Source organism: Corvus hawaiiensis, chromosome 16 (assembly GCF_020740725.1).
Source record: "Corvus hawaiiensis isolate bCorHaw1 chromosome 16, bCorHaw1.pri.cur, whole genome shotgun sequence".
NCBI classification, from domain to species: Eukaryota; Metazoa; Chordata; class Aves; order Passeriformes; family Corvidae; genus Corvus; species Corvus hawaiiensis.
The window spans coordinates 3,136,903-3,208,416 of NC_063228.1; the positions used below are offsets into that span (position 1 = coordinate 3,136,903).

General features: G+C 44.9%; 1 protein-coding gene across 1 annotated transcript; it reads left to right on the plus strand.

Annotated features, from left to right (window-relative positions):
• The first annotated feature begins 283 nt into the window (after positions 1-283).
• On the plus strand, positions 284-59,469 carry FAM20C (FAM20C golgi associated secretory pathway kinase). Its single transcript, XM_048320498.1, has 11 exons — positions 284-362; positions 958-2,316; positions 4,007-4,182; positions 12,892-12,970; positions 46,065-46,157; positions 47,893-48,008; positions 54,943-55,123; positions 55,682-55,791; positions 57,281-57,362; positions 57,461-57,520; positions 58,296-59,469. The coding sequence occupies exons 2-11, from the start codon at positions 1,811-1,813 to the stop codon at positions 58,546-58,548; spliced, it is 1,656 nt and encodes a 551-aa protein (XP_048176455.1). The 5' UTR covers positions 284-362; positions 958-1,810; the 3' UTR covers positions 58,549-59,469.
• Positions 59,470-71,514: the final 12,045 nt, after the last annotated feature.

Genomic DNA, 71,514 nt, shown 5'->3' on the forward strand with positions numbered 1-71,514 from the left:
CTCGTCCCTCCCTCCAGAGTGCCCTCACTCTTCCACAACTGCCAACAGCACTCTCCGGGCTGTGCTGGCCCCGAGGCCACCACTTCCATTAGCCCACTGGGCCAGCCGGACACGGAGCCAGCTGCGCGGGGAAGGCAGCAGGAGGGCGGGCAGCACGCTCCCGGATTATCACAGCCCGCAGGATCTCGGATTAGACAGCAAGGCTGTGTCCCGGGGGGAGCGGAGCCCGCGGCTCCCCGGGCTGACCTTGCCGGGCCGGAGGCGAGGGCAGCGGGCAATGCGCCACTTGCCAGCCCGGACAGTGACGGAGCACAATCGCCGATCCCAGCCCGGCACACACCGCTCTCCTGCTTCGCAATGCTGTTAGTGCAGATTCCTCTCTCTTCTACCGCTTCGTGGTTTGTTTTGTTTTTTTTTTTTCCCTTTATATTTTTTTTCCCCAAACCTTTGTGGAACAGACGCCCTCTCCTTGCCCCAGTTGGAGCTGCAGTAGAATGAAAAGGGGGGGTGGGAAGGAGGGAGGAGAGGAGGGAAAAAAAACCCCGCTTTTGGTTGAGGTTTTCCTGTTACTATCACTGTAGCGTTTATTTAGCCAATCTCCTAACTATGACGTGAGGAAGGCAGGAATCATGGCTCGCTCATAATATTTAACACACCCACTGAAAGCTCGAGCTGCAGAGCTACTAGTCTAACCAGTCTCCAGAATTCAGTGTAGCTGAAAGAGGTTTTCACTCTGCACCTGCCAAAGATCTCTCCCCCCTTTTCCCTTCTCTCCCCCCTTCTCTCTTCCTTTCTCTCTCTCTCCTAAAGAAAGATCTGTAAGACCCAGCAGAGATCAAAGACCTCTTCGCTAAAAGAACCTCTGATTTATATTAGTTTCTTTCCTCTAATCCTTCCTTCTCCCCCCTCTTTATTTTTTATTTTTTTCCTGTGCCATATTTAACCTTTATGTTGCAGTTGTGCCATCAGACAGTTTTGCAGCCAAAAAAAACCAGCCCAAGCCAAAGCACAAGCCCAGCTCGGATACAGCAGCCACCCAGACTCGATCTCAGTTGAACATACTAATCTCTCCCAAGCACTGGACGCGATGGATGAAGAAACTGGAACCGCTCTAAGAAAATGATTTTCCAGCCAAGGTTCTTAAAGAGTCTGAGAGAAGAGAGGGAGCGAGAGCGAGCGGAGAGCGCTTCTGCTGCATCACTGCTCAAATCCAAGGGAAGGGAGTCAGCGTTTCCAGCACAGCCAAATATTATGGATGATTTTTTTTCTTCTGTCGCCTTTCCGCACAGGTTTTCTTAATATTTTTCTTTCCCCCCTCCTCCTCTCCGTATTTTTTTTTTTAAATTTTATATTTTATTCAATCAGCGGCTGTGCTTGATGCCGGTTTCTCTCCAAGAGCCAGTTTTCCCTGTTTGTTGTGATCCCTGTAATAAAAAGAGGGAGAAATCGTGAACAGATGGCTTTCTATATTGCCATGCCGCTGGCACTGTTTTCCTGTTGATTTTAAAGGCTCGGTCCGGAGCTTTTTTTTTTTTTTTTTTTTTTAATTATTATTTTTTTTTCCCCTTTATTTTTTTTCCTCCCCCTCCCAAGTTCTTGATGATACTGAGACATGAGGACCTATCGGGTTTAGCCTGTTTATTTCTCGGCGCCTATGGAGGTAACTTTATTGACTTGATCGCTCGCTTCCCGACCCGAGAGGAGCACGCCGGAGCCCCGGGGGGGGCCCGGCAGCCCCGCGCCCGCCCGGGCTCTGTCCGCCGCCTCCCCTCCCTCCCCCTCCCCCGGTAATTCATCAGCCGCCCCGGCCATGAAAATGCTCCTGGTCCGCAAGTTCCGGGTGCTGATCCTGATGGTGTTCCTCGTCGCCTGCACCATGCACATCATGATCGACCTGCTGCCGCGCCTGGAGCGCCGGGGCCCCGAGGGCCGCCCGGGCTGCTCCTGCCCTCCGCCCGCCGCCGCGCCGCCCCGCGCCGCCGCGCCGCGCTGGCCCAGCAAGCACACGCTGCGGATCCTGCAGGACTTCAGCGCCGAGCCGGCCTCCAACCTCTCGTCGCAGTCGCGGGAGGCTGCGGAGCGGGCGGCGGGCGGCGCGGGCGGCGCGGGCGCGGCGGCGGCGGGGAGGGCGCGGCGCTTGATCGGCCCCGGGGCGCCGCGCCCGCCGCCCCCCGCCAGCAACGCCGCCCCGCTGGCCGCGCTCTTCGAGCACCCGCTGTACCGCGCCGCCCTGCCCCCGCTGGCCGACGGCGACCTCCTCTTCAATGTCAACAGCGACATCAGGTTCAACCCGCGGGCGGCCGAGCAGCCCGAGTGGTGAGTGGCCGGGGCGGGGTGGGGACGTGGCGTGTGTCCCCAGGGTCGCTGCGCTCCGGTGGGTAACGCGGGCTTTAGGGTGTCGTGGCTGGGGGGAAGTGGGCAGAGGGTTGAACGGAGCGACTCGGGGTCACTGGGAAAAAGAGAAACGGTTCGCAGGCTCGCCCCGGTCGTGTTCCTCCGGAAAATAAATGCCGTGAAATACAGAATAAACGCAGGAGCACGGGAAGGCTGGAGCGCTGGGGCCAAGGGGTCGGTCTCCCCCCATCCCCAGCTGCAGCCGAGGAAGATGCTGCCAGAAGAACGGTGTGAGGAGGAGGGTGAGCTCACAGCGAGCGTTCCCTGTCTCCCACTCAGAGGTGAAGGGGCTGAGCAGTGAGGCCAGCCAGTAACACATTAACTTTTCTCAAAAGCAAGGTCTAGTACCACTAAGGCATTCATCCTGGCAGGTATTTCCGCTCTCAGGATCTGATCTGTGCTACATTTTTCATCCTCAATTAATTCCCAGTGCCCTGCACCTCCACTGCTCTCCAGCCTTCAAAGCAGTCAGTTGCCTCTGTGAATCGTATGCCCTGTTGGCTCCTTAGAAATGCTGAGAAATTCAATGACTGAAAAATCAAAAGGGTTGTCTAATACAACAGCACCCTCTTCCCAACACACTGACATTGTAATGTTTAAACAGCTGCATTGTACCGTGCAAAAGCTCTGTCAAGCTGCAGAGCAGTCAGCATGATCTAAACCTTTAGAAAGAGAGGATAAATAATTGTGATTTCCGCCCCATGAGCATGTGAATTGTCCAGGCCTCTTCCATCTAATAATCCTAATTGACTGTGAAGGGAAATAACCTGGAAAAGTTTTGGTTTCTCTGAGAGAAAAAGAAAAAAAAAGTCACAAATGCCTGAACATCTGGAGATGACTGTAAACACAGAGAACTCTGAATCAAAAATATGGGTTAGTCTGTTCTGTAGGTGAAGAGTGAAATCAGCACTGATATCTACAATGCCGCTGCCTTTTGTACGTCTTTTCTTTAGTGGCTGCAGCCAAAGTTCACAGAACTAAAGGGAAATTTGGAAGGTAACATGTTAACAGTTCTTTGGTGTAGTAGTGTCCTACTGCTCAGGAAGGGGCAAAGCCAGCCAGTTCTTTCGCAACCAGTTCAGAGTGATGCAGTTTCTCTCATTCTCTCTCTTTAAGAAGGAGGAGGGAGTGGGAGCGTTGGGCACCACAGGTCAGGTTCTGCTGCACTCTTGGTTTCCTGCCCCATGTCCCTGTTAAACAAAGGTTCAGGATGATGCTGTTGTTCGAGTCAGACCTGTAAAAGCTGTGTGTAATGTAATGCAGCCTAAGCACAGGGTAAAACTGAGCTCTGTGTTTCTGCTGTAGAAGGGCCTCTGCCAACGCTCAGTGATGCTGCTCTGAGTTTTGCTCCTGACTTCCATGGGCCTTAAATCAGGCAGGGTGAGGGAAAGTGAGAATCCATCTCCCCATTAGCCCCAGGTGGGAGAAGGCTCCTGGTGCAGGAGGAACCTGGGACTTCTCCCCCTCCTGTAGTGCTTTGCCTGTCCAAGTTGTCACATTTTGAAGCCCTGTTTCTTGACGCGTGTTACAAACTGTAGCATTATTTCTTTCTCCTCAACTTTGGGTTGTTGTTGTATTGTTCTTTTCTTTTTTTTTTTTTTTTTGCTGGTAGGCAAAATGAAGATCATCATGAAGAATTTTTGCCAACTGGAGAAACCTCCATAGACTCCTACCCAAACTGGTTAAAATTCCACATTGGCATTAATCGGTACGAGTTGTATTCCAGACATAATCCTGCAATTGAGGCTTTACTGCAAGACCTTGTCTCCCAAAAAATAACCAGCGTTGGTATGTTTGGATATATGTTGTTTTTTTATCATTATTTGCTCTTTATTCGGGATCTCACTGCTGTTTGAGTATTAATATTTTGCATGGCTTCTCTCCAGCGTCCCTGCAACATCGCTTTCTGACTTCCCTGCTCATTTTCCCTGCTAAACATTAAGAGATATTGCCAGCTCTGTATTACCTGAATAATTGCCAAGTCTGCCAGCAAGGCAAACCCCATTCATGTCAGAGATCTTTTAGTCACAATCAGGCTGAAAGTGCCCTATTCGGTTATTTAAAATAAATACGCTGACCAATAAAAAGGGATGGCAGAAAGCAGACAGCATCCTGCACGAGCTAGATTTGTATTGTTGGCTGATTATGATTTAAAAGGCTGTGCCTGGCAGCGCTGGCCGTGCCAAGGAAGGAGAGGCTGCCCTGCAGCCCTGCAGCGGTGGCTGCGGGAGCATCCGGCACCGCGGGCTCTGCGGCTGCAGGAGCTGCAGCTTCCCCAGGCATGGCAGGGAGCTCCAGGCAAGGCAGCCTCCTGCTGAGCACAGCTCAGCTCTGTTTACTCTGCTTGTGAATCCACAACAGGGATGTGCCCACGTCAACCTTTGGCTCTGGTTAAGCAAGGTGACACCGTTCAGGGCTTTTCTCCAGGGTTGTTTAATGGCAATGTGTGTCTTCTTGAATTTAGCTGCGTAGCTGCACGGGGGAAAAAAATGACACAGCCTTAGATGAAAGCCCTGGGATACTAAACAAGTGCACACCCCGTGGTTTCCAGAGGTAGGGAATTGCAGCACAGGCAGTGGTTTCCATCCACCAGGCAGAAAATGGAGTTACTTGTGCTGACCACAAAGTTGCAAAGTCCCTTTCAGAGGGATGAAACAGCCGGAGCTCTGTGAAAGTGCTGATGGTGTGTTGGCACTGTGGGATGAGGTCAGCAGGTCTTTAACCCTGCAAGGCAAAAATTCCCCTGGCTTCAGCAGGAAATGGCCTGGGCAAGAATAGCTCAAGCAGCCCTAAGGTTTACATTTTCCATTGTGTGAATCACGGCCGCTGCTGAGCAGGAATAAAGGAGATCCTTGGTCATCAGGAGTGGGCTGATTTAGCTGGTTGGGATGGATTAGGTGTAAAATGCAGGATGTCAGAGGAGACCTTCAGCTCAGTGCATCTTGCTGCATGTTGGCTGTGCTCAGCACACTGCTCTGCTGGGGCAGCACTCTGAGTAAAGCAGTTTGTGGTACCCAGGTGCTGTCCCACATGTTGGATTCAGGGGTCCAGTGGACATGTAGCTCAGGAAAGATGACAAACATGGGCTTGTTTATTAACCTGTGATGGGTTTTCTGTCCCCAAAAGTCTGGATCGGAGTGATTCATTAAGGGGGTCATGTTTGACCATCAAGCCATGTGTTTTCCCTTCCCCAGCTCAGAGGTGACACTGCAGGTAGCAGCAGACTCTGCCCATGCTCCTCTGGTCTGCACTGGAGGGTGACGAGGGCACTGAATGGACACAGCCTGGGTGATTCTCTCCCTGACACAGCCCTCACCTTTCCTGAGCTCGCCCCTCAATACCCACCAGTTTTTGGACTATTAGTGGCACGTGCCAATGGGGATTGAGCCAGCACTTTGTAACACGTGTGTGAACGTTGCTCCTTGGGCACATCCACTGAGGAGGGAGAGATGCACTCTGTGCCCATCCCTGTCCCTGCAGAGAGCAGCAGTGCCCAGGCAGTGGCCAGGCTGTCCCCAGAGGGGCAGAGGTGATGTCCAACCGAGCCATCTCCTGGCCCATCTCTTGAGCTTTGCACAAAGCGCAGTGGCTGTAGCAGTTTGTACTGCTGAGTTCTGATCTCCACTCACCTCCCCAGCCCTCCAGAGCTCAGGCATGGGGTCTGTGCAGGAGGAGGAGAGCAGTGTCTGCAGCAAACTCAGCTGTGCTCGAGCCATGAGGTCTGTCCCTTTCTGCAGAGCAGGGGGATGGCTGAGGTGGAGTGGGGGCACACAAGCTGGGTTGGGGAGACAGGGAGGTAGGAGCAAGAAATAGTAGGTGAGTGCTCACTCTTGATCTTCTGGGCTTGGTGTTCACTTGTGCTTCTGGGCATGTGGCTTCACCTCTCTCTGCTTCAGCTGAGAGCAGCAAAAAATTATTATCATAGAAAATGGGAGTGAAATCCTGACCCTGGTGACGTAAGTGGAAGTTTTTGCCACTTACTTCCCTGGGGCCATGATTTCACCTGATGTGTCATACAGATGTATCGTGGGGTTTCCATTAATTCTGATTTTGATAGAGCTTTCAGATCAACGGGGGGAAAGGGCACTGGGACCTCAGAGGAAGATTTATGGTTGCTATTAGCGATTCCCTTTGGGATTGTCTCTGTTAATGTTTGAACAAGGCTCTTAAGAGTATGGTAGGGCCTCTTATGCCTCTAACAAAAACACAGAGCCATGGTTTCTAGCAATGAATCAGGATAATTTCCATAAATTAAACTATGAGGTGTATTTGGTATAGTTGTTGGCCGCTATGGGAACTGACAGGGAACGATTCCTACACATAAATCCCAGTCTAAAATCAAGTATATGGAAATAGAAGGAGACTTTTTGCCGATGCAGAGATGCCTGGATCTGAATTTTGGTGGTAGCATTCACTGCCTGGCCCTGTGGGGATTCAGCTTTGTCAGCCTGCAAAGAAAAAAAGAGCATATTGCTAATATACTTTTTAAAATTATTTTTTGCACAATGCAGCATCTCTTACTTTATGTTGCAAATTCTTCGGATGTTTAAAAATACATGCTTTAAAGTAATTCCTGCCAGTTTTCAGCTTTACTGCAGAGCAGCAGAGGGATTCAAAAGCATGTAAGCTGATTAATAAAGAGTAATATATTTGACCAAAGGACATTTATAGGGCTGTTACATTCTTTGCATATTCCTGCTTATCTTCTAATTAGCCTTGGAGTTTTACCTTATGGTAAATTTTTGCTGGGTTGTGTTGGGTTTTTTTTCTTCTTTTTAAGCCAGCTGGCAAGATGTCAGGTTAGGAGTATAAAATAAATTGAAACCTTGATAATGCCTGGTCTTCAGGCTTCTTTTGGCAAGCAGGACAATTAAATGTACAGGGTTCCATGCATTAGGTGAAATGGGATATGGCTTTATCCAGTTTCTTCCCGGTGTTCAGATTTACTTTGGCTCTAATAGAATTAGATGATTTGCCTGATACCTACAGCAATTAAATCCAAACTGCAGCAAAACAGCATTCTTGGCCTCACTGTGGTTTCTCTGCTCACCCTGCATTATTTATGGGGGAGAGTGGGGACCAGACTGGCCCCCCACATCTGCTAGAACCACTCACACGACTCTGTAACGTGCAGGGGTGTTTTAAAATGAAAACGGTGACAGAAGCAATTCCCAAGAGCAGGGAGCACCAAGGTGACATTTTCTTGATGTTAAAGTTTAAATGGAACAAATCCACGGATGGGAAGGAGCATCCCATCCAGCTCCCACAGTGACACCTAGAGCTGGCCTGGAAAAGGACAGGGTTACCCAGGCTCGGGCTGAGGATGTTTCTGTGCCCTGCATCTATATATGTATTTATGTATTTCCTATTCATTTTGTTCAGCATAAAGAGGTAGCTCTTAATTTGATTTAATTCACTGAAAATTTCCTCTTGCCATAAATAGGAGCCTAGAGAGAATTGTTTTTCCACTGAGCACTGAAGCCTGGTTTTCAGAAGCACATGCACAGGCAATTGCACATTTCCTTTGCCTTTCATAGCTGTTTATTGCATGCATAAATAACCATAGTTAGCTGTTTTCTTGCATATTTACAAGATGTCTGTGCATAATTGTGGCAGCAGTATCAGCAGTTCAACACCAGCTCTGGCATGGTGCATTGGAAGGGCAGTGTGGGCTTGGTCTTGCTGTCCAGAGGAGATTCCTGTAAGCAGAATAGGCCTTTGTAATTCCTCTGAGCAGCTGGGATTTATTTTTTGATTCTTTAAGTTCTCTGGTTGTAAAGGCTTGGAAACATTACCTGCCTGAGGTGATTTGTGAATCTGTGATGCCTTCAGTTTGTTCAGCGAGTAATTAGAAAGCAAGTGTGTGAGATTACTCACTCTGGGAATAAAAGCTGCAGTTACCTGAGGTAGGCTCTGCTTCAAGGCAGGGGAAGAAAAGAGAAAAGGAAAAGAGAAGGCTCTAAATACTGAACATAAATTCTGGTTCTAAGGAAAGTTGTGAAAATTTCATCCGAAAGAAAGGAAGAAGTGCTTCTGAGAACTTGTGAAAACAATGAAATGTAGCACCTTTGATTTACTGTGTAAGAAAACAGTGAGTCTGCCAAGAGTCAACAGATTGATTTAATGTACTATTCCAGATGAAAGGAGGGGACTTAAAATGTACAGCAAAGCCTAAGAATAATTTCACAGATCTCTTCCCCTACAGTCTTTACTTCCTTGACTAAACCAAGAAAGTCCTTTAAGAACAAGTTAGCAGAATTGGCTGAACAAGGACAAACTAAGAGATGATGAGGGCTTGAATTTATTTTGAAATTTATTCTTCACAGCTTGTACAGGGCCATGTCTCTAGCCCGGGGCAGAGCATTACTTGTTAAAGGCAATCAACATGTTTATGTTAGATTTAAGCTTGATCTATAAATAGGAATCCAAAATGGATCTGAGCATCCTCTGTTTCAGATGTTAACTGCATCCCAGGCTGTGACTGTATCTCACTTCTCAGGCATTAGCACTGCATAATTAAATACATTTTTAAATGTTTGTTGGATTCTGACCAAAAGAATCAGAAAAAGTTCAGGGGTCCTGTTGGGACTCTCTCTCTCTCCATCAGAAAACAATATGGTTTAGACAGGCTGGTAGGATCAGGGCTATCATGGAGCAAAACAGAGGGGCTGGAAAGCCAGACCGGTTGGAATTCCAAATCCCTTTGGGTCAAAACCCTCTGGGCAGCGTTGTCAGTACCAGACAGCAGCCAGGAACTCTGTAGCATTCAGCTTGAAAAGAGGACTGAGAGATGATAGCTGGGTTATCTTTTGTACTGGATGGGCTCTGTGGCTCAGGGAGGGAATTCAGGCCTTGTGTTGCTGAGGGGACAGGGTGGGGAAGTAGCAGACGTGGCATGTGGCCATGACAGCAGGCTCAGAGATGTAAATGGGGTGGGGATTTTTCCAGGCTTGATCCAAAGTCTGTCGGAGAAAACAGAAGGAGTCCCACCAATTTCACTAATCTTTGGACAAGACAGTAATCCCAAACATTCATGCAAAAAGATTTCTCAGGGAATTTTTTGCAAAGCCTCCTGAAGTTAGGAAGATTTCTGATCACACCCTAGAGCCCTTACACTGGGTTAACAGGAAAGGTTAATGCTGCTTTCCATTTGCTTCTGCTTTGGAGGGAAAAGAGAAGCTTTGAGTTGCCTGAAGATGAAAAGTAATGATGGCATTGGGATTTGTTTTTAGCAGTGTGCCAGTACATCCAGGAGCTGTGTGAGACTTGATTTGAAGAACCTGCTGTGAGCTAGCAGGTTTATAAAGCCTTTACAGAGCTGTTTGTGACCTGTGGTGTTACAGTATATTAAAATACTTTAAAAAAAAAAAGGTGAATTCAGAGTGTGACTGGTGGCTCCTCTGGAGTCAGCACAGCCTTGTGTTGCAAGGCTTTTCTAAAAATCCCTGAACTTGCTGACCACAGATGTGACAGAGCGCGATGGTGCAGCACCCTCCACTCCTTGGAAAATTGGATGTGCTGCTTCTGGGTGTGCCACATTCTTCAGGAATGGGCCTGTGGGCAGTGGATGAAGGCACAAGGATGTCTCCAGATGAGCAAACAATGTTTGGGACAAACCCCTGGAAGATGACAGGCCATAATGGCCAGAGGGACATGTTTAACTGAGGCTGAGGAGGAGACAGAGTTCCTGAGGAATACAGCTCAGAAAATGAGAGGGAAGCCAGTGTGCAGATGTGATGCTAAGTTAGGACAGGGGAAGTGATCTGACTAAGAGTGAATCATCTCCAGGGAGATCTGCTCTTCTCTGGCATTGCAGCCCCAGAATGTGGGCACCCCAGACTGCTCCAAGGCTGCTTAGTTTGCAGGTACAGCAAGGGTCTTGTCGAGCTCAAAAGAACAGTCCAAGCACAGGTGTTTCCATCTCTGCAGGGATTACAGTGCTGGGCTCTAACCAGCTGGGATCTGGAGGGTGGCCTTGCATCACCCCCAGCCTGGCCAGCACGTCAGTGGCACTGGAAGAGCAAAGTGGGAGTAGCTGCATGTGAGTCTGGATGACGGGGGGAAGCCAAGGTGGAGCTCTGGCATGGGGTGTTTTCCATGATCCATGTGGGTTCCAGCATGCCCTGCCACAAAGCACAATGGGAACACAATTCCCACCAATGTCCCCCTCTGGTTTTCAGAGTTCCAAAGTTTGCTCCCAGCAGCAGTGGAGGAACAACTTGTGCCAACAAAACTTGTGTTGGGGGGAGGCTACTGGTGCAAGCAGTTAAGGCAGTACAATAAGATGGATCTAAAAAGACGAGGGGGATTCTTTTGTTTTACTTCAGCTCAGTTCCTTCTGACAGGAAAGCAGGCTTTTGTGTCTCATGGAAGAATTATTCTGAATTGTTAATCTTCATACATTTCCCTGCTTGGTGGTGACATCCTCGCTGTTGAGTTTGGCTGCTAACAAAATCATTATCTGTCGAGTGGCTTCAATTTGCTGAGAAACCAGTCCTTTTAGTATCTGAAATTCTGTGCTTAGAGAAGGCCGTGCTGGAACATCGTTTTTTGCTTCTTCTTTGTACTGCTGTGATGGTAGGGGTGTAGATTAGTGGATCTTTAAGGTCCCTTCCAACCCAGACCGTTCTGTGATCCGATGACCGTTCTGTGATCCGATGTTGCTTTGAAACGCCACGCCTGTGGCGGTGGCTGGGCAGGGAAGGTGGTCAGGACTGCCCTGTGCCCTGTGGGCGTGGGGCAAGGGCAGCTCCAGCTGCCCAGCCTAACCAGGGCTGTTTCCAGAGTGCACAGACGGTCCCAGGGCACCACATGCAGGGTTTGGACTGGAAGGTTTCTGCTTTTTATAGTCCTCAGGATAGGAGCTGGCCATGAAAAAGCCTTGTGCTCCTCCTGCACTCAGGTGCAGATCAACTGACCTGTCCTGCACAGGAGAGGGAGTTTGATCCTGGAAAGCCCTGTGCCTCTGCTTTACCTGGTCAGTGCAAATTGCTTAATGCCCTTTAATTTCTAATTATTTATTTGTTCCTTTGGGATGAAGTGGAAAGGCGAGAGAAGGCTGGGATCAGCAAAACAGCAGGGCAGGAGGGATTTTATTCTAGGAGAAGTATAATTACACTGACCAGATTTGCATAGCATTTTGTTGCAAAAATATAGGCTGCAAGTGCTGAAAGAGAGCTGATGACCTATCAGTGATAAGGCACAGAGATGAGTAATTAAAAAGATGTGCAGCTAATAGCATTGGTTAGAGAAAAAACATGTACAAGCTCTATAGGTGGAACAAGGGCAGCTCTCAGCCAGAACTTACAGAGCAAGATAACCTGACATTTATGTAGTTCTCCAGTTGACACGGGTTTTGTCAGAGCTGCAGAGAAAGGGATTGATTATCTGATGATTCTAGAAAGCATCTTTAAGAGACTGACTCATCCACACAGCCCTGCTGGCCATGGCCTGCCTTCCCAACACAGAGGTGCATTTAGGAGTCAGACTACAGGTAATTTCATTTATTAGGACACTTTTGTTTGAGGCAGTAGAAAAGCAGCTGTTTTTTGAAGTATAGGTTTATCTTTTTTAAGTAGCCTTATCATCAAGTAAAATGCATTTTTATGAATTCTTATATAAAATTTAATTCTTATATATATAAAAATCATCCTAATTTTAGAAACACTATAATCTGGCTGTTAGTGTGACATTGTCCAAGTTTTTCAGAATGGTATGAATGAGTATCAGTCTTAAATTCCCATTAGCTCCCAGTTGGGAGATGAGCAAAGCCACTGTCCTTGCCACCTCCACTGTCCTCTCCTACCTCCACTGTCCTCTCCTGCCTCCACATGTCCTCTCCTGCCCTCCCAGCCAGGCCAGGCTGCTCTGCACAGCTCTGCTCTCATGTATGAACCACCTTGGGATGCCTTGGAGTTAATGGCTGGGCTTGGATACATATCCACTGTGCATGGAGGGGCTGAATTTACATATTTCTGCTGCTCAGAAACTGTTATTAAAATCGCAGCAGAGATCAGAGATTGCTGCAGTATCTGCTCATACTTTTAATTAAGGAGCTGTCTGCTGTGCACTGGGCTGTACATCCCAGCTGCAGTTGTCTTTGAAAGCACCCCCATCTCCTTTCCCCGTGTGACTACCTTGTCAGAAGGGACTCCAAAAGCAACAGGAGATGGAGAAAACAAGACTCCAATGGTCTGCTCCTATAGGTGCTGTTCATCTGGGGTGCTTATGGAGCCCATGGTGGCCATGGTAGCCAGAAGAAGGCAAAAAAGTGTCAGGAAATGCAATCCATGTTTAGTCCTGGTCAGCAGCTCAAAGCCTTCCCCTGTAGTCTGCTGAATAATCTGTTGTCCAGTTGGGATCACCCTGCTTGATGCTCTGATAGCATGGTGCTGAACTGATCCAGAGGAAAACAGATAGGATTTGGTTTCAAGGAAACTGAGTGTAAGTAGATCCACATGTCTCATTTTAAAGCTGTTTTGTGTTTTTCCCCTGCAGCAATGAAATCAGGAGGCACCCAGCTGAAGCTGATCATGACATTCCAGAACTATGGACAAGCATTGTTTAAACCAATGAAGTAAGTCCAAAAAGTCTGTGATTTAAAGTGAATTTGTGGCGGAGTAGCCGTCTTCTAAGCTGTTAAACGTTTGCTGTAGGATCTCCCAAGGTTAATGTGTCTGGCTCCCGAGCCTTGCTGCTGAGCCTGGAGCTGCAGGGTCTGTTGATACCTTGCCCTGCTAGACTGGTCCTTGGAAGAGATGCTGAGAACGCTTCAGAGACATCAGAGTCTTCTCAGGAATGCTGTTCACTCTGATCTCTGTGAAATCTCCCGTCATAAATACAGGATGTTTTCAGCATTTCCATCTCATGTAAACTTACTCCTCAGGTCTGAGCTTTATCTAGTGTCAGTGCTCCTCTGGAACATGGCCAGACAAGAGAGATGATTCAGAACAGCTTTGAGAAGAGCTAAACAGTATCTGTCTGATAAATCAGAATTTAATCAGTTGATTTATTGTTGTTTGTATTAAAGAGTTGTATTAGTCATTTGGCTGGGGCTATGCTGAGTCTGTGAAAATGAGTTTATCCAAGAGTGGTACTGCAAGGTAGTGCCTCTGGAGAGAAAGGGAAGGACTAGGATTATGCAGCCTTAATTTGTGCCTGCCTGGATCCCATTGAGATGAGAGAAGTTATTCAGATACAAAACAGACTCCCAAATCCTGACCTGTATGTTTGTGCTGTAAGAAGGAAAATGACTCTGTGCTCATTGTAGAGGATTTAGCAAAGACACTTAGGGCTGCAAAATGTTTAATGGAGCTACTCAGTATCTGTGTCAAGGGTACCACTGGAGTAACAAATTCATTTCCTTCTTTTGTTCCCACTGTAGGGAAGTTCAGTTAATTTCCTCTAAGATGGTCCATAGAAGACTAAAGTAGCTGAGAATGAGTGGTTTGGAATATGTGTTGGCATTGTGTTAGAGCTGCAGTGGGGAGCACAGCTCAGGGGGGAAGCTGCTGGCTGGCGTCTGAGAGATTCCATTTCACTACACATTTTGCTGTAGATTGACTTCAGACAAGTACAGATTTGACTTGATTTTATTTGACTGCCAGAAGGGTCAAAAAAATTGATCTGACCTTCCTTCAACCTTCAAGGTTTGAGCAGGAACCCTCCCTATGTGCCTCTACCCTGGGAATCACAAGAAAATCCTATGAACTTCAAGAGAACACAAGGCATTTGTACAAAGGCCAAATGCCTCTGTGTCATTTCCCAAATTGCACACAAATTCTCCACGTTTCTAGTGGATCACTGGGTGCCTGAGAGAGGCTGGAGGCAGCAGAGACAATACTGGCAACTCAGAGGGAAGGTGGTACCAGAGAGCATCTACTCCAGCACCTGCCCTGCCTCCCCCTGAGTGTTCAGATAACCAGTGCACGAGCCCATCCCCTTTACCTGCAGGTTTGATGCATATAGGCACAATTCCTGATCACATCTTGTCCCACATGCAAAATCAAGAGCCAGGGGGATTCAGGCAGCCTTTGAGTATTTGGCAGAGTCATGGTTGTGCTGTTGTCTGTTCACATAGTGTGTGATTTGCGCCTTCTCCCTTTCCTCAGATGCAGATAATCTCAGTCTTTATCATTGGTATGACATTGTAATTCTGGGAGTGCTAATGAGGTCAAATCAAAGCACTGTACAGTGCACAGCCTCAGCAAGATGATGGATGACAACAGAGGTGTAGCCACGTTCCTGTGTAGAAGCAATTACTACAACCCGCTAGAACAATAACAGAGAATGATGATGTCTTAATCATTCCCTTGGCTTGATTTGAGGGGCAGCAACACCCTGTTTGCTCACTGCTCTTTGCACTGCACAAACCCCTGGAAGAAGCACTCAGCAGCTGCTTTTCCAGGCCGCACACCTTCCAGGAGCAGCACTGCTGCAGCTGTGCTGAGCGTGGCTGAACACGTTAGTGATTTGGAATAAGGGTGTTGGTGAGCATTTGTCTTCACTCTGATAACAGGGAGCAGGGAGCCAGATGCTCAGCTAGCATAAATCTTCCTAGCTCCTTTGGCATCTGGTCCCACTGGTCTCTTTCTCCACCTTACGGATTGTGGTTGATGAAGTTCTTGGAGAGGTTTGCAGCATCAATTCTTTATGCAGAAATAAGCAGCTTAAAATGAAATTTTAAAAAATAAAAATAAAAAACAGGCTTTAAATCTATGAGACTTCTGCTTGTAGGATCTTCTTCAGGTCCTAGACTGTTTCTGGTGCTCCCTCTTTATACATGATACCCTTTTCATCCAGACTTCACAAAGCTGGCTGTTCCTTCCCAGGACAGGATGCTGTAGGTAGCTCAGAGGCATTACTGCTCATCAGGCCTGGCAGACAATATTTTTCTAAGTAGTTTAATTTGAGAGCCATAAAATGTCATCCTGGTGGCTGCTTCTGAGATGAGCTCATAGGAGGAAGCCCTTGGTGGGCAGTCAGGTTGTCTCCACCTGGTGCATCCTACGTGTTTCCCTTGTTTCTGTGTTACCAGCTCTGTGGCTTTTCAAAGCAGCAGAAATTGCACTTTTTTTTCCTCATGAGTTGATAAGCCTCTTCAGACAAGCAACCTCCTTCCTGAACCCCAGGTAACATGGCTATTAGATGAGGCTGAGTGTAGGATTTCAGGCCTGATCCCAAGGAATATGGATAATCAAGAGTTTCCCATCCTGTCTGAGATCTCGAGTACCCAAAGCTGCACAGTGTGAGGTACAGAGGGTGTTATGTAGACATGAGGCCAGTCCCAGCCTCTGCTTGGATTTGATTCACTGGACTTGTCTGGAAAGCTGTTTTTTGCCGCACACAGTTCTACTCAGTGTCTTCCAAAGTGAATTAATACCTGTTTGAGTGGGGTTGCAGCAGACAGGGGAGACCATGCCAGCCCCTCCCTGACACAGCTGGGCATCTGCTCACGGGAGGGGAGCTCTGCAGACCTTTGGCAGTGACTTCTGCAGGGTAGCCACAGCAAAATGTGCTCCCTGGAAAATGTGCTCGCTGCACAGCTCATCTGACTGGCTCTGCCCTTTCCCAGCCTCTCAGTTCCATGCTGAATTTATCCAGGGAGCAAGCCAGCTCCAGAAAGGCCCAGGCAGAATTTGGAAGTGGGGAAACGAGAATCAGCCTTTGGCATCTTTTGTGCTCTGTGTTTGACATTAACTGACAGCTCTTCATCTGGTCATTGATTCAGGCTAGTGGAGCAAATGAGAGGAGGGAAGTGTAGCAGTCAGGGAAATGTGATAGCGGTAAATAAAGCCTGATCAGCTGCAATTATTTTATTTATTTGTGGCTCTGCATCTTCATTTCTGAAATAATTGCCCATAAAGTATTGCAGAGGAAGCCAAATCTATTTATAAATCCTATGGCCCAGTGTAGATTCCTTTACTAATTCCAAATGCATGATAGAAAAAGCACGTATTTGCTTAAACTCCAGGGAAGATTTAATGTATTTGCAATGTATCTTACAGTTAATGTGTACTTTTATTTAGCCCATAACAGTTCAATCATACAAAATTATTACCACATGGGACAGGAGAAAAATAGCAACCTCCCCTCCTCCCATGATTAGTGTATCTCACTGTACTAGTATTGTACATACAGCATAATAAAATTTATTTACATGATTGCTGGTATCTACAGTTGCAGCTTTCTGTGTGACTTATCAGGTAGGGATGGGTAGAGCCATAAATGTCAAAAGAGTTTTGGCTCATTTGTCCAAAAGGAATATTTGTAGCTTTGTAGTTTTATTTGGTTTGCTTTTGTTTCTGCTGGCTCGTGGAGTTAAATAGCTGGCTCAGCCACAAAACCAACACGCTATTTTTTTCCTCCCAAGGCTTTATTCTTGAAGAGGGAAATTCTGCTCCAGCAGAGCCAGTGTTAGGATTCCTATTGCACACACTGGTGCCAGGATTTTGAGAGAGGTTTTCACAGTTCCTTATGGAAAAGCCAAATAGGATCAGATAGAAAATCATACCTTGTTATTGGAGTTGTGAGTGTTTAGGAATGACATCTCTCATTCCCATTTTTATAGACTGCATTGTACAAACGTGTGCAAGGGGTATTCATGATAAAATCTCTGAGGCTTATTTGTTCCATTCAAAGAAATACTACTGTATCTAGTGAACTCACTTTTGACTGAACAGATAAAAGCCAGTTCTGTTCCAACTTTAGATTTTACTTGATATTTTTAACATCTTCTTTTCTTCTGATTTTACAAGTCACAGTGCAGGATTAGACAGAGCCACATGACTGTTTCTTCCAGTACATGAAGTTTGCAGTAAAAGTCTTTATTAATGTAGAGCCAATTAGTATCAGGGTGATACCAGGCCAGAAGAGGCTTTTGGGGTGGCGAAATCCAGTCTCCTTGGATCATGGGCATTCCTTACCTGATCAAACACTGCTGACCATGTTATTTGTAACTTTGTCCCTCACTATCCCTCCTGAATCTTGCTGCTGGAAGCATCTCCATGTTCCTGCAGCCTTCAGAGCCCTCACCCATCACAGTGCCAGCCACAAAACCAGCTGGTAATCACAGGCAAACTGCTTCTCTACAGGAATGGAACAAGCACACCCATCTTTTGGTTCCTGTAATGTTCCTGTAGCTGTCTCGTGGCTCAAAGACACTGGTGCTGTTAGCTGGGCTGAAGTCAAGCAGCCAAGGTCACAGGAAAGCTAATTCTGGCCCTCAGGGATGTGGGTGTGACACCTGGGGATGTGGTTTAGTGGTGAACACCCTGTGCTGGGTGTTGAGTTGGGAGTTGGGCTTGGCAGTGCTGTGCTAGTGGTTGGACTCAGTGATCTTAGGGGTCTTTCCCAACTTAATCGAGTATATGATTCTGTGATTTTTGTTTCAATTGGCAAAGCACAGCTTTTCACTGGCTTTTAGTGTCATATTATTGTGACAAAGGATTAGCAATGTTCTTCAAGTTTCTTTTTGATTTGCTTTTAGGACTGCTCAACAAATAATGCATCTTTTGATAGGGATATTAAACAGTCCAAGCAATCCCCATAATGCAAACAACTTTCATTTCCTACAGTTATACTCCCTTTCTGAAGTTGTGGCTGTTGTACCTGGGAACTGCAGCCTCCAGGCTTGATTATCATATCAATTAGGGTGGTGTAATCCTTCTGCACTGGTAGCACTGCTTCCAAGTCAGAGGAGTTGAAATGAACTCCAGAATGGAGGCTGCTGAAAGATTGCTTTGCTTATTACATTGCATCTCATGCTGTTTTGAGGAAATACGTTTTGCCAACCTGTTGCATGTGAGCTGGCAGGCATCCAGTATAAACACACTGTTATAAGTCAACATAGCAATTAAATCAAATTGCAGTGTTTTCTCTGAGCAGCTAGAGAAGTGAGATGTGCATCCAGTAGCTGCTCTGCTAGGAGCCTTCCAGGATTAGCACTTTGACACTCTGGAATGTGCTGTGTGAAACCCAGCTGAGCAGTCGATGGTCAAAGTACAGCCCAGCCACTGAGGTTTGTCCCTCAGCTGAAGCAGTGTTACTGTGCCAGTCACTGGTTCTGTGCAAGGTGGGTTACTGGAGACCTAAGGTTGAATAAACTGGTTGGAAAGGTTGAAACTGGTGATCCCAGCACTTGGTTTATGTAGGAGTCTTTTAAAATTGCAAGGAATGCTCTCGTTATATCACGAAGAAGAAGGGCTTTCTTTGCTGCTGGAAGGAATAATCAGTAATCAGATATTCTATGGACCTCATCTATGAGATTTGGGGCTTTTTAAGGGCATTCAAATCCTTGCCAACCAAATCTCTGCTGAAATGTTTACCTGAATGAGACTGATAGGCACATTTGATTGTACTTATATCAGGAATAAAGCTGGAGTTAACTGGATGAATTATATCCTTTGATATTTAAAGTGCATGAGATCTGAATGGGGTCCTAAATAAGGACAGTGGAGGATGCTGTGTAGTACTTTAGCTCTTTAACTTTTGGTATATTATGCATGAACATTTTTCTCTTTTATAGCTAATCCTGTTCATCAGATCAGACTTCTTCAGTATTTCAGTGCAAATTGTGTTTCAGGACTCAGCAGGGCCTCTGGTCCAAATCTCATTTATGCAGATTGGAAAATTTGTGGTGACTTCAAGGGGAGCTGGATCAGGATTGAGGCTGGCTGATGGCCCTGGACAGCAGTGAAATCCAGTCTCTGTCTGCCACTGTGCTCTGCATTTCCCCTTGCCACAGCTCAGCAACTGCTGGTTGGAATATTGATCAATCCCATCCAGCTCAGGAGCAATGTGTTCTCGAATTCTGCAAACATGTTTATGGAATGACCCCAGAGTCAAAGTCTGCACGTCCAGGTAGCTCAGAGGTTGTCCATTAGGATCTGCAGGGATCTGGCCAGCAGCCAGGAAGGGGAAAATAAACCTCCTTCCCTCTCTGGGCAGCAGCTCTGTTGTGCTGTCCCAGCCGAGCTGCCCTGGATTATCCCCTCCTGGAGCCAGGCAGGATCTGCTCTTAGCCAGGACTGAACAATGTGAGTCCCAGAGGTGGGAGGGACCAGACCTTCCTCCAGCAAACCAGGGCTGTTTTGCTGGATATCACCATGTCCATGGGGTTCGGCTCCATCCCAGCTTCCCACCACTGGGAAGCTGCCATCCACCACTGCGGGTGAATTATCCCCAAAATCCCTCTCTCCTGACTTCCCCATGGCATCTTCAGCTCCTGACAGAGAAAACTTTGTTCTGCAGCTCACAGAAATGCCAACCCCATGATCTCTGTTACTGGGGTTTTTTGCACGGTCTTCCAGCCGTGCATTTTTCCTCAGCTCATTTGTTGGTTTGTTTTTGGCAGATGATAACAGGATGCTCAATATCTATTTCTGTTCTTGTCTTGCACTGACACAAATGGCCACAGGTGCTGCCTGTACCTGCCCCTTATCACAGTTTGAAGGGAGACCTGGGTTTGCAGTCACACTTTACAGTACAGAATTGTCTCTGCTCGATTAGCTGCCTTCTAGGTGCTTACAGAATCTTGCTAATTAGTCTTAGGGAACAAAGACATGCTTGTGTTTATTTTTTCTTTAAAAGCTGGTTATTGCAGCAGCTAGCTTTTATTTTTTTATTTATTTTACATTACCACAGTATATTAGGAAAGAACCATCTTCAGTGTCTGATTTTAATCAAGCCACTTCTTCACTCTAATTTTCTGCATACCAAGAAGCACAGTCCTGTGGCTTTGTCTTTTAATCAGAGAGGCACTTTAGCTCCTCAGTTCCTTATTTCACACAGTTAACCATGTATCAAGGGTGCAGAAAAGCAGCAAACATTGCTGAGGGAAGAGCTGGCATGAAATGCACAGTCTGTAATTTACTGCTGAGCAACAGGGCTTGGCACACAGGGGACTGGTGGAGCACTGAGGTAAGATGTCCCAGTAAATCTAAGCAAAAAAAATGTGTCCACAATGTTTTCAGTGGGATATGCAGATACTGCTACCCTGAAACATTCCATGGGAATTCGTCTCTGTTTCTCTACAATTTATAATCCTTAAACTAGGCTCCAGAGACTGAAATTCAGGGAGGGAAGGATGATTTGTGCAAGACTTGTGGCATAAACCACAGGCTGAGGCTGTTTTCCCTCTGGAGCAGCACACACGCCTTTGTCCTGAAGATGAGTTGCCCGTACTCATCTCACCCCTTCGGAGGAGTTATTTTTGGATGTTTTATGGAGCTCAATTGCTCTTTCTCTGCCCCTGGTCTTTATCTCACACAGAGATAGCTCTGGGGATCGCCACCGCTTTGGAGGAGGCGGATGGGGATTTGGCCACTTGCACCAAGATTTGTTTGAAGTTTGTCAGCTCATTTAAGCCCTCAGCATCTCTACAGGTTTTTGAGTCAGGGCTGCTGGCCATCCAAAGGGGCAGAAGATAATCAGCAGTGAAATGGATATGATGAAACAGCAAGTGTAGGACTGAGGACCCGTGTCCAGCTTCTCCAGAGGTCACCGGTTCAGGCAGCACAGTCCTGTGGTCAGTGACAATGCAAAAATGGTGTGGCCTTTAGGACAGACCCACAGCCAAAGTAAGAGTGTCTTGCAGGTTGAGACAGGAAGGTTTTGGTGAAGCTTAGGAGAGAGGGCACAGCACAAATCCAAATCACGCCCTTGGCATGGTGCTGTGGGTGACTCACTGCTGTAAACCAACAAAAAAAAGTGTGTTTCAAAGAGCCATAATAGCTGTTAATAACAGAGATTTAGGGCACGCTGAAAATTTCTGAGTTTTGGGGTTTTTTTCCTTTTCAGTATCTGGTTCAATAGTCTTAGTACTTTTCTTCTTAATTTATAATTTTCCACCCTGCTGTAGTGTCGTGCATATGGGTAAATAAAAGTGAGAAAGCCTGAAAGACTCATTTGCATGTGAAGAAGTAGCAGAAACAGAGTAAGTAGCATCTGCAAATGTGTGGGAGCTGGAGAGTAGCAGGGGGACAGCAAAACTGTTGTAAATAGAAGCAGCTTAAAGTGCAGGATTATGTGCTATGGATAATAAAACACCCCAAGCCAGCACATAAGCCAGATACTGTTCTCAGCAGCAGCATCCAACTGATCCTGTTAGCACTTCAAGGCCCTTTTGTAAACCTTGCTAATTGGTAGTCCAAATTCTTTGTGCCACGGTGTTCATCTGGCCAGAGGACACATAAAGCCATGGCTGGCCATGGAGACCTGTAAGAGCAGAAATATTGCACACAGACCTCAGCTACACACAGGCTGTACATGGATTTTTAACTGCTTTGATTAGCTAGCAGCAAGCAGCAAAAGAAATGGAGATGTTACATAAATCTCTAGGTTTAATGGGAAATCTGGCAATAATTGGTGTAATTTTCTTTGGTTTCCAGTATGAATGACCTGTATTTAGTTTGAGTCTATCTCATGATACACAGAAGAGAATTTTGACCCAGCATATTTGTGTTTCCCTGTATTCTGGGCCTGTTTGAATCACCACGCTTGGATAACCCAGCCAAAATTTTCAAACAAACCTCTTTTGCATCTGATTCTTTAGGGGGTTTATTAAGCAGAAAATCTGATTCCCTGGGCATAAAACCCAGAGATTTTTCAGCCTTTCATGTTGCAAGCCCAGGTTTTGTGTCAGGGCCCTGAGTGAGCCCCAGCCAGGAGGAGGGAGAGCAGTGCTGTAGTTCCAGCGCCAGCTCTGCCTTCCGGGCTGATGATGGCAGACAGCTGACAGCAAAATCATGATTTTCTCCATAGGATTGAAATGTGGGGCTGGGGGTGGTTGGCAGCAGAAAGATGGGATGCAGCAAGAAGGGCTTCTGCCAGCCCTGGAAAAGCTGGGGACAGCAGCTGTGCCTTCAGCTTGACCCAGTGCCACCAGGAGGGCAGAGTCTGCTTTTCCCATTGCCTGCCTAATTTTCCTATTCCCAGAGCCAGCTCAATTTTTTTTGCATTCTCTCAGGTACAGGAGGTGGGTAACTGGGATTTTAGCCCAAAAAATGCCCTTTTATGCTCTGCCTGACCTACTTGTCACTGCCCGTGGGGAGCCGCAGGGGTTTCTTCTCCGCTTGTGCTTCCCTTCCAAGAGTCAGGTTTTGTGCCCGATGGTATCATGGAGCCTTGAAGTTATCTTGGAGTACCCTGGGTATTTTGGTACAGAAGCTGTGCCTGCTGTGCTTCAGCAGCACTCAGGGCCCTGCTGCTTTGCCTGAAGCATGGCAAGGCTTTCATGCTGCAGCGTGGAGGGGCCGTGGCAGTCCGGAGCGAGCTGCGGCTCCGGGCGCTCTGAGCACAGACAGGCCCTGCTCTGTCAGCAGTCAGCGAGAGGAGATGGATTTTGCAGCATATCCAGGCCACCTATTCAAGTCCAGGTTCTTTTGGCACCCGTGAAATTGTCTGACAACTTGTGAGCGGGCAGCGTGCCATGTGAGCAGATGGGCTGACTGTCCTGGCAGCCAAGAGCCTGGGATGCTCAGCTGGCAGAGGGGAACGGGAGCAGAGCTCCTCGGTGCTGCTGCCCACATGCCTGTCCCTCCTGACGTTACCCTGGGAAGAGCAGGCACATGGGGTGTCTGGCATGGGCACGGGGTGTTTCACAGCAGAGATGATACCCCCACATTCTGCCCCAGGCTCCTGCTACTCCATCATCGAGGATAAGGGAGTTTCTGAGATGCTTTCAGCCCAAGCTCCCCACTGGGGACAGCTGGCACCTGCCACTGTCCTGTGTCCTCCAGAGACTCACCTTGAAGGCAACAGCACAGCAATTATTTTTTAACTACCTCTGCTAGGTAGTTTCCTGTGAGAGGCTGGCTCTTGCCAGAAGTGAATCCTGAGATAAAGGGATTAAAACATCCTCTTCGAGGCTTCAGAAATTGTCACAAGGACTTTCTCCAGGGAAGGCCCTAATGCTTACTACCCTGAGGGGCAGCTTTCCTCACACAGGCATGCACTGCATGATGATTGACACATCATTAATTAACTCTTATTAATTAACCCCATAATCTGAAGGGATGGGGAAGGAATTGCTCGCAGAGCTGGATCCTGTCACTTCTTTGAACACACAAGTCCCCTGTTCTGCTGCATTCCCACACCCATCTGGCTTTGGGACTGAAGAAGCTCATAAAGAAGGCAGGACTAATGAACAGCCTTTTACAGGCCCCCCTCAAATGCCTTCATTTCCTGGCAGCCACAGTTCAAACATGGTTTGCAGGAGACCAACTATTTGTATCTATTACTCGGAGTTTAGGAAGAGGAAAATGAAAAAAAAATGTAACGAATTGATTCCCCTTGTTCCCTGCTGTGTAGGGTGTGATGCTGTGAAGGATAAAGGATCTGTCCCTGATGTAACACAGGTTCCACACGTCCTGTCCCTCCCATTAGGCTGGTTGTGCTACATGAACCCAAAATTAGGACAGAAAACCAGTCCTGCCTCTCCTTCTTTACTCCATCGGGGCTTCCTCCCTCCCCACAGCTCTCCAAGCCCAGACTATGCTGAAGGGTCGAGCTGCACCCACAACAGCAGCACAAGGGACAGTTCTCCTGCTGACTTCAGCTGGACTCTGCTGGTGTCCTTGAAGACTTTATTTTGCTCCCATCATCTGAGCCAGCCCGTATCCTGTGCCAGTTCTGCCTAGCGACCGCTAACAATCTCCTGTGTCAGGCAGCAGCATGATTATAGCTTTATTTCACTCATTTTGTCTGCATTTGTCTTTCAAGGAGCAAAAAGGCAGCGATTCTGTCGTCTAAATGCGGCCTAAGGACAGAAATTGCCCTGTTTGCCCACAAACACCAGATTCTTGGGGTGATGCCAGTCTCAGTAAGACATCAGTGGTGCTGATAAGCCAACAGTCATAATCACTGATAAGTGCTTTGCTGATGTTTTGGCAAGGTTCTGCGTCCAATATTGTTGACCCTACACTTTTCCTATTATGTGCTGCATCCTTTGGCAGGAGAAAGGATTTCTCAGGGATCAGAATGGTACCTGTACTGCAGGAGGTGCCCAGACCCCCACTATGCCTGGCGGGGCTGGCTCCTTTTATTCGGGGTTGTAACTCAGTGCTCATCCCTCCGATGCAATTCCAGGCCCAGCAGCATTAATCCTGCCATTTTGTGTCTCTGCATTTGGGAACAGCCTCCTGTTGCTGACATCTGAATTACATTTTTAACAACAATTTCCTTTGTTATACAGAATGATGCCAAAGCAAACAGTGGTGTTGGAGGCTCACTATCTGGTTTAAATAACACAGACCTTTAAGTGGATGAGGACTACAAAAAAAAAATTATGTAGATTCTGGGTTTGTGTTGTTTACTTGCTTGTTTGTGAAGGATTTTGTTCTTTTTTAATTTTTTTTTTTTTTAATTTTCCCTGGCAATGTGAGTCTGTCACTCTTGCAGTAGGACAGTTTGGAAAAGCTCCCTGATCCCTCTCAGCTAATTGTATTCTTATTATATTATTGGATTCTATCATCTTTCCCTTCCCCTAAAAAGTGTATTGAATTGCCTGATATTGCACCAATTCTTTATTGCAATATCTTCTAGATTTAAAAGCTACATGTACTGAAACTATTCTGGTATTACCAAAGCCATTTAATACCTGTGAACTTAAGGAATGTATTTTCTGGCACTCGGCAGTGACTCCAAAGCCCCAAAGAATTACACTCAACAGCCCTGAATTTCAAAGCCTGACATCACTGCAAGCAAGGAATACAAATCCATCAACAGAAGCAGGATTTTAATTGCTTTTGAATGATTCTATAGAAATCTAAAATTGCTTTGTGGGATGAAAAAAAAACAACCCATTTTTGTCTGTGAAGAGGTTTTAATTCCGACGAATAAAATAAGTGGTTGCTGGAATAATACAAGATTTTTTCCCCTCTGACTGTGGAGCTGTTCCTACAGCCCCTGCCTGCTGGGATTTTATCCTTGAGCAGTGAGACATGAGAGTTCATCAGATATTGTATGTGGCAATTGCCAGGCCAGAAGAGGCTCTTTGGTGGATGGAAGATTTGTGCTTCTATTGCATTCACTGTTAAAAAAGAGACCACCTGCATTCTTTTGCAATGTGACCTTCTCTAGCTGGTCATATGCTGTGTTTTCTTTGTGATCTGATCTGATTTTAAGGGTAATCAAAAGGCCAACAGTGCTTGAAAACCCAATAATACCTTGACTCTTCTTCTATGGTTTTCCTTTTTTTTTTTTCCTCTTTTTTATGAAAGGAATGAAAACCTTTGCAGACGTTTCTGCATCTGGCTTAGCTTCTAGTTAAATGCATCCTCAGGGAGTGCTGGAAAATATTACTTCTGTTTAGAAAAGAAGTAAATGAGTCATATTTTACAAAATAGTTTTCAAGGAAAGGGATATCAGAAGTTGTTTGTATTTTCCTGTTTAATAAACTTAGCGAATACATAAAATCTGGTCTGCATCACGAGAGGAGCAACACCGGGGTGTGAGTGGTTCCATTGCCTTGGCAAATGGCAAAAGCCTGCCCAGCTGGCAGGTGCCAGGGCAGAATCCACCGCTGAGCACCCCAGGGATGGGGCAGCCTGAGGGTCCCTTCCCTGTCCCACCCCTTTGCTGTGTGTGGGGTCAAATGCTGTGGCCTTCCTGGCCTGCAGAGGAAATAAAATCTGGTTTCTCATCTCAGCATTTCCACGTGTGAATCAGCTGGAGGAATCCCCTTCCCCTACCTAAATTATTTAGGATTTCCAAAGGTATCCAGGGCGCCCAAACTGGAGACCACAGTGGAGGTTGGGAGTCTGTCCCAACTTCTGCCTCTCCCAACTTCTGCCTCTCCGTGTGGCTCCTTGGCAGAGAAGCCTTTGCTGAGATCCTGAACAAGCTTCAGCCTAGGCCAGGGCACAAAATCGTTGTCATAATCCCCCATGTCCACCCAAACCAGCATCACTGATGAGCAAAACCTTCTCAAAGGCACTCAAGGACACCCACAGACATGGCTCAAGTGGGGCCATAATAACATCTAATACAGCAATGACATTTCCTTAACCAGGTATGGAAAGTATTGCTGAGCTCATTTCAGGGAAAACAAAACAAGACAATCCAGTATTCTGTATTTTACTTAATGTTACACTTGCAAAAAGGTGTTTGTTTGCAGCATCTGATGTTCCACACTGATATTTTCCTGGCATTTGAAGCATGTTGATACTGAGATGTATTAAAGTACAGAAAACCTTCCTACCAAGGGCTTTTAAATATTTTTAATTATTTTCAGAAACAAAACGAGCCATTATTGTATTTTTGAAAGACAGTCATTTTGTCCTTTCTTGCATAACCACATCTCTTAAAAATACTTTTTAAACAATTATTTTTAAGTCGTTTTTCCTTTAAATTGACCATAACAAACCAGACAGATCTCTTCAGGATTAATTTTCCACCTAGCTGAAGAAATTAGTTCTTGCTTTCTCCCTCCCACCTTGGAGCCATGCTAGGATGGTTACCTGGATACCCTGCCTGTAAAGGATGTATGTGCCGAGGCAATTTAAGTAGCCTGATTTGTCATCTAACTGCAGACATCATTAGCAAAGCATTATTTGGCTGGAACACTGTAGGCTGAATGTGGATAACTCCTCTGTGTTGAGGAAAGATTTAATTTAACCACCTTGTGACCAAACACTGTCTGTCTTTAATGCGGAGCTGCAGCAAGGCTGGTGTGAGGAATACAAGTGGTATCTGGGTGGGAAGTTATTTTCCTGTGGTGTATAACTATTGGGAATTTATTCTGCACCAGGAGGAGGACAGCTGCTTTTAAATGTGTTGGTTTTAATCTACTGGTTGGTATATTTTGGGGCAAATAATTTTTGTGTCAAGGAGGAGAAGGGAAGAAAATATGAGCCTGGCTTTTCCTTTTTTTGCTATGTAACTTTTCTCCTTGTCACAGTCCCCATTTCAGTTTATTTCTCTGGTTATCATCTCTGCTTTTAAAATGGCAATTCCATCAGGATGGAAGGATCCTTATAAGCAGGTTTTTAAAAACAAGCTGGTGGAGTTACAACGATGGTTTGAAATATGTGACAGAATGTAAAGCAGAAAATAGTGGCCTCCTCTGATAGGACCTGCATGTCAAAAGGCAGAAATTGGCATTTCCTTGGAATCTTTGACTGTGGAGCGTGGTCAGGGGCGTAGTCTGGGCATAACAATAAGGAACATATGAAAACAATTCTGAGTTTTAGGAAGAGGGTTTTTTTAGTTCTCAGGCCACTTTTTAGTTTAAGATTGAACATAACATAAACATTTTAAGGAGCTAACCAAAATCGGGTCATTTATTATTGAATCCAGTATGATTTGGACAACTCAGCTGGAGTGTGGGGATCTGTCAGGTTCCACAGACCTGCAGCCTCCCATCGAAGGTAATTCTGCAGCTACAGCTGAATTGCAGAAGCACCACAGTTGCAGAGCTGCCAATTATATATTCCTGAACATTCTTCTTGGCAAATCAACTCCCAAATCATGTTCAGAAATCATAGTCTTAAATGAAGCACGGCTGCAAAATATTCTGCTGATCTATGGTGCAAGTCCTTTTCCTTTAGTCATAATTGATGTTACAAAATATTTTACGGCTTCTGTCATTAGTATTCCCCAATTGGCTTAAACTACAATTTAACTCATGCTGTAAAAATGCAAAGAATTTTCTACTGATTAGCAGCAACAGTACTACATTTATCAACATGGGGTATTTTTGGGTGGGTAAGGAGTCCTTTGTCTTTGACTGTCTAGACATTCTGTTTTTGTTACAAATCTAGCAAAATGAAGATGCTTTTGAGGTAGTAATTAAATTCTTTCAGTGACATATAGTCTACTGTGCACAAGGCTTCAGGATAATGAATATATTTATTTCCAGGAAATCTACAGTATTTTCCTTGCCATTTGTAGGACTCAGCATATAAATAATGCAGGCCATGCTGTGCTGATTTTCAGTTCATCCCAGGAAATTATGCCATTAAAAATGCCACAATTCTTTCAGGCACACACAGACACAGCAGGTAAAGAGAATATTCATGTGATGAACAGCGACAGAAGCAGCATTAGCTAATGCATAACCTTGCAAAGCACCCCTTAGACAATGAAACTGTTTGCAGTAATTATAGTGTGGAATGAGACTGTTGTTTAACTTAACATCATGGCAGCTAAACTGTGATCCATCAAAGTGGCTCTGAATTTGTAACCCAGGGTTAGGACTTGGAAGTGTAAACGAAGGTGAAGGGAAATGAAGAGCTCTGGAGCCTCCCCTGCCACCCCAAACACACACAGTTGATGAGCGTGGTGAAAGTGGAACTTCTTTTAAGCAGTTCTGAAAATGTAAGGTCCCCATAAATTCCTCACAGCCTTGCTTTGGTCTGTGAGCATATGTTGCTTTTTGAAATGTGCAATTCCTGTGTTAAAATCTCCCCTCTACAAAAGCAGCAGTGGCTCTTGCAGTGCTCAGGCAGCAAAGATCACACGGTGTGTGAGCTGTGTAGAAGCAGCATCGTGTGTCTTTGCTCAGTAAGGTGAGAGTGGTTTGTGTGCTTAAGAAGGAAAATTTACTGTCTCCCCTTCGTAGGCATTACTTATGCATAAGCAGAGCTTTAGTACGTGTTGCAAATGGAAATCAAGTACATGATGTGCCTGGAAGGAGTTTATCCGACTATTTATGGGCTGATCACATTTGGAGCTAGAACTGGCTTGGTTATTTTTAGTTGGATAACGTTACAGTAGTAGTTGCATTTACAAAGAAGTGAGAAAATTCTCCTGCAATTCACAGACGTTTCTCGCTGGATCTCAAACCTCAGTGTCCCCACACTCCGTGTCCCAGAGGAGAAGCTGAATGCCACATGCCAGGGGCTGCCTGTCTGACTGCAGGTTAAGGAGTTGCAGCTCAGACACAGATTTAAACTCCCACAAAGCAGCTTTGTGGGTCTTTGTGCCTGTCCTCCTTCCCTCCCAGCTCTGTGCAGCGCACTCAGACGGGCTTTGCCTGCTTGAAGCCACGTGCTCTGCGCTGGAAGCGGACCATGACTGTGTTTTGGCAATGCAGGACAGGTTTTCCCATCCCTCAAAGGTGGTACCTGCATGGAGTGCATGTGTGTGCCCAGTGGTGTTGGAGGAGATCTGTTTTCAGAGCTGGAGTTGGGTGGAACTTGCACAAAGGGGCTTTGTGCAGGAGGGAATTCAGCTGGGCACGAGACTTGTGTGTGGAAAGTTTTGGCTGGATCTCTCAGGATAGTTCAGAAAGAAGGAAAATCTCGCTGTCTTTGGAAAAAAGAAAGGCGTCCATCTTCTTTCTCGTCTTTATTTTCATGATAAAAATCAACAATTTTAAGCTACTGGTCTTTGATACACCTCTGAAAAGAAGTTCCAATATTTTTAAAGATGCAGAGGTAATACATAGGTACATCATTAGCATGAGTCTGTTTCTTCTTTTTTGAATTGTTTCTTCTTTCTTACAAAGAAAAGGAATTGAAAACCATTAAAAATAGTGAAATAATAAGGCAGAAGCATATAATTTAATATGGTCATCTATTAAAAATGCACACTGTGCATAAATAGTCAGACATATCAGCAGGGAATCCACAGCCATCTAACAACTAAGTTGCTTTGCATTTGCCATCTGACCTGTAGATAAGTGGAAACAATGTCTTCATTAAACTTACAGAACTGAATATTAATCATTAGCAAAACCAGCACTGCAAGATGAAGGGGAAGTCTTGCTATGTCCCTGGGAGCTGTGTGCATGTACCTAATGGCAGGGTTTATTAAGGTCATATCAAAAATAGATCTGCTATTTGTCCACGGGGCTTACTGGTCTGCTACAAAGGTAATCAGATTTAGGATGTCGTTCAAAGACTTACTGCATGGTGTGGGAAGAAAAGGTGTATCTGGAAATATGCCCTAAAATCTTGACTTCACTTGACTTGCCCTCTTGTTTTCTCCTCTGGGTGAAAAAGATTAAGAACAACTGAGTGTTTAATTTTTATTCGATTTTATGGAAGAGTGGGGGTTTTTTTGTTGTTTTCAGTGTCCCCACTGCTCTGGCCTCTGCTCCCTGTCAGAGCTGGGTGGTGGGAGCAGGAGGTGGTGATTCCCTGACATTCCTGGAGCACCCCATCTCATGCTCTCAGACTGCACTGTAGGTACGTAGGTGAAATCCCAAATTTGGAGAATGTGATGGTGTGACATCATGGCACCAGCGTGTGCAATGCTGGAAATCAAAGGGTAGAGCTAATATTTTTAAAGAGGTGACTAAAAAGATCTGTATATATATGTATAAAAAATGGACTGTCAAATTTAATCTTCTTTGCACCTTTGGGTCATTTTCCTCATCTTCCTGGAGGCGAGCAAGGAACACACTTTATTTTGTTTCCTTTGGTTTCCTCTTCCACCTGTTTGAACCAGTAAGCTGATTCAGTCAGAAGGTGCTCTGGCTGTCTGTAACTAATCCTGAAATACTTTCCTGGCATTCATATTGCTGGTGAGCAGTTCTGTCAATACAATCACTGCCTGTGAGCTGCATGGAAAACAGCACCCAGGAAAAAAAAAATTTAAAAACCAGGTTTAATTCTTGCCAATATTTGTTATAAAATGAAGATCTTCACTCAACTTTATTGGAATTTACTCAGGCATTTGGTAATAGCAGCCTACAGGAGATTGCTTAAGGAGAGAACTCGAGGGACCTGTAATAAAACACAAGAAGATGACTTGTGTATTCTTTGCTATCTGGTGTCTCGGGTCCTGAAAGTGTCAGACACACAATGTGCTTTAGACGGAGTTGAAATTCCAATATTAATTCAAGATTCTTCAACTCCTGCTCTTGCCTAATCCTGCATTATCCGCCTTGATACTAGCAAGAGCTGTGGAGGATATCATGGACGTATTTAAACTAAATGCTAAAACCAGAGGTTATGTATTCTGTCCCCCTCATCCAGGCATGGACAAGAAAGGGGTGTTTGCTGTCACAGGTGGCTCATTTAGTTATTTGGTTGAGTCTGCATGTGTGCCACAGTCCTCTGGAGTCAACAGGGAGCTTTTCCCATGAATTCACTGCCCTTTAGATTTGAGTACAGGCAGGTCAGGTCCCAGTTTATGAACTGGCTCTGTCTTTCCTGATCCAGTTCACCTTGACCTCATGAGAAACCTTTCACTGAGTAGAAGGAAAGTTGGATCAGACCCAGAGGAAAAACAGTAAGTGCTGCAGGAATGGGACAATGAAGTCCAATGGTTAAATCACACAATCGCTTTGCTCTGCCATATACTTATCCTCACAGTAGGAAAACTGAAATACAAGTGTCCTTGGCTTTGGGAAAAACATCATTCTGTCTCTGAAACCAAACTCTTGTGGGCTGTGCACACACACAGCTATCGCACTGTACATACAGTAGATAAGCTTCACATTTTGTAGACATTTAAACACAGTTAAAAATTCAAGGAGAGGTAACCAGACATTCACTGTTACAGAAAAGCAGTTGCATGTCATAAATCAGCTCCACAAAAAAAAAAAAAACTGGCAACAATATCATTTCACTAAAGCTTTTACTGCATATCTTCTGCAGAATTTTCCTCCCTTCTCTTGTCCTCTACTCTTGCATCTTTTTTCATATGTTGTTTTTTCTAAGCTCTGCTTTTATTTTCAACCCTCACACACTTTGCTGAAATCTCCCCTTATCTTACCAAACATCCTCAACGTAGATAGACTTTAAAGTTTAAATTAGCTGAAACTAATGTCTAAGAGTGGGGCAGGGGAGCACACCTGTGTCACATTGAGCACTGGCTCAGCACAGCCTCACCAGGGGGAAGTGTTCCCTGTGTCTGCCTGTACCCACACACACAGATCCCTTTCTTTATCTCCACTCCAGCTCTGAGTGGGTGCATTTTTGCAACCCACCAAGCGTGAATATTCCTCTGCACCTCGAGCGTGGGAGTTCACCGAGCGATTGCACTTGATGGGAGATGTTTATATAAAACAGTGATTGCCCTGAGCAGCCAGGCCAGCCACAGCCTTCCTTCCCTTGCAGTGCCACGGAGCACTTCCCCTAACATCCTTCTGCTCTTTCTCTTTTCATGTGGAATATTTTTCAGAGATTTCAGTAGGTTTTTTTTTTTTTTTTAATTTATTTAAGAGGAGCAGTTTAGGCCAATACTGAGCCCTTTTGAAATCCTGCATCCTCTGTCATTTTAAGTGATTCTCCTCAAAACCTGCACCTCCATTTCTTTCCCTAAAATGCTGTGTCCATAACTGGGATTAAAGTAGGAGAGAGATGATGCTCTGTGGCAAGCAGGGACTGTATTTGCTGCTCCCCAGCAGCAGGGCCCACATAGAGGCCAGCAGGTTAAAATCCTCCTTCTCAGTGGAGGTGGAGGAGAGGGAAGAGATGCTAATATGGTTTGATTTTCCCCTGGGAATAACCCAGTGACTCCCTGTGGGCTGCAGAGCATTAACCCACCCTTCATGCAGACAGCTGCAAGCTTAAAGGACCCTGATGTGTCATTTCCAGTGTAATTTGTGACTCATGTGGTGCCCTTAATATAAAGCGTGGATTAGCAGGGAAGGCTTCCAGCCTAGAAGAGGAGAAGTTTAGAGGGAAAGTAAAGGGGATTTTTTATAGTTTTGTAAAACAGCATGATTATTCTGTGAAATGGCTACTAATAAAAGCTTCCAACCCAGTATGCTCTTCCTCATGCAATAAGTGAACAACCAAGGCTGAGGAAAATACAGTAAAATAACTCAAATTTAGCCAGGGAGTGAAACATGTGGGTTAATACTAAGATGATCCAGGCCTGTGTTCTACCTGAGAAATTAAGGCATCCTCTGACTGAGGCTGAGGAACGCTGTTCCCAAGTTCTTGAGAGCTTTAGGAGCACCCAGGAGTGCTCGTGGGTGCACGTGTAAGTCACCTTGGCAGCCTCCAGGCAGTAAGTAACTCCCTGAGAAATGTTCAAATCACATTCCCAGACATGTAACCCTCTGCAGATGGAAATAATCCAGGTAGGAGATGTGTCAGTGAGGGGAAATCAGCCTCAGAGGTGTACTGATCCCACAGCAGTGGGATGGGGCCAGTGCCAGAGCTCAGCTGGGGAATGGCGAGCAACAAAGTGCTGCTCCATATTCCTTGTTCAGGCAAAATTCTGTCTGGGAAGAAAACACATGAGAAAATGAGGGGTTACCACGAGCTGCAGAACCATCTGAGGGCAAAGAGTAAGTTGGGCACTCTTCACAGAGATTGTTTGCTGACAGGAGTTAAAATAAACGAGGAGACAGAGAGGTTGCATAGTTTGCTTTATTAGAGCAATGAAATAACCACGAAGCAGTCTGAGGTAATTACACCTCCTTTCCAGCTCAGAGAGGCACATCACCCTTAGCCACAAGTTAAAGAATGTTAACAGCAGCAGGGAGGCGAGTTCAGGGGTGCCTGTGCTTTACTGGGAATCCCACCTCTGACAAATTACAAACACTCAGTCGTGGAGAGCAATTATCTCGCAGTAACCACGTTCCTGCTGTCCTTGGTGGCAAAATTACAGAAGATTCTCAAGATTTGGGATTGAAGAAAGCTTGAAAAGCAAAACTTGTGGTTCTATGGGTGAAAGTCCCCTCTGACAGGCAGAATGACTGGGCACCAGTGCATCCTCTGGCCCCTCTGTGGGACATTTCTGGGGCAAATGATGTGTGGGGGCTGGAGCTGAGCTGTCTGCTGGCACTCAGGAGGTCTGGGGTTTGCAGGAGGAGGTTGCACAAGATGCTCTGACCCCCTATTTCTCATTTTGTACTGAAACTTTGACATGCATAGCTGGTGTAGCAGCTCTACAAATAAGAATTTCATGCTCTTTTTTTAATGTATTGGTCCACACACTATGTAGGCTCTGTCCTGTTTTGATGGTAGTTGTTTATCTGCAAAGTCTTGGACACTTAACTCAGTGCAGTTCAGTATCCAGTAGCTCCTGCATGGTAAACTGGAAATATAAAGCCAAAAGTGTTTGAACTTCTGCATGGGCAGGTGGGAAGGGAGCAGGGAGCATGCCCTAAATTAGCATGGTGACTGCTTTGGGCTCCTTGGGGGAGCACAGCTCCCCTGTACAAATGCAGATATATAGGTCAGCCAAGACACAAAACAGTGAAATCTCAAAGGATTTTTCACTTTTATAGCCAGAGCTTTTTATTTATTCCCCCAAGCCATAGGTTTTATACCTGTTATACGAGCTTAATGTTATAAACGACCCAGATCCGATATGGAAATGAGTTATTAAAATTTATTGAGGACTCAATAAAAACAGCAAAACAAAAGGAGACAGCGCTGGGACTGCGGCTGGGTGCCAGAGGCTCGCCCACAAAATTTATACCCTTGTGGTTGCCTCAGCTGGATGCGTATTTAATTCCTGTTTTGCATAGTTTCGCCCCCTTGTCAATCTTTTGGGAGCCCTGCTTTCCTGGTGCTGTGGCCCTCAGGGTCCTCACTGGTTGGAGTCCCATTCCTTTTGTGAAAAACGAGGTCCACTCTCCTGTGAGAATTTAAGAAGTTTAATAAAAACACAATAAGAGACACAGAAAATAAAGCAAGGAGGTAACGGCCGGGTGCCTTGGCGCTCTGCCAAGAGCACACCTGATGCTCGAGGTGAGTCCTTTTCATACCATTTTTACTGTCTGTTCTTTATGCATATTCAAACTTTTCCCGGAGCTGTTCTGCGAGGCCACTCCTTGGTCCCACCTTTGTAGAGCATGCGTATTCTTCTGCCTTGCGGTTTTATTTCTTTTGATTCTTGGCCTTGGGCTCGCCAGGTGCGAGTTGATAGTTGAGTCGGCCTCTTAATACCCCAGACAGTCAGGGTTGATGGCAGTTTTTGGGCCTCTTTTCCCCCTGGGCAGAGTGGTGATTAGCCACTTTGGGCCCCTTTATTCTCCGGGCAGTGTTGATTAGCTGCTCTTGGGCCTCATCCTCTGTTTGCTTGGAGGTTCTCTTACTCGCTCACACTTGCTAAAGTCTTGCTAAAAAGAAAGAAAACTACATCCACACAGCAAAAGCATTTCTAACATTATATAATATCTACCTTAATACTTGCGAGAAGCCAATATTACAATATATGTTTATAACACTTTTGTGGTGGTGCCTTCCAAGTCTGGCTGGCAACAGCCCGGCCCTTTGCACACCCCACAGAACTGATGTTACAGCACACAGATCATCCAGCCCCTGTAAAAACCAACCCACACCCAGAGCACCCCAGCAGCAGCTCTGACCATGCAATGTTAGAACTCATGATTAATTCATAGTCCATACAATATAAGGCAAAAGCCAACTCTCAATAATTCATCTAGAACATTAAGAACTGTAAGAATTGCAACACTTCATGAGAGAAAGAGAGGGCAGGGGATGCAGAAATTCAAACTCTAAACTGCAAATTTGAAGAGGGAGCCTGGGCCAAATGTGCTGAATACAGAGTGCAAACACTGTGGTGCTTCTAGTGGTGTCCATACAAAGTTCAGACAACTTTTGGCCTGGAGAGGAGAACATTGGGCTTGTACATTGTGCTCATACAAGTTGTTCATACTGCCCTGTGGCCCCTCAGCACATTCCTCTACCTGGCACAGCTCAAAAGGCATTTCAGGAACACAAGAGCTCACAGAAGTTGTTTGAGCCGTTCTAGATCTCTTTGTGTTTGCCTGTGTGGGGCCGGAGACACACTGAAAGCCAGGATTTGAGCCTTAATTCACTTACAAGGAGTCTGGATCTCACCAAGGAAGTGCGTGCAGGCCTCAGTGTCAACCACAAAGGTGACATCTGGGATCTACCAAAGCCCGTGGCCAAACTGACTTGTGCTTTTGGCAGAATGACAAAACGCTTTTTGGGAAATGATCTTTTCCCAAAGAAGTTGTTGTCATGGGTGGAAAGAAGAAGAAGGAGAAAAACCAGCTCTGAGTCTGGCAGTGGCCAGGGTGAGTGGCCAGAGCTGCTGCGGGGATCTGGTGCTGATCACAGGCTTGTTCTTGCAAAGTGCTGAGCACAAAACAGCTCCGAGGAAGGATTAAGTCTGTGCTTGACTGTCAAGGACACACATAGTTCACTGGCTATATGTGTGCCCAAAGTTAAGCATGTGCTTAATGAGGCTCGAGTGCTTCGCTTAGGGCAGAGCTGAATCCGTAATAGCTCCATGTTTTTGCAGCTTTTGCTGAAAAACGGGGCTAATATTTTCCTGCTTCCTGGGAGATTTTGAGGACAAACTTGCTAGTGTTCATGGTTCTCGTAATGATAGCAAGGAAACTCATGAATAAAAAGGAAGAAATTATGTATCAATACATCAGACTCACAGTAATTACTTTTTCCTACAAACCTATTGTGAACCCAGGAATTTCAATAGACACGTACATCACGTACAGTGAGAAGAAAAAATCCAAAAAGCTGAAAGAAATTTGAGCTCTGCTATGCTTCTAATATGTTTAATGTTATTGTTCCATTAAATCCCTACCCTTAATGACCCCAGACATATTAAATAACATTCTCAGGGCTGAAGAAATGCTTCAGACTTCTAATTTTACACATATTTTTTCCTCCTGTGCTCTCAGACCTCTAGAAGTGTTATATATTGAAAAGCCTCTGTAGAAAATACTCTGCAGTCTTTTTCCTGAAGGGAGGCTGCAGGTGACTGGGCTCACATGGAGCTCTGTTTGCTCTTGATGGTTTTTCAAAAATAGTTTTTGCAGCTGTATCATTTTTCTTGTTTGCAATTTGTGGCAAGCAGACAATGTACAGTGGAGCCTCAAAGGGATAAATCAAGGGGAAAGATGACAGATATCATGGGCTTGGCATGGCAAAAATGCTCACACTGCTTGCTTAAGAGCACAAAAGAACCTAGGCCATGCAGGGACAGAAAGTATTCATGGTGATATAATTTCTTAATGAAGATGCCTTAAAAAAGGCACAAAATATCACTGCAACACCTCATTAATGACATCTTCCCGCTTTTTTAATTGCTGTGAGGCTTTTTTCTCCCTGCTGTGACAACAGCATTGACCATATTAACATTGGCACTGGGAACTCTTTTGCTGGGCTGTCAAGTACCTTTTAATCTTTCAACTCCTGTATGTCAAGTCAGGTTTCTATCTCAAGGATGAACCAAACCGTATTTCTGGGTCAAGAATTTTTTTTTTTTTTTATCTGCAAAGTAAATTAGTGACAGGAGCTTCCCAGAGCTTGCCTTTCTTTTCACACTGTGACTCATTTGTTTTTCTGTACAAGCCCTGCTTGTTCTGGATGATGGAAAAACATTTCTACTCAACAAGCACTGCCGCTTAGCCACTGTGGCATCAGTGTTTGTCTGTTCTCTACATTCCCTCTTCCCACCAGCATCTCAAGAGGGGAGACAAAGATGAGTTTGCAGCCAGAGTCCCACCTTTGCACCCCTGTAATTTATGGGTGCTGCCTCCTGTGCAGTCAGCACTCCAGAAAGGATTGTAACCCTCCTGGGCAGGGGGAGGCTTCTCTAAATCAGGGTGTGAAGACCTGAGATTCTGATTTTTGAAATACACACTTCAGTCCCCACTGCTGGCCAAAAAGCAGCCGTGCCTGTCGCTGCTTACAGCAGAAGCAGCCCTGGACAGAGCTCACTACAGCAATTGTGAAAAGCATCTTTATTTCCTTTACCCCAGCATCCAGTGGGGCTGCTTTTGCATGATAACTGAGATCTGCCCCATAACACTGGAAAAACTCATCTTACCTCAAGTGTTTTTTAAACTTGTGTGCTTTCTAACACTGCCTGCCTCTAAAATTTCAAGATTCCTTAAAGAAAGGCATAAAACACCCTTGTAGCACCTCACGGATGTGTGCAGGGGAAATACAGGCAAATGTTACTGAGAATGATCCTACGTGTCGGGTCACATCATGTCCAAACCACAGCAGGCAGTGTTAGCTATTGCTGTGTGTGCTGGGTTACACATTAAATGCCTCTCTGTACACCCACCTGGAGCTGGGTAGCACTGGAGCTCATCTCTCTGGTTTTGTAGGGCTTACCTGCTCCGTAACAGCATTTCATTTGGCTTTCTTTACAGCCACCTCCTAAATAATAGTATAAAACAATTACAAGAATAAGAATAACAACTAGCCTGTGAGTCTCAGCTCTGCCCAGGCTGAGAGCTCAGCACCCAGCACACCCCATGTCCTCAGCCACGTTCCCAGGGGACACGAAGGGGACCGGCGGCTGTCACACCAAAAAGCGCGGGTGGGGAACACATCCTGACAAATGTGCTTACAGTAAGGGATTTTTTTCCCCATTTGCTTTTCCCATGGTGACAGTCAGCTACTTACTGGGCAGAGCTGGAAGTAATATTCTGAACTGCTGGAGGAAATTTTCCCAGTTGATCAAACTCTTATGTGCTTTGTGCTGATCAAAGATTCTCTTCATGTCTTATGCATTTGAAAGCACAAAAGAATGAATGAAAAAAGAGCTATTCTTCTGAGCTGGTAGACAATGAAATGATGATTGGTGAGATTATGCCTTGACTTTACTGTCAGCACAATGTCAGTAAAGGCAACAGTATAGAGAAGGTGCATTTAGAGATATTAATACCACTAAAAGAAACAGAAAATCCCCCAAAAAAGAGGAAAATGTCTGGGTGTATTATTATTTTTATAGTTTAGTGGAGAATAAAATGAATTTTTCATATTCTTGAATCATATATTTGCCCTGATTATTCATCCCTTCATATCATATCTGCTTGTGTAGGCAGGAGTGGTAACTCAATGTTTTGCTCAGGTGAAAATCTGCTTTTATATATATATATATTTATATATGTATGCATCTAGTGCATGGCATGGCAGGAACCTTCCACTGGTGCTGCTCCCAGCAAGGGACTTTGCACAACCTTTTCACAAATGCCCTGACCTGTGTAGAGGAATTAGAGGTTGCTTCTTTGACTTCTAGCAACAGTGTTGGTTTTAATGGCAAAGTCTAAAATAGGCTTTTTTTGATGAATTAAAAATAAATTAATTGTGCTGAGTAAAGAAGGCACTTCTGAGCTGAGGAATCTGCAGTCTCAAGGCATTAAGGCTTCGTTCCCAGGTCTTGGCTTGGGGATGCTCTTTTCAGGAACGGGAGCCAGTTGTTCTGGTGTGTTTGTCACATGTATCACCCCTCAAAAAGGCACACACATCAACTGCAGCAGGTGTCTCTGGGATGGTTTTGTCCTGCTCATGGAGCGAGGAGAAAGAGCAAGACTGGAAATAAGCAGGGGAGGAAGGCAGCACATGTGGACTAGGATGAGAGCCTGTAGCCATGGGATCACAAAAGGACGTTTTGAAGATCACATTAGAGCAATGTCTGTCAAGAATGGTTTAGTTCTAGCTGATCTTGCCCTGGGGCCTGGGAATGGGCTAGGTGACCTCCTGAGCCTCCTTTTGCTTTTACAAAAGTAAACTCAATAACGCTGCTTCCTTGTGGATTTTCTCTCCCTCTTCCCCCCACTGTCCTTCTATGCCAGGTAACAAGATATTTATATACACAAATGTGCTTTCCAAAGCTTATTGTCATTCTCTGCATAAGAAGTTTGTGATTTATATTAAGCTGACTGGTCCTTGAGCATGTGCTGTTGTCAAGCTCTCTCCGTCTGCTCAGGAGAAAAGCACTCCGGGGCTGGCACTCAAGAGCATGATCTGGGTATTTATCCTTTTGGCAGTTTGCTAATTATTCCTGTTGCTATCACATCCCCGTGCGGATTTCTGTCTCTCTGCCACAGTAAATATTCTCTCATTTTTTCGAGCTGTGGAGCTGGTACTTATACTGGAGAAGCCTGAATATCCTGCAGGGGCCCATATTGTCATTTGGTTGATAGCAGTGGAATGGGCCAAACATCCTTTCTGTACCACTCAAATTGCATGTCTTTGCATTCCTGTGTTGGCCACTCATTTTCTGGCCCATATTCTGCTCTTGTAAACAGCTCCTATCGTCCCTGGGAGTGCTCTTTGTAGCAAATGCTTTGATAAAGCCGGAGCCATCAGCTGCCAAGACTCCATAAGGAGTCAGAAATAGGCACCAGATATCTCTGCTACTGTAGATGGAGCTGCATTAGCAGCATCATTTCTCTTCCTGAGGACTTAGTAAGCCATTAAAATGTATTATAAAATTAAATGGCATTTTTTCCACCTGGTCTAACCGGTGCCAAGTGCATTGAAAACCCTCCCAGATGACACAACTCTGCATGCAAAATCTCAGAGTCTGCCCTCCTAAGGACTGCAGCTGCCTCAGAGACACCTTTTTTTCCATGGGCTGCCTCCTTCCCTTAGAATAATAAGCTTTAGATGATCTCGGGGGACTCTAGATCCCCCTGCTGCACAATCCAATTTGACCTAAGTGTTGCATGGAGGGGAGGGAGGGAGGGAGAAAATCTTGCAAGCAGACACCGGACTTTCAGTCTGAGATTCCCATTAGTACAAAGAAGAAGTTCATCAGTGAGGGCTTGGGAGATTTCATGCCTGTCTGTGTTGGAAGAAGGGCTCTCTGGAATTGATGGAGCATCATCTGTGCTTCAGTGGTGTGCTGGATCAAGGGGCTGCCTGTGGAGCTTCCAGATGCAAAAAATCCCCGAGTCCTTTCCAGGCCATAAAATCATTGAAACAGCAGCAATCTGCTGAGTGGACACCTTTTAGTCTTGCATTAACTATCCTTTTAGTCTTGTATTAGCTGTATTTTATCATTTAGGTAACGCTGTATATGAACTGTTGAGCCTGCAGCTCAGCTTCAGGACAGGTATTTAAACACCTTAAGTGCTCCACAGGAAGAGAGGAAAGCTGCTTTCCAAAGGAGAAGAATAGCAACCTATGGCTGTGGGTAGACCCAGTTAATCTTCTGTTATCTGTTCTGATAGCCAAATTATGCTCTTATCAGTGCTAGTCCTGTCCCTGCCAATGCAATTACGAAGCCTCACTGGTTTATATCTCTTAGTGAGTTTGCTGCTGCCCAATTCCCCTGGCTGGGTCAGGCAGGGGCTCTGTCTGCAGAATGGCCTGACCCAAGCAAACCTGCTCCCTGCTGCAGCAAAGCTCATTGTTGTGCTCCCTAATCATCTCTAATCCCAGCGGCTGATTCCCCTGATTATGTGTCAGAACACGAGGCTAACCTGTTTAAAAGGAGCTGTTTTCCAACCAGCAGCACTTCCTCTCCTTAGTTCAGGGACGTGGGTCTGACACAAGAGGTGTCTCAGAGAGGTCTCTGGATGGCAGCATGGGAAGACAGCATGTGTCTGTCAGGATAACACTTAGCTCACATTGGGCTCTTTGCCCTATTTTCTAGCTTTTTGGCTGCTCTACAGATAATAGAACCCCTCCAGAGCAGAGGAAGTCTGGCACTGAGCAGGATTCTTTCGAGTAATGCATGGCCCTGGTGGGTATTAATCCTGGTAGTTTAGGCAGGTGTATGCTAGTGATCCTGGAAACTAAATACAGATTTCAATGGTAAAGGTTTTATTTTTTAGAATATAATGTTTTCTGAAATACCAGAGAGTCTGCAGAGCCTGCAGTCACCCTGTGGTGATTTGGTTCATGAACAGCAAAAAGAAAAGTCCTGAGAAGTTATTAATGTTGAGGCTGGGGGATCAAGTGATTGGCAAAAAAAATGTTTCCAGAAATATTTAAGAGAAGCTTGAGACTTTGCAATTATTTCTGAACCCAAATTACTATGTTGATTTATCCAAATACTACTGAACACCAAACCAGGTCCCAACCATAGCTAGAATGGAGCTGATTTATTCATGACTGTTCATTTATCAGAGCAGCTTTCTCTCTTCTGTTTGTAAGCATGACTCACTTTTATAGCCACCAGATCAGATCACAGTTGCATCTTATCTTGTGTCAACACAAACGTGTCCCTGTCCTGTATAAAATCCTTCTTTGCTTCCTATGTTTTTTCTGAGTTGTGCCATGGTGGGAAAGTCTTCATGGGCTTTGATTTCCCCTTAGTTCTTATTTCTTCCCTACACGTGTTACCGTGCTGATTTGTCTTTTCCTCATGCTGTAATTGGGCTGGTGCCACTGTGTAATTTTTAACTGTGTGCAGTATCAACAGACCTCCATCTGTCTCTCCTCCAGAGCTTCCCAGCCTGCCACTATAAATATCTGCCAAATCCTTCTCCAAAGAGAGGATCACCAGATTCCAACTGTTTGCAAAATACGAGCTGCTGCCAGAAATCCTCTCCCACCGTCTGCAACCTGTGCAGAACCTGTCCCTGCTCGGTGTGGGATGGCACTGCTGGCACTGAGGAGCTCAGACTGGAATTCATTGTCCCTCAGAAGCGTGTGCTGCTGCAGAGGGCCCAGCATGTTGGTCTCTTTGCTCAAATATCTCATTATATGTGTCATTTTATTGGACAATAACCTTCAATAATCACCGGGTGATAAAACCAAACTAACTTGTAGGTAGGGGTTTTTTTTTTTTCCCTTTTAAAATGAAATTCTAATTTAAAACATGCTGTGGGGTGGATCAGTTCCAGTGTTGTTTTATAAGATGCTTTACTTGATCTGGAAGGGTCTGGGAGTTCATCCCCCTGTCCCAGCCTGTCACTTAGGGACTGAGGACCACTTACCATGATATAAAGCTGGAGTAACTGGTTGGACTTGCTCAGAGCAGTTTGATCTCCACCTCTCTATACTTATACATCAGAATGGATCATTAGAAGAATTAAGAATTAGCACCAAACAGGCTTGGTTGGATTGTGCACAGTTTAAAAAAAAAAAAAAAAAAAAGAGGCAAAATAAAATAAAATATACCTTTTTAAAAAACTATATCATAAAAATAAAACTTGGATAAAATATTTTTATGTATCAATGCAGTTGGATAAAGTAAAAATTCTAGATTATGAGGTAGGTGCCCTTTAACACAGTTAAAGCCCTTCTCATATCAGTCTGTTAATGGCATTGATTCAGAGCTCTGTGAGGCTCCCTGTAAGTTCAGTTGTGTACCTTGGGCTATGATCCACACGTGTTAGTGTTTGCTGGTGGTATGGCAGCTTGCTCCGGCTGGGGAATTCCCAAGGAACCTCTTTAGGTACTGCTGCAGACATCATATTAAAAATAAATGTCTGCTTGAATAAAAATCTGTCTGTTTAATGTCAGATCCAAGGAACCAGGTTTCTGTTGTATCTGTGGAAGATTGGAGTAAGTCAGCAGAAAGGATTTTTCAAGGTTATTTCAGGAGAGGGTTTCATGTCTGGACCTGCCACGTCTCAGTTGTGTAGAGCTCTGCAGAGGAGCATAAGGAATGTAAAGTATCTTGGGAGGGTGGTAAATCCTCCTTCCAGTCTACATTCTGAGTAACAGGGCATTTTCAAGAGGCAGAGAAGTGGGTGCCATGCGTTTGGCATGAGCATGGACCATGTGAAAAGTGGCTGGGGAGCACCTGAAGCACAAAGAAACTTGGGAGTTTGTGTCATGATGTGTCATCAGGTTCAAAAAGTACTGGGGTTTCCATTCTAGATTGCACTATGGATTTGGTGTCCGTTTTTGAAGGTTTTAGGGCAACCAATTTCATGGTTTTCGTAGGAGGGTGTGCTGCCACTTAATAATACATTATGACGGCAGAAAGATATGTACAAACAAGTCTGAGCCTGCAGGGCACCTGAACTTGCTCCCAGCCAAAAAATATCCGCAGCCATTCCCGGGGTGGCAGGGAGCACCGGGAAGAGGGAAAGGGAGCACAGGCTGGGCTGGGGCAGGGCTGTGCTTGCAAGGCTGAGATCCAGCCCTCAGTTAAGTCTGATTTTCTGGAGCAAGGTTTTCTCGTAAAGGAACAGCCGTGGTTTCTTTTACGGTCTTTGGGAGATAAAAAGCAGATGGCATTGATTAGCTAATTAGTAATATTTTCTGCAACTTACCAGCTTGATGTGCATAAAGTTTGCAAAATCTTGGGGTGAGGATTTATTGAAGAAATCAACTCTTTTAAAATCGGGGGAGGAGGGAAGGTTTCATGCAAATGTGTAATTTTATGTCCGGCAGAAATAGGTTAATCTTTTTTTTCTTTGAATTCATATTCAGAGCTCATTCCTTCATTTTTTAGGGGAATATGCACAATGAGGTTGCAGCTCTCCTAACTCTTGTCTTGACTGCATAGTGCATTGTGTGAAGTGCCAGAGGTTCTGCTCTCCCCCATTCCTCTTTCTGGGTGTGCTCCTTGCCCTTTTGCATTTCTTATGGAGACAAAGCAAAATACTGGTTTTTATTTCATTCCAGGCTCGCTTTTAGCTTGTGTCCTTGTGAACCCTTTGTGGCCACAGCAGCCCCCTAGCAGGACTTCTGCCAAGTGCTGGCCACCTCCATGACCACTGCTGTGACAGTGGTCAGTGCTGTTTCAGCCAGAGCATCACTGGGGTGTTTAAGGCTGCTCTGACCTTGAGTTCTATTGGACATGAGTCAAATACCTTGATGTTTTTCATCATTTAGGGCAAGATAGAGTACCTTGCCAAGAGGTTAATATAAAAAGGAATGTCTGAGAAAGGGTATCAGGCTTTCAAACCCTGCTGGGTGCACAGCAAACTCTTCATACAGCAGAAAACCACAAGATTTTTCTCTTTTCTCCAGCAGCCTGGAGAGCCCTGCCAGGGCCTGTGGGCAGACACCAGCCCTGGTAGTCACAGTGGTGGGTGGACACAGCTTCAGGTCCCCAGCAAACTCAAAATTAGGACTTCTGCGGAGGTTTGAGCTCTGCACCAGCACCACCCCAAAGCCTCTCATGCACCAAGGTCCCCGTGCAGAAGCTGTATTTTAATTGCCAGCGTGCAGCACGAGTGACGCACGAGCTGTCAGCTGGGCCACCTGTGACAGTGGGCAATGAGAAGGAACTTTGTTTTCCTCTTCTGGAGAGCTGTCCTCCCTTGCAGATGCTCTGCAGGCAGCTTTGCTGTGCTTATCTTCTGCTGAAGACTTCAAAACAGGGCATTACACAGGTTGAGGTGCAGCCCAGACATGGCACTGGTCAGCTGCTTGAGTTGTGCTCCATCCAGAAGGACTGGAAGTTGCCTGAAGTGACAGAAAGATTTGCTCCTGTCTTTGTATTTTCTATGTAGTGTGCTATGGAAGCTTTAGCCTTCCTATTTCCAGCCTTCCTATCAGAATGACATTTTTTATTAGTTCTTAAATTTAAGAAACATCAAATTCTGCATCCTCTCTCAAGCACAGTCTTGTTAATGTTCTTTGAAACGTGACAAGTGTTGTGGCCATCAAACTGCAATGATCCTGTTCCTTCTGAAATGAGAAAAACATGTCACTTTTGGCTCTAAGTAATACAAAGGGAGAGGCATATTCCAAGAGCTGCATGGCTGCCAAAGATGAAAGAAAAATGTTATTACTTTTGGAAATTTCATAATTACAGTTAATGATAATTTAATGAAATGACATTGTCTTCACCGCTATTGCTAATGAAATGTTTGAGAGTGATAAAACAGGTCTTGTTAAATAGAGGAGAGTTTTGAGTGGAACAGCTTTGTGACAGCAGACTGCCTGCACAAGTCTTGAATTCCTATTTTTTGTTAGAGTAGTTTAAAAAAGAAGATAAAATGAAGGCTGTGTGGGAAATAATGCACAAATGAGGTATTTAAAGGTCTTCCATTAAGCAAACAATACTGAACTACTGAACAGCATGCTGATGACTGAGCACTGCTCCTTAGAAATGCTAGCCCTTCATTAAAACTCTTCCCTTGTTTTCCTTTGCAGGCAAACCAGAGAACAAGAAACCCCGCCTGACTTTTTTTACTTCTCAGACTATGAGAGACATAATGCAGAAATAGCAGCATTTCATCTGGACAGGCAAGTAGAGTGAATTTGCATTAAAAGAAAAGGGGAAATATTGTGATAAGTTGCTGCACTTGGCCATTCCTGAATTACTTTTTAAAAGGGGAAAGTGGAACAAAGTGGGCAAACGTCATAAATAAATGAAATGGCAGATGATGAAAGAGTAGGTTAATAATTAGGAAATGCGACTTGCTCTGGGAATGAGAAACCTGGCAATAAGTAATTCTCAAAAAGAAAGAGAAGTTATATTGAAGAGAAACTGAGGAATTAAGTTCCCTTGTGATCTTGAAGTACATATGGTGAGGACCCATCTCCCAGGGAACGTGTCACGTAAGTGTGACGGGAGTCTGGCTCACCCCAATTAGCTCCAGAGCACGGAGATCCAAGCGACACGTGGGGAATGGCGTGAGTATTCAGAGAGGAGTAATGGAGATGGGGAGGGAGTTCTGGTTCCACAGCAAAAAGCTGGGACTGTCCCACATCAGGAGCATATTTAGGCCCCAAGTTAGTGGGAAGGAGAGGGCAGTGGTGGTCATCTCATGCTCCTGTTGCTGAAAATGTCCCCCCTCCAGAGTTAGTGCAGGGGATGGTGGATGCCCTAGGACTGCAGCCCTCCCTGCCTGCCCAGGTTAGGGGTGGGAATTACTAATTAGTGATTAACAGTATGTCTGGAAACAATGGCATTTCACTGAAGCATCTTTCGCACTGTGAAAGGCCAAGAAACATCCTTTGGAAAGCTCAAAGCTTTGAGGCCACAAGTTATTTGGGGGTTTGTGTAGTGTTGCTGCCTTCTAGGATGATGCCTGGGATATGGGAACATATCAGCGGGTGGCACAGGGTAGGTTTGCCAGTAAGAGCCAATCCTGATCAGATCCTTCAAGGATCTTCTCTATTTTATTGTTGTTGACCTTGGTGTTGATCCCTTCTGCTTTATATTTTATAGTGCTGTTTTAAGCAGATGGTGCTGTAGAAAAAAACATTAGTGGAGTTCCTATGGGGGGTGTGTTAAATATCCACACACTAAGCAGGAAAAGCAGTTGCTATGCGGTGTAGAAAATGTGAACAGCAGACAGTGGGTATAAAAATCGTGCCTCTGGGGACACTTTGTATGGGGTCTTTGCTCTTTTACTGTATCTAATAGCAATGCTTCGTAGGGAGGTTTTTATGATCTACGAGGGCGGGGGAGTTTGGAGTGGAGAGAGGCTCTTCTCCCAGCCTTTGCCTGTGGGAAAATTTTTGGTCTCAGGGAGATTGTTTAGGTTGGTGTAAGGGTATTAAAACAGAGAGGAGCAGAAGGAAATAAACACATACTAAGACTGTCTGCAAAAGAATTACATGGTGTTTGTGGGAGAAAGAGGCTGAAATCCCATTCACCAGATCACTTAAAAGGCTGGTGAGCAAAATGCATGTCACAACAATCATACAGTAGCATGAAGTAGAAAAAAATAAATTCTTGCTGTCTCTGGTTTTTGGAATCATATGTATCTTCATTTTTATCATGGAACAATGCCCTCCATACTTTTCTTGTATTTTACTGCATACTATGTGGGCAACTCAGAGCTCATCATATTCAGGACATATTTTGTAATATATTGTGTGAGGGATTAGCCAGTTTAAAGTTGATGGGCTTTATACTCCTTAAAGACCACGGATAAATGTGCCTTCAGAGTGTAATGAAGCTTCCTAAAACCTCTAACTATCATTACATCTTAATCCTTTACATAAACGATGTCTTTTCTCCCTCTTGCAGGATCCTGGATTTCCGGCGCGTGCCCCCGGTTGCAGGTAGACTGGTTAACATGACAAGGGAAATACGAGATGTTACTCGTGACAAGAAGCTGTGGAGAACATTTTTCATCTCACCAGGTAGTCCTGGAAATAACACTCTATTCTTTCTATCCTGCTGAACACATACTTAAGGAAACGATGTGTAGATTGCTTAATTGCTCAGATATTTCTAATAAAACTGTCTTCTAGACCTTTGAATAAAAATAGATGTGGAGACATAGCTTACAAAGAAGACTTTATTGTTTTGAGTTGAGTGCCTTTTCCCCTTGACAAATTATCCGCAGAGAGAGGCTTTTATGTTTGCCAAAGCAATGTATTCAACAAATGTTTTATGTAGAACAATTTCTAAGGCAATTTTTTCTGGTGCTCTCCATTTACCCAAAACCTTATTACCCAGCCCATTAGTTATTTAGGGCTTTTTTCCTACTGCAGTGTGATCTGTCACTTCTGTTGGTCAGATGCCTTTATTTCTGGGTTTGACCGGAGGACCAAACCTAATTTCTCAGAGTCATTCAGGTTTTATTACAACAGGAGTTTGGAAAAAAAAATCAGGAAATAGATATGTAATATATCGTGCTTCCAGCTCAAATTCTCTGTTGGGCTAGAAGTGACCTGAATTTTTCCCAGTCCTCACTCTTGCTTTGAGGGCTGACCCAGGAGCTGATACCACTCACTCTTCACTCTTTCACAACATTTTATGGACCCAGTCAAGGATGGAGCTCCACAAGGTGGGAATTTTACAGACACAGGATAAAACCCTATCCTGCTCACCAAAGTATACAACTGGAATAGGGAAAAATGGGCAAAGGGTGGGAAGAAGTGACAGCATCTCTGTTCAGCTTCTGGGATGCCAAGATGGAGAAATTAAGGCTCTGAGTTAAGGCACAGAAATAATGTTTAAGTTTGTTCTTACATATAGAATTTATAGGTTATAGGTTCAATTTAAAGCACAGTGCCATGTTCCAGTAGCTTAACTCATATTGTTTCAGCTGTGTGCAAATGTGCTTTGCTGAACTGAGGCTGTGACTTGTGTAAGAGGCAATCTGGAGCAGAAACCTCTGGAGATCTCTCCCTTGCTCTGTGTGTGATTGGCCAGAAGCTGTTTATCCCAGATCCCTAAAGTCGAGATCCAAAGACTTAATTACAGTTTCTCCCAATGTAACTGTAATTTATTGCTGTTAGCTAGAAACCAGAGCCCTGTCGTTGCAGAGCTTTTGCTCTTAAAATGTTTATCACACTTTTCTGATCCCCAGTAAAGTCATTATTACAGCTGTTATTTTTAGCTTTGTATTTATGTTCAGCTCTGCAGGACACAGTTGAGCAGACAGTTATTTATTCCAGGAACTTCACTTGTAAAATACATTACATAATTGCAGAAGGTTTCCTTTTACCCTGTGTTCTGAGCACTCCAATTTTACATGCATGGTTATGGTGACAGTACGTGTTCCCCAAACCTGGTGGGCAGACATTCTGCATTTGCCTCAATTGCTTTCCCTCCCTCTTTGTCTCTCTATACTTTTTTTTGCCTTGCTTTTTGTAGGCAAATATGCGCAAAAAAAGGGCAAAAAAATCTTTTGATGCACAAAGTGCTTTGGCTCACGTGAAATATAAGCCATTTTTTTCCTATTTTGGCAAGTAAGGTGTGGATTAGTAGGTTTGCTTGATTTTTAGTCTTCTCAGGTTATATTTCAAGGCTTAGGGGTGAACTTGAATGATTTCTGAGAATTACAAAACTGTTCTCAAGTACTGAGCAGCTTACAGCAGCCAGAGCAGGGCAACACAGAGTTAAGGCTGCCAGTTCAGATGAAGATCTTTATCTTGTCATTATGAAATTCTGGACATCCAAGGGATGATCCAAGCATAATCCTTTACTCAAATTTATTTAGAGGTCTCAGATAAATTCAATTAAAATATTTGATTAACTATGAATCAGGCTTTTCTGGAGAACAAAATGCTTAAGCAATTAATTTTTCTTTCCATTTTACATTTCCTGAATCAATACACTTTGGTTAAATCACGTTGGTTACTTGTCAGAGTTCTTCCCTACAAGTCCCCAGATTAATTAGTCAGGTTCTCATTAACATGTGCCCAACCTCTGTCTTGTATTTCATACTGACCTTAAAAGGCAGACATTAATTAATGCTTAATGAAAAAATAATAAAGATCCTAAATTAAGCTTTTAGAAGCAACTTTCACAAGCCCAGCAGGCAGCTCAGGCAGCAGATTGAGGGCAGAGAAGGAAGAGGGAGGTACTGGGGTGAGATTTGTGGTCTGGGGACTGAGGATGAAGAGGGAGCAGGGAGCCTGGGGAAGGCTGAGGGGCTGACCTGGCCCTCTGGCAGATGGAGGGCAGCTGAGTCAGTCGGTTTTGAGGGAGAGCTTCCTCCAAAGGTGAGAAATTGAGGTGTGACCTCTTGGTACATGCACAAACCAGGCTGTGCACCAGCATAAAGCTGCCAAGGACCCTCTGGAACTCCCTTTCAGGTAGCTCTGTCACTGCATCTCCATCCCCAGCAGTGCTCAGTGACAATTAGTAGTCATGGGGACACGTGGTGCCTGCTGGCAAAATATCCCTCTCCATACACGTGTACCCAGCTCTTAAAATTAAACGAGCACTAAATGAAATGGATTTTATAGGAAGATGTTCCCCTCAGGCTGGGAGGGGGACCTTTGAGGGTGGTTATTGATGATGCTCACCAATCACAGGATCATGGAATCAGCTGCATTGGAAGGGGCCCATCAGGCTCATCCAGTCCTGTTCCTGGCCCTGCACAGGACACCCCAAGGATCCCACCAAGAGCATTGTCCAAGCATGTGTTATCTCCCAAACTGGTGTTGGAAGAAACCTCACTGCATTTCCACTCCTGGGCCACTCCCTTGTCCCATCAGGCATGGAAATCAGGGCCAGGGAGCCACAGGCAGCCGTGGCTTCAGAGCACGGTGCCGAGCAGCATCCCTGCTTCCGTGGAAAAGTGACAATGGCTGTGAGCAGGCAGATCACTGGATGCATTAGGCTGCAGTCAGAGAGAAAGCAGATTGCAGAAAAGTGCACTTCCAGGCAGTTTGGATTTAAACATGAGAAATGGAATTAGGTCAGTAATTATTTAAATTAATTTTATGTCCTTTGCAGCAGGGCAGACTGCAGTAGTCCTGCTACTCTTACAAATGAATGGTAATTTGCTAGGAAAAAAGAGACATACTAATGATGTCAGCCTTCATTTTGGAAGTAATTGAGGCAGCAGCTTAAAGAAATCAATGTTACACAGCGAGTAAGCACTATGTTTTTGTTCATATTAACCAATTCCAAGGGATTATGGATTTTTTTCTCTTTCAGCGTACAATAGCGGTTCTGAATTACCTATTATTTTGAGCAGGTAAATGAAAGATCTTTTGATGCATTGCTGTAGTAAATATTCAGGATTATTTCCAGTACTCCAATTGCACAGGCTTGCTAAATGTCCTCTATTAACAGTCATGCAAAGCTGAATAAAAGAATTGCTCTGCCAAGCAATTTGCTTTAAGGTATCCCACCTTGTTCCTGTTCTTCCTGAGAAGAATTACTGTTCAGCTATCAGGAGGATGCACAGAGAATGTGCAGATGAGTACACAGACACTCTGGTTCTTAATTGTTGTAATTAGTTAGAGTTTCAATCACCAGACCATGATTTTTGCCTGCATTTCGTTACGAATCGCATCCGTTCCTCCTCGGATAATGAAAATCAGACACCGCAACATGGGGTTCTCTTCCCTTTCTGCTGCTTTGGGGAAACAATTTTCATTTCTAGTGAAGAAGGATTTTGCGTGTTGCAAATGCACAGCATTTGAACATTCCAGCAGGTATAAACATCCCTCCCTGCCTGGTTTGCCAGCACTGCTGCTGTTGCCATTCCTGCCCACTCTGCAGGAGCACAAATTCCTGGCTGTTGCTCCCTTTGCAGGTGTACTTATGCAGAAACACCTTCATCTGGTGAGAGGAACACATGGTTTGGGCAATTTTAATGAGAGAAGAAGGACTGTGCTCCAGTAGGGAGCTCATCTTCCCTTTCCCTCTTATTTTTGCTTCGGAAAGCCAAACCCTGCTCTCCGCGTGGGATTGCCATGAAGCGCTGGGCTTGTGTCTCTAGCTGGAATTTCACCCTCAGCCTGCTGTGCAGAATGTGGGTCACCTACTTAGGTTTCAAAGAGCCTTGCTACAGCACCTTGAAGTCTTAAATGAGAACTGTGGTTTTCTATATTTGGTGCCTCTTTTTTTTCCCTACATTTTTAAGAAGCCTTAAAAATGAATGTTTCCCCAGATAATTCAGGCTGCTGCATCTTACTGCTGGTATGTAAGGACTAGGGTAGACATAATAAGACGTCTATTCCGTGTCAATCAAAGCAGTTAATTTCTTTAGCAGCAGCTTGAGATAAAGCATCCTTTCACCTCCACTATCCCCAGAAATTGGACAGGAGCTGTGGGGAGTAGGTACCACAGGTCTGAGCCCATGGGGGGAATAACTGCTGGCAGAAAAGGATTCGCCATTGAAAGTAACTTCTCACTGAGAAACATACTCATGGTTTTACTGCAAGTTCTCTGTCTTAATGCCAGTAAACACCTTGCTGCTGCTCAGGGGATTGGATGCCTGGAGCTGGTGATGGGGCTCCGTGGAGGATCGATAGCTGGAAGATCGTGGCAGGGATGAGTGGGATGAGTGGCTGGCATGGTGCAGGCAGCACACGTGCTCCCTGCACAGCTCTGCAGCAGCAAACACCAGCACTGCCACAGCCCTCAGCTCTCCTCAAGATTTACCTGGATACCAGTGTGTGATTACTGTCAAGTGATTAGCCCCAGTTACTTTCATTGACAATACAGAGCAGGGTTTCATTGTTCCCAAAGTTAAATTCAGAAGCAAACTATTAAACAGAGTATTTATCTTCCCACTGAGCAAAATGCTGTGTTTAATACAACTTCTTTTTCTTGAAAGGTCAGATTTACATAGTGAGCAGCAGAGGCTGTAATGGCATGGGGGGCATTTGCTGGGCCTTTTGCTCTTTACAAAACTGTTTGGCAGGAGATAAACGAGCACTGGCTTCCTGCTGCCCAGTGCAAGTCAGGTCATAGAAACCTTGGAAGATAAGTTATCTCAGGCAGTCAAGATAAATCCGAATGGTTCCCTCCCTCCACAGATGAGGGGGTGATGCTGAGACAGCTGAATTGAAGCACAAGCCCCACTGCAGCTGCAAATCAGTGGAAACACAGTTTTTAAGAGAGGATATTCTGCTTGGTAAAACACCTAAATTGCAAACTTAGAAGTATAGATATGTCGAGTGATCCCTTCCTTCCTTTTGTAATTTCTGCTCTTCGTTTTCTCTTCCCTCAAGTGCTTTTCTTTTCCTTGAGTAATTGTCAACAAGCTTTTTGGCCACAGAGTAAATATTTCTGGCCTTGGCTGGGATATATTTAACTGCTATGATCCAACCCTGTGAATATAAATAACACAGTTTGGGTCAGCTGGTCCTGAGCACGGATGGATGAGTGGCCCTTGTGAGTCAGGCACGGCAGAGTGATGCAAAAAGGCTGTCTTAGAGTAAAGTAATCACAACTTCATGGACAGATCAGGTGGCCATCAACAGGAAAAGCTGGGACATCAGTGGGAAGCTGGGACAGATTGTCAAGGAGCGACACATCAGCCTTATAGTGTGGTTATTTGGTGTAATTCCGTGGTTAACAGCCAGTCCCAGCTAATGTAGCTAATTACTCAAAAGCATCACAAGACCTTATTGCTACTCCATGTTCCCCTACTTCTCCTTCCTCAAACACAGCTGCTTGCTCTGTTCCTCCCTCTCTCCTGTCATCCCCAGAGTTGTCCCCTGTCCTCCTGACTCACCATCTCCTGCTGGCAGTGCCCCATCTCCACTGGGCTGCCGGTTTGGACTGGGGGGTGTCACAGTGACGTGCAGGGCCGTGTGCTGCAGGGCATCACTGCCATGCAAACCCACCCCTTACCTTCCTGTGGCAGGCAGAAAATCACCTCCTGCTACTCCCAGCTCTTCCTGCCCCATTTACACTGAGCCTGCCCAGAGGGAGAGGAGCTCAGAAACAATATTTGAATTTAGAGGCCTTGTGGGGAATTAGGAAGCAATGTGACTTCTCAGCTTCATGCCTTACCATGAGGAAAGGGCATAGTCTTCCTCTAATGACATTTTATGTGCATAAAGCAGTGTCAAAAAGAGCTGTAGCACACTGACAGGAGCAGCAGTGTGCTCCTATTCCTGTTCCCAGTGCGGCGTTGGTGGGCTTTGGGATGAGCTGCTCTCTCTCACCCTCAGTGAATTCCCGTGGGCAGGGTGTTCCTGTAAAGAGGTGGGTGTTCCTGCTGGTACAGAAGTATGTGGTGGCAGTTTTAGGGAGGTTTTAAGGTAACACACGGTCCAAAACCTGCTGCGGATTCTTTTTCTGTGGTTGTTGGAGTAACGTGAGGTGTGGAGGAAGGAATTTGTGTTTGGGATGTGTGCTGACAGCGTTACGACCGTGCTATTTCCACCTTCCACGCACACCCCCACGGGACTCTTGATGGTAAATAATTCTCCTTGCAAAAACTGCCAGTTCTTCTCATACCAGCAAGGAAATGAATGAAATGTTCTCTGTTCTTAAAGAAACGAGCCAAGATTTTGAGAAGTGACTTAATTTTGGGCACATGCCACTTGTTCAGCTGTGGGATTTGGGGTTCCAGGCTGGGGTAACAAATAGCTCCCAAGGAATGTATCAGTCTGGGAAAACAAAAGAAGGACAGGATTTAAAAAAAATGGGCTTGGGGAATATAAATAGAGTGCAAATAGTCACAAAGAGCTTAGCACAGGGCGTGATCCCAGCCACTGAAATGAATGTCTTTCTAGTGGTTTCAGCAGAGGAAAACTATGTGTGGTAACAGGGGTTTGGATTTATTTCTGCTCCTACATACACCAGTGCTTTTATGAATTCTCAATACTGATTTAAGAATAGGCTTTAAAGCTCTTTCCCTTTCTTTGCCAGCCAACAACATCTGCTTCTATGGGGAATGCTCCTACTACTGCTCAACAGAGCATGCCCTGTGTGGAAAACCAGACCAGATTGAAGGGTCTCTGGCTGCTTTCCTGCCCGATTTGTCACTAGCAAAAAGGAAAACCTGGAGAAACCCTTGGAGACGCTCCTACCACAAGCGCAAGAAAGCAGAGTGAGTAGTGGTGAGCAAAGCTGCACAGGGTGACAGGGAAATAACCCAGCTCCTGGCCTCAGGAGAGCAGCTGGGTTTCCCCAGCCCTGGGAAGGGACAGGTCACTTCACGTGCCAGGAGCTCCAGCTTATGGTCCTGAACCCAAAAGGACCTTCAGTGGCATAATTCCCTCATGGGACAGACACCTCCAGTGGCATTGACAGGATGCAACAGGACCTGTCTAAGTCCTGTCAGAGGGGAAGATTGACTGCTCTCAGCAGCCCTAAACAAGTCTCAGATGTTGCCACCATATGACTGATGGTGCAGCTCATCTCCTAAATCCTGAAGCTACTGGCCAGATAGTTTTCAGTCTTGTGATTTTCTTCCTTTTCCATCAGTCACAGTCTTCCTTGCTTGCCTGCATTGCTGGAAGCAGCCTGAGGAATGTGCTGCCTCTACCTGACCCTGCCCTCAATCGAACATGATACAAGTAGATCTTTGCAAAATAACAACGTTTTTTTTGTAGTTTTCAGTAAGCTTTGTATGTCACATAAAATATCAAAATACTGCCTTTTCCAGATGGGAAGTTGATCCAGATTACTGTGAAGAGGTTAAACAAACACCCCCATATGACAGTGGGACCAGAATTCTGGATATAATGGATATGACAGTTTTTGATTTCCTAATGGGTATGTTTCATCTCTTTCAAAAATTAAATGCAACATTTAATTAGAATAAGAACCATTTCTTTCTGCACTGCTCTGCAGAGCTCAGCAGTTTGCTAAAGCATGGCTGAAACTGCATTTACTGTATGTGCTGTTCTAGATGATTATGAGAAAATGCAGATTTACGTGGTTATGTATTCCCATCAGTGCAGATTAAAGGAACAAAGATGTTCAGAAATGTAGAGTGATGATGAACGCAGGTCAGGCCAGTCTCCTTCACAACAGTGAAGGGCTTCACACTTTGCTTTAGTGAGTGCTTTACCCCTGTAATACATGGCTCCTGGATGCACATGCAAGGACTGCTCATTATTGGTGCTTTGTTTTCATCCTGCAGGAGTGTTCTCTGCTGCTTCTCTACGAAATGTCAGGGTGGGGGGGAAGAAGCATTGCTTTGTCACCAAGGCAGCTGTGGATTCTATCAGGATTTTTTCTCTTTATGTAACCTGATCTCAATAAAATAATTATTTACAACCAGGTAATATTGACCCATTCCAAGCCTAATTCTCCTTCTCATATGAAACCTTTCGTGCTGCAGCAAATACACCTCTAAGGTGCCAACCTACATCCTTGATCTTTGGGCACATGCCAGCATGGACACATCCTGTGCCATTGCCCCCACTGAGATTTCTGCAATAGGCTGCAGCAGGGGAGGCCAAGTGACAGCTCAGGAGCCATAGGTGGCATCTATAAGTAGCTCAAGACCCCTGCCATGGAGACAAAATTCATAGCTTGGCAGCAGTCCTCTGCACATTGACCTTAAAAAACAGATCGCACAGGGAGAGCTGTGCAGCTGTGCAGATCAGCACCATCCTCATCCATATCTACTGTTCTGGCTTCCCAGGCAGTCAGCAATTGGTGCAAAGTTCTCGTTAGAGGAAAACCAGGGTGTGTGTGGTTCAGAAAGTTGAATGTAGTATTAACAAAGTGATCAGGATTAACACCCCTGCTCGAAGCAGGCATTATCTCCTCCCTGAACTAAGCCTTGCACATGCTGTGTGTACCATGTCTGCTTCAGACACCCTACTGACCCCAGGCTGCAGCAGCAGGGCTTACTGTCACCAGGGCAGGAAGCTCTGGTGGCTCAGGACGCAGCTACCCTACAGGTGACCAGGCTCCCCACACAGCTGATGCCCTTGTGCTGGAGAGGGATTTCCCTGGTGTACCCCAGGAGGGGTTGCTGGAGGCTGGGAAGGTTGGCTTTGTCTTCTGATGGGCCTGTTAGAGCTTAAGTATAAAAGCCACAGAGAGCTTGAAAAGCTGCGAGAGGCTTAACAACCCTTCCAGCATCACACACTTTGGGGTATCCATGGTAGGAGCAAAGGAGCTCAGCAGATCTGTTGTTTGCTCTGCTCTACCCAGCTATGGTTTCTGGGCAGCGCTAGGCTTTTACATTGCCCTGACCTGCAGGCTCAAGGCAGAGTGAGAATGGCCTTTTTCTTCCTTTGTTCCATAGGTAACATGGATCGCCATCACTACGAAACCTTTGAGAAGTTTGGAAACGAAACTTTTATTATCCACTTAGATAATGGAAGAGGGTAAATACCTTTAATAATCTTTCTGGGGTTAAAGGAAAAAGAAAAAAGTCACTCTTTAAAACAGCCTTTGTTACATTCTTGCCCTTATCTTTAAATAGGTTTGGAAAATATTCCCACGATGAACTTTCCATATTGGTGCCTTTAAACCAGTGCTGCAGGTACGTTTTCCCTCTGGAGGTGTTTCCTGGTTTACAGTTGTTTCCACTAACAGGACTGAAAATGTTCAAGTGAATCTTGCATTGCACACCATGGAGAGGAGGAGATGTTGTGATCCTGCCCAGCTAGCCCTGAGCATTGGCACTGCCATATTAAATGCCCCGTTGGGTCCAGGACCTTGCAGGAACACAGCCGTGAGCTGTTGGGGGAGAGGCTTTAAGACAAAATACACATCCCATGGAAGTCAAGTGACAAAATCCCAGAAAGTGCTTCTCAACAGCTTTCCTTGGTGCCCGTGGCCAGGGTTTTCAGAGGGGTCAGGTGACATTTGGAGTTTCAGCTCTGCAGGGTGAGCTCTGTGTCTGCGGGGGCTCTGGGCAGCCCTGCAGGGTGAGCCTGAGGAGCCTCTGCTGCTGTCACACATGTCCCTGCTCACGTGTGTCACACGTGTCATTGCCAAGATGGGCATGGCCCTGTGAATGCTGCAGCAGCTCCAGTTGGTGCCCTTCCCAGAGAGGGGCACGAGGGCTGCCTGCACTGCCCCATGGATCTGTGCTCCAGAACCTCTGCCCCTCTAAGGGCCCCCAGAGATCAGTGGCCAGGTAACAATGCCAGCTGCTCATTAGGACTGTGGCAGTGCCTGAGTCTCATCATTTCAGATCCCAGAATAAGGCTCTTAGACTATTATTGTAATGCTGGCTATAAGCCTTTTAGCTTTGTCAAAGTCAACAGTGATGGAAATACCAAATTGCTTTTTTTTCTCCTTTTTTCTCTTAGAATCAGGAAGTCTACCTATCTGCGATTACAGTTGCTAGCCAAGGAGGAATACAAACTCAGTCTCCTGATGAAAGAATCTTTGCTAAAAGATAAAATAGCTCCAATCCTCTACCAGCCTCACTTGGAGGCAATGGACAGGCGGCTGCGGATTGTCCTCAAGGCCATCAGTGACTGCATAGAGAAGGATGGGTATGACAACGTGGTTGAAAATGACTTTAACACGGATGTTAACACTGTTACGACCGAGAGGTAGTGAAATGGCAAGACTACGTTTTTACCAGCTGAGTCAAGAAGATTCAAAGAGGAAAAAGAAAAAAACGAAAAAAATAAAAATAAGTCTTGCAAAAGACTGTGTATGCCACTTTGTGAATTCAGTGAATTCAGAAATGAGATATAATTGTTCCCAAAGTAGGTAAAGTGTAGACTCTGCAAAGGATTAGTTCATTAAGAAAAATAAGTCTAATGTGATGCTTTTCATTAGTTCCTGAAGAGAGATTATGAAAAGATTCAGAAAATACTCAATCATTGACAGACAACAGTCTGATAGCAAAACACCTCCTGTCCTTTTTGTATAGAAAGGAGGCCTTTACTTAATATTTTGTATTTATATATGGTATATCTATGAAACCCCAGACCTACCTTCCAAATTTAACTGAGAGGGACAGCATAGTTTTGTGACTCACACTTTATTTGTGGTGACAGTCCACTTGGTATTTTGTGTTAACCCTTTAAGTGCTCTAATCCACTGTATCTTATTTAAATTGAATGCTTATTTTCCCCCCAGCTACTCAGCATTTAAAGGGTTAAGGCAGTATGAACTTTTAAAGGCAAAAAATAATAATAATAATTATAATAATAATGATAATAAATACAGGGGTTACCAGAAGGGAATTTCACTAATTGTGCTTTGACAGGAATACTTGAATGTTGGTTTTACAAAGTGATGTAAAATGACAAGTTGTACTATTTGTCCATAAGGAGGTGGCAGCTCTTATCTTTCTAGACTGTCATAGCTGAGCTGCTACTTTTCAATTTTGCTTTTGATAGTTTTGTGTAAATATATACATATATGGGTAAAAAGCTGCTTTCAGCAGCTCTAGGCTTACTTTTGCAGCATTTTTGTGGAATTGTTTGCAACGTGGTAAAAGTGCAATAAAGATATGCAAAATGTGTAGCCATCTTGTCTAAATGGATTCATTCATCTTGTTCAGAGCAAAGCTCTGTGCACCAGCCAAGTGTCCCAGAAGTGGTTGTTTAAATTGTCATCCCCTTTTGTAGCAGCAGCAAGTGGAGCTGGAGCAGGGAATTGGTGATTAATACTCAGCGAAATGCTGATAAGGGCCGGGGTGGTGGAGAAGGCTAATCTTTCCTATGGAAGCATTGTTTTGACTGTCATTTCAGCATCCCTTCCTCTTGCAATGATAGCTGTAGAGCAACACCTCTCAAAGATTATGGCTTGACTTGCTGCCCAGAGGGTTTAGAAACACCAGTGCCTCTCACTTGGGCTGCAAAAGCCCTTACACAACCTAGGAAATCTCAGCCTAAATTAGCTGGAAACATGGTATTCTTATCCAAATAGTTTTGAATCATGCTCAGCTGCATTCATTGATGTGTAGAGACTTTCAGCCCAAAAGCAAGCTATAAATTGAACACGTGGCTGTATTTGACTTGTGGAAACATGGTGTGGTACAGCAGGAATCCCTCATCGCTCCTCTGGGTGAGGGAAGAATTTATTATGACAGTGTTCATCACAACTATAATTCAAAGCTGCCATTTGTTTCATTTGATGTCTTTTTTCACAGGGATTCATAACCATATACTTTAAAAGCCAGGTAGACTAAAATGTAGGCATTTCAGCATATTAAAATTTTGAATGAGAGAAAAAGCTGCTATATGGGCTCATTCACTTCTTAGGTTGGTATATTATCCCTAAAAAACACGTCTTTTATATTTTATGGCCCATTTTGAATTCCCATAGCTCTCACAGACATGGCATATAAAGACAACAGAATATCTCAAATTGTTCAACTGTGCATGAACTTGGAAAATTTCTGTTTTATCCCATGGCTTTTTTTCACTTTTGAAGACCCACCTATCATAACAAGGATTCCTCTGCAACACAGCACTGGAACTGCAATGCTCTCTGCCCAGTAGCCAAAAAAAACCCCAAAACACGACATTATAAACAGGTGAAATGGGTGATATTATCCTTGGTCTATCTTCAATGCCTGGCTGTGGTTTTCCTGCAGGTGCAGGTTTTTCTCACTATGAAATTGTGCCAGGATGGCAGAGGAGCTCTAAAATCACCTTCCCAGGGCAGCTCTGCTTTCTGCTTCCAGGGCCAGCTCAGCAAACCTGGTTTGCTTCTGGAAAGTAGCACTTGGCAGCCTCTTAGCTCAGAGGGGATCAGATCAGTGAAGGCCTTGGCTCTTAAGAGGCTGGGTGTAGGTCAGGAGCTCCTGGCAGGGTGGTTCAAGCTGAAGGTGTCTGCAGAAGGCTGCCTGGTGCTGTCAGGGATATGAACTTACTGTTACGGATCTGATTCTGAATTCCTGTAAGCAAAATTAGTAGTGTTTCTATAGAATAAGTGTTGTTTAGGATGGAATAAGTAGTGTTTGTATAAAGAGCTAAAGGTTGTTAATCCTTGCCACACTGTAAAGAGTTCTGACGGTCTCCAGTTTCCTTCTCCTGGACTTTGATTCTTCCCCTCATAAACTTTGTGCTACAGCTTTCTAGACTTGTAAAAATTCTTCCCATTTCCAGTCTTAAATTAAGCATACAGAAAAGCTGAAGGGGAGGCTTTTCTTTGGCATGAGACCTGCACGTACCTTGGAAGAAGGGAAACACTGGCTCACATGCTGGAGAGGTTTCCCCTCCTCGGTACCTCTGATGAGAAACTGGGGTGAATTAGCCCCACGTGGGCAATGCAAGTCTAAACCCACTGCGGGGTGCTCAGGAGATGGATGGCAAGAGCTGAGTCTAGACCCCACCTGTGGTCAAGGGTAGCTGAGGACACAGCTGATCTGGAGGGTATTGCAGGGGTGGAAGGGATGATTAATTAAACATGCTGTGGAGTTCTTGGTATCTACCAGGAAGCTCTGGCGTGTTTGCATTCCCGCTGCCAGGCAGCTGGAGCTTTGACTCATGTTCATTTTCTGGGTTTTCAGGAAGGGAAAAGAATTATTGCCTTGTTCCACTATTTTTTTTTTTATGCGGGTGGGGGTGAGTGGGCACGAGAGACGAGAAATTGGAGCCAGGGAGTGAACTTGTGGCTCTGCCTCTCAGTTCTTGGGGTAACACAGCCCTGAGGATGGCTCTGTACAGCCCAGGTAGGGGCAAACCCCCACTTTTGGGGTGCATCTGCATTGCCCCAAGACATAGCTGGTCTGAATTCCTTCTGGAAACCTCGTGGGTTTGCCTTTAGGCAGAGGGTGTTGCCATGTGAGCCCGTGGCTCTGAAAAGGCTGTCACTGTGTGTTCGGTCAGCAATCCAGGAACTGATGAGGATGGTGTAACACCTCTTTAGGAGTCCCACATATTTACCAGACAAAAAGATTTGCTCTAGGAAGATAAATAAATGTTAGAATTCAATTGGTTTGTGTCTGAATCTCAAAAGTGGGTGTAGCAGCAGGGCCCAGACAATTAACACACCTAGAAATCTGTGGCAGCCTGTCAGGGGCATAATGTGTTCAGCACGATGAATACAGTATGCACAATAAATAACAGATAAAAATGGATAATATATTTCTAAAAGCACCTAATTACAACAGTATCTGACAGTGTAGAATAGCTTACCGTATTCTCCTGAGTAATTCAGAGGAGAGCCTCATTTGTTTTTGTGGTTTTCCTGTTATTTAGGCATCAAAGGGAAATTGAAGGCAAAAAGCTCTCATTGTTTGAAGTAGGTATCACTGTTGTGATCAGCAGAGCCCGTGATGTATATACAAGCTGGAAGCCTGAAGCAGATTGCAGTGTAAGCAGCAGCAAGATGTGTTGTGTAGGAGGAGGGAAACTGGGATTTCAGCCTGACGGTTGCCCTTGAGCACTGAACTGAAAATGAACTTGTCTATGTCGGCGTTACAGGGAGGAGCATCCAAAGGGTGTTCTGGTTCCATCGATGGACCTGTACGTGGTGATGATAAGGGGGATGTCCTGCTGTCTTCCACTGCAGCAATGGCATTGTGCCCTTCGTCCCCTTGGCACAGCCAGGCTCCACCTAATGACTGTCAGCAAGGCTCTTGTGACCCCTGCCTGAAAGTGCTCATTTCCAGCTTGGAGCGGGACACACACTAGAGCGTCAATAATTTGCATCCTGAGGGAGCAAACTTTTCTTCTAGTACTGAATGTAAAGGTTCATTTTCCAGAAATTATTCCAGCTACCAGTTGTTTCTATGGAGTCTCTTGCCAATGGTTGTTTACTGAAGTATCCGGGGCTCAATACGCAGAAATAAGCGCGCACAAGGACAATTCTTTTGAAAGTAAATTGAGCGTTTGGAGGAAATTTTGAGTGTTGGGGGATGAGTTTTCACATGGAATTTCAAGTTATTACCAGTTGGAAGCTGCTGGATTTCTTGAGAATAATATTTTTATGCTCAAAGTCATTCATAGGTAGCCTCCAGCCATAACTCTGTCTGACCAGATCAAACTCAATTATCTGCTCCCTTCTACATTTGCATCAGTAAAGTACCACTTCAATGCTTTTGGGGGCTGGCTAGAAAAAAAAATGAAAAGCAATTCAATTTGGTGGGTCAAAAGACTTGAGAATTGAGGTCAGACCAGTTCTGGCCATGGTTAGAAATGAAGCATCAGCAAAAAGGAGGCTGTTGATTTGGCAGTAGCTATTCCTCTTCCTCCAATGCAAGGGCAGAGCAAATACTTGTGACTAGGAAAGGGCTGCTGGAATACCTGCTGCTCCACCTTTTTAAACACTTTCCAAGGTTTTCCATTTATGCAACTCTGATGTAATTATGATGACCAGCTGAGGGGATTTTGAGCAAGATGGGGGGAATGCTCACATTTGTATCCAGTCTCCTCTGTGAGGATTTAGGTGCTGGGAGATCAGCTCCTCTCTTTCAAATGACCTTACTGCACAATCAGCCCTGTCCCCTGTCACAAGTAACTCGTGTTATGCCTTGAGCCTTGCTCAGGTATGGGCCCAAACCCAGCAGCTTGCAGATGGAATTGGCAGCTGGAACCAAAGGAGAACATCTCAAAATTGGAGATGTCAGATCAGAGCACTCTCCACTCCTATGAATGTGGGAATCTGGGTCACGTTGTGCCTTGGCCACAGTAATGAATAGCATTAGGGTCTCATCATAAATTCTTCTGTTGCTTCTTCTGGAAAGGTGCTGGCTGACAGACACATGCACAAAACCACCTGTGACATGTGCTAGTTGACATAACTTAAAAATACATCCCAGGGTGACTTATGACAGACAAAATCTCAGCCCCCCAGCTGCTGGGGCTGCACTAACACCAGCCATGTGTCACTGCAGAGGTGGTGCTGGATTCTGCTGGAGCACGATGATCCCCGTACACCCGCCGTGCTCGCTGGAGCACCTGGGTGCCTGCAGAAGGTGCCGTAAATCAAGGCAGGACAACGATCTGCCTGCATCTCCTGAACCCCCATGCACACATAAATGAGAAATGAGAGCTAAAGCTGTCTGCAAAATGCAGGCAATACAGCTGAGGAAGACCAAGCTGGGGGAAAGGAACAACCCAAAATGATGGAGGCAAGTTGATGGTCAAATCTATTCTTGTGAACACCAATACCTAAGCCAGGAGCAGCACCTATTGCTCTGATCACAGGCTGAGCTTTAGAGATGGAGGACAAATCTGATTTGTAAACTAAGCAATCAGGCTATCCAAAACTGCAAACAGCTTTCCTCATAGCTTTTCGTGATAGTCCTCCACCATAACAATTTATGCACCAGGAATCTCTGCCACAGGCAGCATTTATAAATAGCAGTGATAAAAGGCATTTCGAATGAAGTCTGCATTGTTTTCTAGACCAAATCAGAACCCTTTCTGCTGATTTTTGAGCACCTCCTTCCTAACCAGTGAAGTCAGTGAGAGTTTCACAGATGCAGAATTTAGGTGCATTATCTTCTTTCACTGCCCCATTCACAGATGAATGGTCTCTCTGACGTTCCCATGGCTTTCTTAATTATAAGCTTTAATAATTTATTATTATTGTTTATCTTTTCTCTCTATTTCTTTTCTAGATGTTTGCTTCACTGATTTGCAGTGGATTTCCATTTTTAATGGTTGTGGGTTTTGCCTGAATAAACACCAACATTCATTATTTATAACCTGAGGCATCTATAGCCAACTCTTTGCACAGTAATTAGAGATTTTTTAAAACACTGGTAGTGAACTTTAGTCTCTGCTGTTTGCAGCAAGTTTCCTTGCATTGGTTGTGCCTTCAGAGCCCTCACTTTGTGACATGCCTGATAGACTAAAATAGGAGCTTGTGTGATAATCTCTGGCAATGTTCAAGGCCAGGTTGGATGGGACTTTAGGAACCTGGTCTAGGGGAAGGTGGTCTAGAGATGTTGGAATGAGATTATCTTGGACATTCTTTCCAACCCAAACGATTCTAGGATTCTGTACTTCCTGTGAAATCACTTATTCCATCTTAAATTTATCAGGAGGGACTGTAAACGTTGCTGGCACAAGAGACCCCCTTGTCTGGTGTAAGAAAAAACCCAATCTCATTGATTCAGTACCTACAGATCCTCCTGACTCCAGCTGTTTTCTTGGCACTTGGTGTTTTGAACTTCCAGCACTGCTAAAACACCAGAGTGCCTGTGTGGGGTGCTCCCCCTGATTCCTTGCTGTCCTGAAGGCTCTAACAGCTGTTCAGAGCAGGGTGAGCAAGAGGAGCCTGCTGGCAGTCTTCAGGTTGGATGCAGGAAGTGGAAGGAAGCTCTTCTTTCTGGAGAAGCTCAGATAAGGTTAGAAAATGTGTCATGACTCATGTTTCAGTGATAGCCACGCGCTGGAACAGCCTGTCCAGGCCAGTGGCTGAGTCACCATCCCTGGAGGGATTTATGATGTGGCTCTGAGGGACATGATTTAGTGGTGGAGTGGAGTTGGCAGTGCTGGGTTAATGGTTGGGCTCAATGATCTAAGAGGTCTTTTCTAACCTAAAATTTCCTGTGATTCTATGGCTCTCATGGAAAAATTGGTTTTGTAGTGTTCAGGATGTGTGGTGCCCACAGTGCATTTTTTCACCTCTTAAAGAGGCAGTGGCAGAGCCATCCCATGAAGCCTGAAACTAGGAATATTTTCCTGTTACAGGACCCAGTCTAGTGAAGTTAATGGAAACCTTCCTAGCTGTTTCAACTTCCTTTGGATCCAGCCTAGAGCAGCTGCAGAGATACAGTGCTGCTCACATGAACTTCTGAGAAACACCCTGGAAATAGGAATGTTAAAAATTAAGTGTTGTACAAGTGTTTTATTTGACCTGGTGGTGGTATAGCTGATTAAAGAGTAACGCCTTTGCTGCTTACCTGGGTCAGTTTTGCAACAGAAGAAAATGGATGAGAAGGAAGGCTAAGAAGTCAGAGCTATAATGTAAGGACTACACCATCCTGTGCAGCCTGCAAACCAGCTGGCAAGGCTGCTGCATATTTGTGAGAGCATCTCACGCATCCTTACTCTTATTAGAGCATCCTACCTCAAGCCTGTGATGGCTGATTGGCATTTTGAGAGGTTCAGACACTTTTTTACCAGGTCTCCACAGTTTGCACCCCAGACTGAATGATTCCAACATGGAGTGCTGGCAATTTGCAAGGATGTTGCCTGACAGCAACCCAGAGCAGCCTGAGAGTGCTTTCCAGTCCCCTCTGTTGCTAGAAATGATGGTGAACTGACTGGTTAGACACTGCTTCAGCCAGACAATAAGCTTCTTATTTGTTCATCAGCCTTCAAGCCCCTTTGCAGCCATTCAACAAAACCAGCACACGGTTTAGGTTGTCTGTGCTACTTGGCCATCTGAGGCACCTTCAGTGCAAAGCTGTAGGGACACCAGGAACAGTGGTCTCCCGCTGCCACAAAGGCTATGGCACTTCCCAGGATAATTCAGAAGCCAAACAAGTTTCAAAAGTTTTGTAAAACAAGGAAACATGCTTCAATAAAACCACTGTTTAAATAAAGTCAGCAATGCACCAATATTGGTGATTTTTAAGGAGCAGCTCCTACTTCCACAGCTTCTGTGCTGCATCAGCACACCTGGCACACCCTGCTCCCCTATTCCCAGGCACACGTGGGTGTCCAGCTTTGGCTGGAAGTGAAGTCAGTAGAAGGACTACAGCAATTATTCTGGTTATGAACCACACCTTTTTACGAACGTCATTTGGAGGAAAATATCGTCTCTGTCAACCTGTTAGCAAGACTGGTGGTGCAAGCACATCAAACCCCAAGAGCTGGTGATATTTTTTCTGGAAACCTCTTAATGACAGCGTTTGGAGGTGTTGGTGCACACCCTGCAGCTGTGGAGCAGGTCTGTGGGAGTTACATGGGTCACTTACCATGGACCTAAGCCCTGCTGCAGGAATACCCTGTAGGTGCTCTCCTGCTGGGTTTCTAGCATCTGAATTACTCTGGGAAATAATATACTTTTAGATCTATCCTCTGAGTCATTAAAGGGAGAAATAAAAGCTCATTATTTGGTTCAGTTGAGCAATAAAAGTTGCTTTCCTTTGAGGGAAGGGTCATGCCTGAGCTCCAGATACATCCTGGAGTGGAGGCTGATGTAGGTTGTCCATGTCTTCCACTGTGCTTTGGACTTTGCCCTGTCTATGAAACCATGACATGGCAAAACATGTTTGGAAGAACAGCTAATGGCCCCTTCCCTTGCTGCAGCATGGATCTGGGGGTGACTGGATAAGCTCCCTCCTCTGCATTTCTCAAGGCATCTGTCCAAAAGCATTTTTCTCTCTCTCTCTTTCTTTCAGGGAATGTACTGTGGGGAGTTGCATTTCCTTCTTTCTCTGCAACATGTTCTAATTTACGGGATGAGATTTGTGATAATTGAGTTTGGAGCTGAATGCTGAGCCTTCTCCATATCCCCTGGGGTTTTCCTGGGAACAAGATGGATTGCCCAGTACGCTTCACACAAAAAAAATAATGAATGAATAAATAAATACATGAATAACAGCATGCCTCGTTTTGCCTATATCTTAGCGAGAGGGAAAGCTAATTCTTTAAGTATCAGGAATGTGCTCATTATGCAAAAATGATAGAGCAGATGCATATATTCAAAATAAGTATAATAAAAATCCCATTTTAGCTCCTGGAGGACAAGTGCAAGTGCAAAATTGGGTGCAATTATATTTCTCTTCCCACCTATGGTGTGTTCTCATTTGAATATGTATTTGAGCTGGTTGCATCTAGAAGCGTGGCGTTTCCTGTGATTGAAAAAGCAAATTATTATCACTACCAGCTTGTGATACTTTACATCAGAGGCTGGCTCCAAGGTTGTCTGAAGTCACTACAAAGGCTCTTTTTGAGTCCAGCTGGCTTTGTATGCAGGCAAGGGCTGGTCTCTTGAGCAGCCAGTGCTAGGCATGTGTTAACAGCCACACAAAAGAGCAGAGGACACAATCCAAGTGAGGCTGTTCATCATAACTATCATTTAATCAAAATAAAATGATGAACTGATAATTGGATGTCCTTGCAATGACCGCCCACAGCCAGAGCCCGGGGTAGGGTCCCTTTCATACCCACAAATAAATCAGACAAAGAGTCTGCTGTGGGCAAAGAGATTAATCTTTGGCATGAGCATGAACAATAGTGGAAATAAGTGTTGCTCATGAGACCATCGCTCTGTGTCTGACTGCAGAAATATGCTTGGTGCTTGCCAATGAAAGGAGCTGCTCTTTCCTACCCCTACAGTAGCATTAAAGATTGTTGAAGTTGTGCATGCCCAGATTTATGAAAAGGCTCTGATGGGGAAGACCTGACTGGGTCTAAGGCAGCTGCTTTAATAAAGTACACGCTTCCACTTCAGCAACTTAAAACAGAGGTGGAGATATAAGACCAAACCCAGAAGAGGACAGGGACATTGGGAAGAGCCCTGGAGAATGGACCCACCCAGGCAAGGAAGACGGACAAAGTTTTCCATGGAAATGTAGCCTCAGGAGTTATCCTATAGTTTGATTTTTTTCAATTAACAGTAACAGTAGGACTTTTCTCCCTAAATCCCAATCCCTACACTGTCTGGAAAAGCCCAACCATTTTTTTTTAAACTTAACATAGTTACAAAAAACAGGGTTCCAAAGACCAAAACTCAAATGAACAGTAAGGAAAAGAACTTTTCTTTCACAGGAGAAAAATTAATAAGAACAAGAAGATGGTGCTGAAAATGCTCATTAACAGAACCGTTTCCTAACACGTGGCTTTACAATATTTTAACTGAAAATTCTCTTCATTGCTGCCCCGCCTGCTCAGCTGTGGTGCCCTGGTGGTGATGCTGCTGCCACTGCTGGGGTGTTTGGGCTCCCTCTGGTACCACCCTGTGTGACTGACATCTGATCTGGTACCCAGCCCTGCACTCTGCGCTGAGCGAAGTGGGGATTTTGTCTGTGGGTTATCTTTCCTCCTCTTTTAACTGATCCCGTTACCCCGATCCCCCTGGAGCAGGCAGAGCCTCAGAAGCAGCCCTGCCCTGTCAGGATCAAAGCCACAAACAGCCTGGCTTCCCACAGCCCCTTCCTTCGGCGGGAGCCCACCGTGACCCCGGAGAGCCCTGTCTCCTGCACAGATCAATTCTGCTCTCACAGACAACTGTTTTGCCAGAGGAATGGAGCTGCTGCCTGCCTAGTCAAGGTGCTGTGTAATGCATATCAGCTGAAAATCTGCTTTTCAAGCTTTGGTGAGCCAGGATTAACTGCAGTTTGGTGTTGCAGGCTCCCGCTTGGCTCCATTTTTTCAGTCACATATTATGTGTAATCTGAAGCCAGCGATTTTTTCTCCAATTTCTTTTGCTGTACCAACAATAATTCTCTTACCTTTTCTCTCTCTCCCTCAAGCAAACAAGTTAATAACTACATTTGCTGTTAATTATCCCTAAAATAAGTGCAGCTCCATAATTTGAGAGTCGGGATGCCTTTAATTTAATAAGAAGTGCAAAGTGAAACGATAAAAGCAGACACAAAAAATGTAACATTTTGAATAGTACAATATCCATCATCTGTGTCTCTAATTTTATACCTAAATGAGTGTTGAAACCAGGGTGGTGGGTACCAGTGAGACACTACAGCAAGAATGCTGATTAGTTATATGAAGAGAAGAATCTCTGTTAGATTATTCTGGGGTTATCGTAAACATATCCAGAAATAACAGAAGACAAAATTAGCTGCAATTATTAACTGAGAAACCTGTGTGGAATAGGAAAAAGAAAAAGAAAAAAAAAGCTGTGCTTCTGGGACTATTTTTATTTCTATAAAGAAGTCTTTTACAAAGATCTTTCATCCTCACCATCATACAAGAGGAAGGTTGTCTGCTTTCCAAGGTTTAATGAGCAACACTTCTGAATACTGCTGCAGACTTAGAGACCTTTTAATGAATATGGTGCCAGTGGAAAGCCACCGTCGTCCAAACTGAAAGAAAATATGGCTTAAATAACAGAAAATCTAATGTTCAGGACTGTGCCCGGGAAATACAAAAGCCAAGGCCTGTCACAGGACCATGAGGCTGACACAGACTGCAGCTTCAAGGTGTTTAATTGGGGCTAGCTCTACCCCATAAGGTGCCTGATGATTTGGGCCAGATCCTGTATTTAGTTCCTGCTGGGGCTGCTGGGCCAAATCCTGCTCTGTCTTGATTTGCATCTGGGCATAAATCCAGAGGGGATTTGTCACAGGAGAGAGATCAGGGTGACAGAAATCTGAAACAGTCTGCTCTCCTTATGAAAGGGTGAAAGGAGGAGACAAAAGTGCAGCTGAAATCAGTTTTCTAAAAGAAACTAAAAAAAAATTTGTTTCTTTGCAATCTAATCTTGATTTCCTTAATTAGCCGGGATCAACGGCAGCAACACAAATAGAGAGTGTGGCATTTATCTGGACAAAAAGCAAGATGGACTAAACTTCTAATTAGACCTCCTGTATGACGACAAAAGACATTTTCCAAAATAGCTAAATATTGTACTTTTATCCATAATTAGGGCATGATATTGCCCCAGAGGATCATGAAGGTAAGAAGACACAGACAGGGAGAGAGGTTTTTTATAGATAGGTTTTTTTAAGAGATCGTTAAAATTGTCACTAGAAATTTACTGAAAAAGACAAGTTTGTGGGCAGAAGAACCACAGAATGAGGAAAAAATGCCACAGGAAGGAAGAAGAGTAATTCTAGGAGTAAACAGCTACTTTTAGAAAATACCATCTGTCCTGAATATGAATTTGCCATATATTATGACTCAAAAGATTTTTCCATTGAATTCCCAGCTTGGCCTTTGTTCAAAGTCAGAACCCCTCATCCCAACTTAGATAAGGTCACATCCCATCATTAATGCATCCCTTCATCTGGAGCCAAGGGTTACTGGGGAGGGAAATCTCCATTTCCAGAATTCACCTCAATTGTTCCTGTGATCTCATGATGCCACTGGGTTTTTTCACCTCCATTTGTCCACCTGCATCCCCTGGCAGGACCTGTATCCCTTGGGAAGAGTGTGGGTCAGCCTGGTCCCACTTGCTAAAGCACACGGAAGATACAGCAGCACGTAAACAGCAGCAGTCATCTCACAGCAGATGCTAAAAATATGATATTGCTAAAAGTCACAGCTGGCAGAACATGGACAACAGGCAGAGAGGGAGTGACCTTTGCCTTTTGCATGGAAAAGATCCTGAGATGTCCAAAATGCACAGAGAAATGGACTATTTTAGGTGATGGTAAGAAAAATATGTTAATAAGCAGCTTTGCAAGCCATTTATATTCAATCTTCTAATTATCCACAAACACTGGAGGTGGGAAGTTGTCTTCTGAAATATGTTATTCTCCATCAAAGATTGTTTTCTTCGGGGTTTTCTGTGATATCAGTAGGAAATCAGAAAATGAGAGGGAAAACAATTAATAGATATAAACATCAATCAAGTTGGAAAACGGGCCTAATGGATTTGATCCTTTGAGGGAACGAGGCAGGCTTTCATCCCTAAGTCCTAGGCAACTCTTAAAGGATGAAGAAGAGAGCAGTGAAGAAAAAAAGCCAGAGCCAG

Bases quoted from the DNA above. Each gene is read 5' to 3' on its own strand.
- FAM20C (XM_048320498.1), top strand. From the start codon at position 1,811: ATGAAAATGCTCCTGGTCCGCAAGTTCCGGGTGCTGATCCTGATGGTG. The intron at 48,009-54,942 runs GTAGTCCTGGAA...TTTCTTTGCCAG, and splicing joins AACATTTTTCATCTCACCAG to CCAACAACATCTGCTTCTAT. The intron at 57,521-58,295 runs GTACGTTTTCCC...TTTTTCTCTTAG, and splicing joins CCTTTAAACCAGTGCTGCAG to AATCAGGAAGTCTACCTATC.